Source organism: Trachurus trachurus (assembly GCF_905171665.1).
Source record: "Trachurus trachurus genome assembly, chromosome: 17".
Taxonomy (NCBI): domain Eukaryota; kingdom Metazoa; phylum Chordata; class Actinopteri; order Carangiformes; family Carangidae; genus Trachurus; species Trachurus trachurus.
Window position 1 is genome coordinate 5,983,112 of NC_139900.1, and position 70,613 is coordinate 6,053,724.

General features: G+C 42.1%; 7 protein-coding genes across 7 annotated transcripts; 1 reads left to right on the top strand and 6 right to left on the bottom strand.

The window, feature by feature from the left end:
- Positions 1–277: 277 nt before the first annotated feature.
- stard3nl (STARD3 N-terminal like) lies at positions 278–18,929 on the bottom strand. The gene is made up of 9 exons (XM_083992038.1): positions 18,802–18,929; positions 11,577–11,950; positions 8,500–8,577; positions 6,154–6,231; positions 5,754–5,807; positions 4,774–4,894; positions 3,438–3,536; positions 1,822–1,889; positions 278–1,066 (listed from the first exon to the last, which is right to left on the bottom strand). Exons 2-8 carry the CDS (start codon positions 11,781–11,783, stop codon positions 1,825–1,827), a joined length of 702 nt encoding a protein of 233 aa, XP_083848164.1. The 5' UTR covers positions 11,784–11,950; positions 18,802–18,929; the 3' UTR covers positions 278–1,066; positions 1,822–1,824.
- Positions 18,930–20,688: 1,759 nt separating this feature from the next.
- LOC311000089 (tripartite motif-containing protein 16-like) lies at positions 20,689–22,356 on the bottom strand (the record flags this gene model as incomplete). Its single annotated transcript, XM_083990723.1, has 1 exon — positions 20,689–22,356. The coding sequence occupies one exon, from the start codon at positions 22,354–22,356 to the stop codon at positions 20,689–20,691; it is 1,668 nt and encodes a 555-aa protein (XP_083846849.1).
- Positions 22,357–26,090: 3,734 nt separating this feature from the next.
- On the bottom strand, positions 26,091–27,785 carry LOC311000652 (tripartite motif-containing protein 16-like; the record flags this gene model as incomplete). Its single annotated transcript, XM_083991393.1, has 1 exon — positions 26,091–27,785. Exon 1 carries the CDS (start codon positions 27,768–27,770, stop codon positions 26,091–26,093), a length of 1,680 nt encoding a protein of 559 aa, XP_083847519.1. The 5' UTR covers positions 27,771–27,785.
- A 1,716-nt stretch (positions 27,786–29,501) lies between these two features.
- Positions 29,502–37,542, bottom strand: LOC311000090 (uncharacterized protein; the record flags this gene model as incomplete). The annotated part of the gene is made up of 3 exons (XM_083990724.1): positions 29,502–31,255; positions 34,211–34,406; positions 35,879–37,542. The coding sequence occupies 3 exons, from the start codon at positions 37,540–37,542 to the stop codon at positions 29,579–29,581; spliced, it is 3,537 nt and encodes a 1,178-aa protein (XP_083846850.1). The 3' UTR covers positions 29,502–29,578.
- An 11,403-nt stretch (positions 37,543–48,945) lies between these two features.
- LOC311000092 (uncharacterized protein) lies at positions 48,946–57,024 on the bottom strand. Its single transcript, XM_083990727.1, is given in 3 exon segments — positions 48,946–51,075; positions 51,081–51,131; positions 54,731–57,024. Coding segments are annotated over 3 exon segments (3,411 nt in total). The 5' UTR covers positions 56,402–57,024; the 3' UTR covers positions 48,946–49,386.
- Positions 57,025–58,171: 1,147 nt separating this feature from the next.
- On the bottom strand, positions 58,172–63,469 carry epdr1 (ependymin related 1). The gene is made up of 3 exons (XM_083991394.1): positions 63,153–63,469; positions 62,149–62,357; positions 58,172–59,045 (listed from the first exon to the last, which is right to left on the bottom strand). The coding sequence occupies exons 1-3, from the start codon at positions 63,404–63,406 to the stop codon at positions 58,852–58,854; spliced, it is 657 nt and encodes a 218-aa protein (XP_083847520.1). The 5' UTR covers positions 63,407–63,469; the 3' UTR covers positions 58,172–58,851.
- Positions 63,470–64,756: 1,287 nt separating this feature from the next.
- Positions 64,757–69,773, top strand: nol7 (nucleolar protein 7). Its single transcript, XM_083991557.1, has 8 exons — positions 64,757–64,964; positions 66,272–66,332; positions 66,844–66,899; positions 67,013–67,047; positions 67,164–67,251; positions 67,343–67,467; positions 68,530–68,607; positions 69,580–69,773. The coding sequence occupies exons 1-8, from the start codon at positions 64,771–64,773 to the stop codon at positions 69,651–69,653; spliced, it is 711 nt and encodes a 236-aa protein (XP_083847683.1). The 5' UTR covers positions 64,757–64,770; the 3' UTR covers positions 69,654–69,773.
- The last annotated feature ends 840 nt before the right edge of the window (positions 69,774–70,613 follow it).

The following is a 70,613-nucleotide window of genomic DNA, read 5'->3' on the forward strand; positions in this document are numbered from 1 at the left end:
CAATATTTAAAACGTACTAATTTTAAGACATCTGTAAAATAAAAATCTGATTTTCAAAACAGATCAATTTTGAGATACTTTTATTTTGAAAAATAACAAAGATTATTTAACAATATTTTGTTTCTGAATATTTTTTTTTTAATATTAGGGTTAGATAAATATTTAATTATTTGACACTTTGAGGCCTCCGTCCGTACTAATGACGCCATAAACAGAAAGAAAAAGTTGAATATGAAGAATGAAAAAGTAAAAAACGAAGAAAAAGGACAAACACACGCAAAGTTTCACATTTTAATGTTTCTTATTTTACAGACAGGCTTTTTTTTCTTCTCTTTTTGGTAAAAACAAAATCCACCGGTCTTGCAGGGCATGCATGAAGTTATGTACACTCATTTATTTATTTATTATTCATTTTTCTTTCCTTCCTCACGCCTTCAGCTTTGAGAGCAGTTTACAGTTCAGACTTTATGATCTTTATAATATTGTTCCATGCAAACTTGTTTCAGCGATTTTATTCCATTTTTTTCTTCGGAGCTGAAAAGTCACTGAAAACGTTTCATTTGCTACAAACGTGGTCCGAAAGCTCGATACTGGCCGAGAGGTCCTTCTGTAACACGGAGCTTATTTTTAATTTTTTTTACAGTGACGTCAAACCCAAGAGAGTGAAACATGATCAACAAATTAAAACGTAAACATGGCGTCAGAAATAAACAGGACGTTAATACCTCAGAAGAAATACAAAGAAACTGATCTAAAATGGTTCTTCTCATCATTTCTTTTTAAACCAGTGTCTTCTCGGGCTTCTGGAAGCTTCTGACGCAAAGTGCAAAATGAAAATTAAAAAAACCACAACGACAAAACACAAAATAGTAAATTCATGACACTGAATTTTGCTTTTAAAGCAGCATGTTTCTCAACCTGTGCACATGCAGACGGCCGATGTGAGGAGCTCATGTGAGCACAGAGGCCTCGTCTTCTTTCTTTCTTTGACATGAATAAAAACTAAAATGGCAGAATGTGGATAAGGCAGATTTTTCCCACAGGAGCAGGAGAACCAGACGAGATCCTGAGGAGGAGGAAAAAATGAAGTAAATTAAAGGGATAGTTCAACATTTTGGCAAATTGGCCCATTGCCATAATCCCTATAGTCATAGCAGTAGGTTCGTTACCTTTAATTGTCGGTGCAAGGTGTTTTTAGAACGGCGGAGCAGAGCCGCGAGCTGCTCAGAGCTACACTATGGAGGCTCATGGGATTTCTTGGTTTCCCTCATCAAACTCATCAAATACACAATCCAACAACTCCACAACGCTCTGGTGGACAAGTTGTGACCTGCACATTCACCACGCTATGAGATAATAACACAACGTTACCAGACAGAGTTGTTTTAGAGGGAAATTCATGCAAAACCGCTGGTGCGCGTTCCCGTCGGGGCAGTTTTTCATCAACAGTCTCTGTATTTCCCTCTAAAACAACTCTGTCTGGTAATGTTCTGTTATTATCTCATAGCGTGGTGAATGTGCAGGTCACAACTTGTCCACCAGAGCGTTTTGGAGTTGTTGGATTGTGTATTTGATTAGTTTGATGAGGGAAACCAAGAAATCCCATTAGCCTCCGTAGCGTAGCTCTGAGCAGCTCACGGCTCTGCTCCGCCGTTCTAAAAACAGCTTGCACCGACAATTAAAGGTAACGAACCTACTGCTAGGACTATAGGGATTATGGCAATGGGCCAATTTGCCAAAATGTTGAACTATCCCTTTAAAGAAAACCAAATAAATGGGAGGTTTGTGGTTCGGGTCAGAACAGGAAGCGATGCAACACACCTGTTAGGTCACCTGCTGAATGAGCCCTTTTTCTGGATCATGTTTATCATCCAGCTCCTCGTCAGAGTCTGAAAACAGGACGGAAACCAGTCAGAACCAGAACCAAAGACGTTATGGTGAGCAGTGTTTACTTAGTACACCTACGTACATGAGAAGGATTAGAGTTTAACAAGTAGTTAAACAAGTGAAAGTTCAAAAAAAGAACTAAATAGAAAAACAAGAAACTAAAGAAAGCATTTATTTCTGCCTGTTTTTCATCAAATAAACTAAATATCTTTGATTTAACCCTCCTGTTGTCCTTCTGGGTCAAATTGACCCAATCTGCTCCTTCCTTCCTCCATCCTTCCTTCTTTCCACAATCCTTTTTCGCTCGCTTCTTTCCTTCCTTCCTTCCCTTCGTCCTTACTTCTTATTCCTTCCTCTTTTGATCCAGTTGACATGATCTGTTCCCTCCCTCCATCTTTCCTTCCCTTTTCCCTTCCTTCTTTCTTTTCACAATCCTTTATGCCTCCCTCCCTTCTTTCCCTTCGTCCTTACTTCTTCCTTCTTTTGTGACCCAATCTGTTCCCTCCCTCCATCTATCTTTCCTTCCTTTTTCCCTTCCTTCTTTCCTCCCATTGTTCCCTTTTTCCTTCATCCTTCCTTCTTTCCCTTCGTCCCTCCTTCCTTCCTTCTTTCTATCCCTTTGTCCTTCCTTCCTTCCTTCCTTCCTTCCTTCTTTCTTTCCCTCCTTCCTTCCTTCCTTCCTTCCTTCCTTCCTTCCTTCCTTCCTTCCTTCCTTCCTTCCTTCCTTCCTTCCTTCCTTCCCTTTGTCCTTCCTTCCTTCCTTCCTTCCTTCCTTCCTTCCTTCCTTCCTTCTATCCCTTTGTCCTTCCTTCCTTCCTTCCTTCCTTCCTTCTTTCTATCCCTTTGTCCTTCCTTCCTTCCTTCCTTCCTTCCTTCCTTCCTTCTTTCTATCCCTTTGTCCTTCCTTCCTTCCTTCCTTCCTTCCTTCCTTCCTTCTTTCTATCCCTTTGTCCTTCCTTCCTTCCTTCCTTCTTTCTATCCCTTTGTCCTTCCTTCCTTCCTTCCTTCCTTCCTTCCTTCCTTCCTTCCTTCCTTCCTTCCTTCCTTCCTTCCTTCTTTCTTTCCCTCCTTCCTTCCTTCCTTCCTTCCTTCCTTCCTTCCCTTTGTCCTTCCTTCCTTCCTTCCTTCCTTCCTTCTATCCCTTTGTCCTTCCTTCCTTCCTTCCTTCCTTCCTTCCTTCCTTCCTTCCTTCCTTCCTTCCTTCTTTCTATCCCTTTGTCCTTCCTTCCTTCCTTCCTTCCTTCTTTCTATCCCTTTGTCCTTCCTTCCTTCCTTCCTTCCTTCCTTCCTTCCTTCCTTCCTTCCTTCCTTCCTTCCTTCCTTCCTTCCTTCCTTCCTTCTTTCTATCCCTTTGTCCTTCCTTCCTTCCTTCCTTGACCTAGGAGGACAGCGTTAATTCCAGCAGTTTGTCCAAATATATTATCAAACTCAGCGTGACTTAATGTAACACACAACGATGGGCTCTTATTGTGAAAAACGATGGGCTCTTATTGTGAAAGGAAGAGGAAGAGGAAGAGGAAGTGTGTTGAGGCGGAGGCGAGAGAACAAACCTGCCACAGACTCTGGAGGAGAGTAGAACTGTCCGTCAGACATGGGACCTGGATACATGAGAGGAGCTCGCTCTGTGGCGTCCACGAAGGACTGATACCCTGGAGAAGTACACAGGACGAGGAGTATTAGTACTGCAAGACGTAGAGTAGTAGTATCAGCAGGCCGAGTACAAGGTGTAGAGGTGTGAAAAGTACTGTATATAACTATTTTTTTGAATGCGACCGCAATCTGAACAGCCAGGTTGCATTTAATGCGACTTTGACGTAATTCTGACCCGCGCTGCACTGTTTTGTAAATGAATGACAAATAAAGTTGATTGAAAAACAAAAAATGTGCCACAGACGCTTGTTGGGAGAGTCAGGGGATGAGACGCACACTTATCAATGACCGATTTGATACGGGATTACCTCAAATAATAGCCGGTATTCATTTGTCTACACAAACAAATAAAGGCCGGCCCTAAATACAAGACGGGTCAAAAAAAAAAAAAAACTCTGTCGCCTGGAAAAAACTGACAAATATATGATCAGAAACTCTTTCAACTTTGTGGACTGTCTGCATGTGAAGACTGACTGGAGTGAAGCTGACCTCGTCCTCTGCTTCAGAGAGGGACAAGTTGCACTGTTGGACCTGGGTCTCTGCTCCGTCTCTGGTCCCGAACGGGCTCCGGACAATGAGCGGGGGGATTAGATGAACTAATGAACGATGAGCTTGGTTGCTAATGTGTAAAAATTAACTGAGGGGTTTAGAAATAAAGGCCGTTGGCCGTAGCGTCACACTGAGCTGTCAGATGATGAGCCAGGCAGGCAGACTGCATCACATCAAAAGTCGGTGAGTTTAAATTCAGACTCTTTTTTTTTTTTTTTTTATATAATTTTTTGTAATGCTGTGGGTATAGGGAGGCTGATGGAGGGAGGGATGGAGGGAGGGAGGGAGGGAGGGAGGGAGGGAGGGAGGGGTGGCGGGTTCGAATCCGACGTGTTTTTTTCTTCTTTTTTTTTTAGCATCAAGCCATAAAGTCCTACAATACCGGTTGCCGTTGCCATGGTTGCTTCTGTAAACATCGTTGTGGCGTGATGTCATCAATGATCAACTGCGCATGCGGGTCGCTTCAGGAGCTTGAGCTGTTCACACAGCAATCCATACACAGGCCACATTTAAAGGCGTAATGTGAACAGCCAAACAAAAAAATCGGAATTGAGCATTAAGACCTGCGGTCTGAACGTAGCCTTAGATGTTTATTAATTATTATTCATTTATTAGTTAATTATTATTTTTTCATCTTTAGTAAACGACGATGAGTTCATCTTTCGCTCTGAGCTTCGTGTGATTTACTGTTTTCGTCTTCGGCCTCCTGAGGAAGAACCTTGAAGTCGAGCAGCCATGTTTCTATCCAGGCCAAGACGAAGGAGACGATGGGCAGCAGGTAGCCGAAGGCCCCGCCCTGAGACAGCAGCTACACACACACACACACACACACACACAAAGGTATAATTAGTTCATTCATACAGTGTGTTACATGACATTTTACAATACAATGAGGATAAAGGTAGTAAAATAAAACAGAATCATGAGCGGAAGTGAGATAATGAGATAATAATCAGGGTTCCTACATCTTAAGCCAAGTTAAATTTAAGACTTTTTAAGACTTTTTTAAAGCCACTTGAAATGAAATTTAAGACTGACTTCATAATAAACACAAATGCAGAAAAAAGAAAAAAAAACACCACATCAATTACATAGAGTTATAGGGACAATTTTACCCACTTTCCTATGTGATCCAAGGTAAAGTGACACATGAATATTGGATTGTGTCTCTTTCCAGCTGTCCTTTCAAAATAAATGCATAAAAAGTCAGAAAAAAAAAAAAAAACACTGACTCGGGAGCTGGTGGCGGTGAGAAATTTAGCGTTGACGGCCGCCACTAAAACTTCTCTATGTCGGAATGTTACCAATTATTTTGAGATTTGAGACTAATTACAACCATAAAATACCACTTACCATGTGTTAACATTTTTAAGACTTTGAAAAATTGATTTAAGACATTTTAATGCCAATTAAGGCCTTGTTTTTAGATTAATGAATTCAATGCCTTTTAAGACTTTTTAAGGATCAGTAAGTAAGAACCCTGATAATAATGAGATGTAATGATTCAGGATCGTCCGACAAATAGCAATGATGTCATGATTATAATAAAAACATAATAAAACGACGACAAAACTAGAAAAAAGTATCAAACATAATGTTCATGCTCAGCGATGACCAGCAGGTGGAGTTAGAGAGTTAGAGAGTTTAACCGTCCAGCTTCTTCTCACCTTTGATAAAATGACTTTCACTATGAGGAACGCACAGCTGACGGCAGTGGTGACCTACACACACACACACACACACACACACACACAATCATTATGTGGAAACTGTCACATACACAAGATTATTTTGTTATCATACAAATGACTCACCAATATATATATATATTAAAAAAACACATTTAAAACATATATATAAATGTTTATAAATAAAAAATATGTTTAAAATCCTTGTTATTTTAGTGCTAAATAAACTTCTTGCTTCTTGACTTTAGAAGTTGTGCAGTCGACTTCCTGTTTGACAGTAACTATGACGACTTCCTGTTTGACAGTAACTATGACGACTTCCTGTTTGACAGTAACTATGACGACTTCCTGTTTGACAGTAACTATGACGTGAACTCACTGCGATGGCCCACCAGTGACGGAGCTTACAGACGGCGTAGGCCAGGATGAGAGCGGCAAACCTGAAGACGGCCAGGAGCTGAGGGAGGAGGAGGAGGAGGAGGAGGAGGAGGAGGAGGAGGAGGAGAGAGGAGGAGGAGGAGGAGGAGGAGGAGGAAGAGGAAGGAGAGGAGGAGGAGGAGGAGGAGGAGGAGGAGGAGGAGGAGGAGGAGAGAGGAGGAGGAGGAGGAGGAGGAGAGATAGAGTTAGAGGAGGAGGAGGATTAGAGGAGGGGGAGGAGGAGGAGAAAAAGGAGGAGGAGGAAGAGGAGGAGGAAGGAGGAAGAAGAGAGAGTTAGAGGAGGAGGAGAGAATTAGAGGAAAGGGGAGGAGGAGGAAATGGTAGGAAGAGGAGGAGGAGGAAGAGGAAGGAGAGAGAGTTAGAGGAGGGGAGGAGGAAATAATTAGAGGAGGGGGAGGAAGAGGAGGAAGAGGAGGAGGAGGAAGAAGAAGAAGGAGAGGAGGAGGAGGAGAAGGAAGAGGAAATGGTAGGAAGAGGAGGAGGAGGAAGAGGAAGGAGAGGAGGAGGAAGGAGAGAGAGTTAGAGGAGGGGAGGAGGAGAGAATTAGAGGAGGGGGAGGAGGAAGAGGAGGAGGAAGGAGGAAGAGGAGAGAGTTTGAGGAGGGGGAGGAGGAGGAGGAGAGAATTAGAGGAGGAAGAGGAGGAAGAGGAGGAGGAGGAAGAAGAGAGAGTTAGAGGAGGGGGAGGAGGAGGAGGAAGAGGAGGAGGAGGAGGAAGAAGAAGGAGAGGAGGAGGAAGAAGAGAGAGTTAGAGGAGGGGAGGAGGAGAGAATTAGAGGAGGGGGAGGAAGAGGAGGAGGTGGAAGAGGAAGAGGAGGAGGAAGAGGAGGAAGAGGAGGAGGAAGAAGAGAGAGTTAGAGGAGGGGAGGAGGAAGAGGAGGAGGAAGAGGAGGAGGAGGAGGAGGAAATGGTAGGAAGAGGAGGAGGAAGAAGAGAGAGTTAGAGGAGAGGAGGAGGAGAGAGAGTTAGGGGAGGAGGAAGAGAGGAGGAGGAGGAAGGAGGAGGAGGAAGAGGAGAGAGTTTGAGGAGGGGGAGGAGGAGGAGGAGGAGGAGGGGGGGAGGAGGAGGAGGAGGAGAGAGAGGGTTAGAGGAGGAGAGAGGAGGAGGAGGAGGAGGAGAGGGTTAGAGGAGGAGGAGGAAGAGGAGGAGGAGGAGGAGGAGGAGGAAGAGGAGGAAGAGGAAGGAGGAGGAAGAGGAAGGAGAGGAGGAGGAAGGAGAGAGAGTTAGAGGAGGGGAGGAGGAGAGAATTAGAGGAGGGGGAGGAGGAGGAGGAGGAGGAGGAGGAGGAGGAGGAGGAGGAGGAGGAGGAGGAGGAAGAAGGAGAGGAGGAGGAGGAGGAGGAGGAGGAGGAGGAGGAGGAAGAGGAAGGAGGAGGAAGAGAAACAGGAGGAGGAGGAGGAGGAGGAGGAGGAGGAGGAGGAAGAGGAAGGAGGAGGAAGAGAAACAGGAGGAGGAGGAGAGGGTTAGAGGAGGAGGAGGAGGAGGAGGAGGAGGAGGAGAGGGTTAGAGGAGGAGGAGGAGGAGGAGGAGGAGGAGGAGAGGGTTAGAGGAGGAGGAGAGAATTAGAGGAAAGGGGAGGAGGAGGAAATGGTAGGAAGAGGAGGAGGAGGAAGGAGAGGAGGAGGAAGGAGAGAGAGTTAGAGGAGGGGAGGAGGAAAGAATTAGAGGAGGGGGAGGAAGAGGAGGAAGAGGAGGAGGAGGAAGAAGAAGAAGGAGAGGAGGAGGAGGAGGAGGAGGAGGAGGAGGAGGAGGAGGAGGAGGAGGAGAGAATTAGAGGAGGAGGAGGAGGAGGAAGAGGAGGAAGAGGAAGGAGGAAGAAGAGAGAGTTAGAGGAGGAGGAGAGAATTAGAGGAGGGGGAGGAGGAGGAAATGGTAGGAAGAGGAGGAGGAGGAAGAGGAAGGAGAGGAGGAGGAGGAGGAGGAGGAGGAAATGGTAGGAAGAGGAGGAGGAGGAAGAGGAAGAAGAAGAAGGAGAGGAGGAGGAGGAGGAGATGGTAGGAAGAGGAGGAGGAAGAAGAGAGAGTTAGAGGAGGAGGAGGAGGAGGAGGAGGAGAGGAGGAAGAAGAAGAAGAAGAGAGAGTTAGAGGAAGAGAGAGGAGGAGGAGGAAGAGGAGGAGGAGGAGGAGAAGGAGGAGGAGAGAGGAGGAGGAGGAGGAGGAGGAAGAAGAAGAGAGTTAGAGGAGGAGGAGGAGAAGGAGGAGGAGAGTTAGAGGAGGAGGAAGAGGAGGTATGTGTGTTTGTTTGTTTATTTGTCTGTGTGAACGAGTGTAGAAACAACACAGTTCTCACAAAGATGTCGAAGAAGGAGGCGTGGTAGTCGTAGTGCAGCACCTCCCTGTCCAGCTGCTGCTGGATGCCGCCGTTCACCTGACAACAGACACATCACCGATCAATACACAGACAGATCAATACTTCAGATCAATACTTGATTTATCCCCTCGGGAAAACTCATCTCATCAATATAAAGCAACTATAATGTTGTTATTATTATCAATCAGATTCCTCCCTCTCTATATCGAAATGGATATCAGAAATTATGACCTGTTGACCCTTAGAGAAGATCACATAGATACGACACCTTTAAAGCAGAAGTGAGTGATCCGGTCATTTTGGCTAATGCTGCGTTCCAGGCAGGCTTTTGAAACCGTAAATTACAGCTTCAAGTCACAACTTACGACTTTGTAGCGTTCCAGGCAACCCACTCGTGTTTTTCCGACCTGTTTTACCTGTGAAAGTCACTATAACGGCCACTCGTAACTTCTGACCCGTGAACTCGTACCAGATCGAACTGGTACGACTTCGCAGGTCGGAAAAACACGAGTTACGAGTTTCCTTGAACGCACCATAACAGTCCTCGTCCCTACGTCGCCACATTCACGGCGTCCCTTGGCTGCACACACAGCCCTGCATGCCGTTCTCTCTCCTCATTGGATAAAAATTGTAGGATACGATAAATGTTTTCTCCTCGGCTCAGAGCAGAGCAGAGGGACTGACAGACCCGTGTTTCAGACCAAACACTCTATGTAAGTGATTGCTGTCGGAAGATATAACTATTTAAGACTTATATTAACACAAATATATCACTTACTTCTGATTTAACCTTAATGTCCAGGTACAATGTTTAAGATGTCTTAGTGACCTATGTGTCACAATGTAATAACTGTTACTATATTTTTTTTTCTTTCTATTTATTATTATTATTTTACCTATTTTTCATATTCATTTTATTTCCTAACCATTTTATTTTATTATTATCTATCTGTCTGTTTGTTTGTCTTATTATTTATACTACTTTGCCATGGGAATAAGTTGTACTATGTTTGCATATTTGAAAACTTCAAAATAAAGTATTCCCCCCCCAAAATTTTTTTATTATTATTATTATTATTATTATTATTATTATTATTATTATGGTCACAGTGGGTGCTGGATTTTCCATTCGGGCTGCCGTACAAACATGGCGGTGCAAGATGGCTATATGTAGATATAAAAGAAGAATTTTAAGGCTACAAAAACCAAAAAAATATATATATATTTTATAGCGATAAAACTTATACAAATATATTCATGGGTAGTATATTCAGATTTTTGCCAATTATTACACACTGGTCCTTTAATCAATAAGATCTGTTTCCTGAAGCAATACTTTGAAGCTCTGTATTGATTTTGTATTGATAAATTACATGTTGTATCTCAGTCTCTAGTTGATGGTCAAAGTCCTTTTGTCCAGATCGCACAAAAAGTGTTGACTACGATGCAGGACCTTATAGGAGCTGTGAGGTCTGGGTGGACACAGATAAACTGTATTTGTTTGTTTATATGATGAGATTTTATTTCTACAAATTGATTATTGAGGGGGAAAGAAAACAGTTTTAAGATTTACGACAGAATAAGTGATGTGAACCTAATAAAGTGACCTAACCCTGACCTCTGATCAGTAGCGACAACATGAAGTGAAATGCTGAGTCAGCGTCGCCTTCATCTACTGTGTTTTCCCACTGTCTTGAGGTCAACTCCTCAATGAGGAAGTTATTTCTTTTTTTTTTTACTGTGACCCGTTTCCCAGAATGCATCAGACCCAGATTGGAGTCAACACAGTTTTTAACAGCAGCACCTGACCTCAGCTGCTGTTCGACCTCGACACAATTCAAACAAACAGCAAAACACACATTCAATCATAAACACATTACTGTGTGTGTGTGTGTGTGTGTGTGTGTGTGTGTGTGTGTGTGTGTGTGTGTGTGTGTGTGTGTGTGTGTGTGTGTGTGTGTGTGTGTGTGTGTGTGTGTGTGTGTGTACAGTTGCAGATATATTACAGCTCATTTACCGGCTGTTACATAAAACACCATAAATGCAGGAGGAGTCCCCGCCATCACCTGATACCTGCGATGTTAATGTTTGGCGAAAGTTAACGAACTAATTCCTAAGTCCACGACAGTTTCACCTCGATAAGAGAATCTCAGCAGCAGCTTCGATTAAAAGTAAATGACAGGGAACTGAAAGTTTGGGTTTTGTGTTTGTTCTATTTTTACTGTGTGAACATGCAAGTGTAAAGCTCCATACAGTGTAAAGGTAGATGTTTGTGTTAAAGCTCCATACAGTATAAAGGTAGATGTTTGTGTTAAAGCTCCATACAGTATAAAGGTAGATGTTTGTGTTAAAGCTCCATACAGTATAAAGGTAGATGTTTGTATTAAAGCTCCATACAGTGTAAAGGTAGATGTTTGTGTTAAAGCTCCATACAGTATAAAGGTAGATGTTTGTGTTAAAGCTCCATACAGTATAAAGGCAGATGTTTGTGTTAAAGCTCCATACAGTATAAAGGTAGATGTTTGTGTTAAAGCTCCATACAGTATAAAGGTAGATGTTTGTGTTAAAGCTCCATACAGTATAAAGGTAGATGTTTGTATTAAAGCTCCATACAGTATAAAGGTAGATGTTTGTGTTAAAGCTCCATACAGTATAAAGGTAGATGTTCATGTGTAGTGTGATTATAAAGCAGCTCTAGGTTCTATATTAATACTGTGAAAGTATCAAAGCCTCAGTCCACAGAGAAATGCACACAGCCTGTATTCAGAAACTGAGCCTTAAAACCAGCCGTCAGGACTTCCTGTCACTTTGTGATGTCACAACGAAGCCCCGCCCCCTCACCACCTGGACCCACCATCCAACAAACACTTGATTTTGGTTTCTCTGAGTGTTTTATTCTGAAATCTGCTCTATTTTTTAAATGTTTTTATTTAGAAAAACACAGTCAACCAATCAGAACAGAGACCCAGAGCCTCCTCTCTTCTGATTGGCTGACACAGTCCCCTTACAACCCTCTGGAACATTCATTCTGTGTCTGACAAACAATGAAGTCTTACATTGAGCTCGATGATCCAGAGCAAGGTGATGAACAAGAGGTCGAAGGTGACGAAGAGGCAGAACGTCCTCCTCACGTCCGAGATGCATTTCTTCTCCACGGCTTCGTACGACTCCACCCTCGCGCAGATGGGCGTGGTGGCGGTGGCGGACCCCATCCCTCTGCCCGTCAGCCGGGAATCGGCGCTGCTGCTGCACCGGCTGTCCATCGCTGGCCGCCGCGCCTCCCCTCCCCCTCCCCCTCTCCTCTCCTCTGGGCTGGGCTCGGCCTCCCGCCCGCCGCTCAACGCTCAGAACGTGGACTCGCACTCAGAGGAGGCGGAGCATCGGAGCAGGACGTGGACTCACTCAGTGGAGAAATACTGCATCACTGCATCTAAAGCGAAAAAAAGTCAGAAAACAACATTAGTCCAACAAGGAGTGAACAAACATCACATTTAAAGCAGAAGTAAGCGATCCGGTCGTTTTGGCTAATGCTGCGTTCCAGGCAGGCTTTTGAAACCGTAAGTTACAGCTTCAAGTCACAACTTACGACTTTGTAGCGTTCCAGGCAACCCGCAACTCGCGTTTCTCCGACCTGTTTTACCTGTGAAAGTCACTATAACGGCCACTCGTAACTTCCGACCCGTGAACTCGTACCAGATCGAACTGGTACGACTTCACAGGTCGGAAAAACACGAGTTACGGGTTGCCTTGAACGCACCATAACGTCTTGTCAGCCGATGGAGTTAGCAGCCCCCGCCCTCGTCATGGATCTATTGGTCCTCGTCCCTACGTCACCACATTCAGGCGCATCCCTTGGCTGCACACACAGCCCTTCATGCCGTTCTCTCTCCTCATTGGATAAAAACTGTAGGATACGAGAAAAGTTTTCTCCTCGGCTCAGAGCAGAGCACAGTGACTGACAGACCCGTGTTTCGGTCCAAACACTCTATGTAAGTGATTGCTGTCGGAAGATATAACTATTTAAGACTTATATTAACACAAAAATATCGCTTACTTCTGCTTTAAGTTTCATATTAACGCTGTGAAAGTATCAGAGAGAAACGCACACAGCCTGTATTCAGAAACTGAACCTAGTAATGATACGTTCACAACGAAAACCGCAACTGGCAGACGCTCATTTTCATTTTCAATGGACGCTTCTGTGCATCCGAGGCGCTGCTTGAAAGTCCCGCCCCTTCGGCGTTGCCAGATGCCAACGTCTGGAGCGTCCACAGGCGAAAATGACGCTTTTGGTGTGAACGTACAGTTAAAGAGGAACTATGCAAGCTCTGTGTTGCTAACCCTCCTCTCCTCCATGTGCATTTGTTTTAAAAGGAAGCCAGCGAAAAATCAATCCATGGAGCGGTGGAAAATGTTATATATATATATACACAATGTTACGACGTGTATATTTGTTTCTTCACCATCATAAACAAAAGATTGCAGGTTACGGAGCGCGTTTGTGAGATGCCAGGTGGAAGACAGATAGCCTCCGTTCTCACTTAGTTTAGTTTATTTATTTATTTCATTCATTTATCGAGCGTAAAAACAAAAAATAAAATAAAACCTATAAAAAAAAACAATGACAATACTGTAACTCTTGAATGAAAGGGGGCAGAAAGAAGCAAACTTATATTGTCTACCCCTTGAAACAAGTCACAGGTCATGTAGTTAACTATCACAATTACTAAAGAGCCTTTTAATTAAGGTTAAAATGTAGCATAGCCATGGGAAAAATCCTGCTTAGTTCCTCTTTAAAACAAGCCGCCAGGACTTCCTGTCATTTTGTGATGTCACAACAAAGCCCGCCCCCTCACCAACACCTGGACCCACCATCCAACGACTTGAAAAGATTTTGTTTCTCTGGGTGTTTTATTCTGAAATCTGCTCTGTTTTTATCGGGTCACTTTAGAAAAAAACACACTCAGCCAATCAAAAAAAGGCTCAAAGTCCTCTCCTCTCTTCTGATTGGCTGGAAAACGACCTGTTGTTACTAGAGCTCCAGAGAGAAGCTGAGAGAGGAGATGGAAAACTACAAACATATTCCTTTTATGGATCAACATCTCAAAATAAGACATTGATAAACTTTAATTGTTTGCTCTATAAAACACAGTTTTGTTTTAAACTTCTGACTTTTGACCTCCAACATCAAATTTAAAGTCCACTTCAAACAAATCATTATTACACTTCCTCCCATTCCTGCCATTGTTTGGCTGCTTTGACCTTTGACCTCTGTGTAACTCTTGTTGTTTGCAATGTCTGTGTTTCAGGAAGTGAAGCAAACTGTGCTTCAACGGAAAGTCGCTCTTACACAGAACAAAACTGCAATGTGACTTCATGATTTTCACATTTCAAATCCAGCTTCATCTCAGTCAGCGTTGATTTCATATATTTAATAAGGCGTTTAACGACTTTTAATAAACCACAATCCTCTAGTAGTGACTCAGTGGTAGTTTGTATGTTGCTGTAGTTACTTGGCATTAAAGGAGATAAACTGCGACCAACCAACACGAGTCACACCATGTGCTGTCATTTCCCCTGAAACTAAACTCTCCACCACTTTCAGCTTCCTCCTCCTCAGCCTTTATATCTGCACCACACTCTCACTCAGCGTTTTTCTTTTTTTTTCCAAAACAAGTCAAGATAGGTTTCTTTCTTATTCAGCTTCCCCAAAAAACTGTAAAGACTGTAAAATCTGAACATGATGACACATCGACTCATTAGATACATGGTCACGTTGGAAAACACTGATATGTGCTTTTTAAAAATGGTAAATGAATATCATGAGTCACAAATCTACAGATTCTGATTCATAAAGGAAGTCGGATTATTCTCTAATACAGTGTTGTTGTATTGTTTTTGTTTTTTTTACGGTTTCTAATGATGTTTTAAATACTGATGTTTCCAAGTGATTAACCACAGACTGTTGTTCTCTGTGTAGCTACAAACTGATTCTGGGTCAGATCTGCAATTTAAGGAATGTGAACGCACCACGAGGACGAGACAGACCTGAGTTACAGCTTAAGAGGAGTTTCCGGGGATGGGGGGGGGGCAATAAAACCTGATTCACCAGTTCCAGCAAATGTAGGAGAGTAGAGAGTGCTGGGAAACATTATGTAAACACAGAAGAGATTCCTGTTTCTGAGATGTTGATAAGAAAAAAAAGAAAAAACGCCTCAAATGTCAAACACAAACTCTGGTGCAACTTTCCAATAAGTGAAAAAAAAAGAAAAAAAGTTAAAGACCAATTAATTATAACCAGTGAATGTTAAAAGGTATAATGTGTAGGAATTCCCCCCATCTAGTGGTGCGGTTGCATATCTGAACGTATTCTTGATGTTGCATTCACGTGAAATCGGGCAGACGTCAGACAGACAACAGATGCTGCAACAGGATAAACAAGCGTCTATGTAAACAAGTGGTCCGCCAGCACTAGGCAAAACAATACAGGCCTGACAATATGTTATCATGGTGATGTGGTATTGTTTTACCTGACCCACGTTTTACCTGACCCACGTTTTACCGTCTTTTTCTCGTGGAGTAAAATGACATCCGGTTGGTTTGCCGACGGCCGTCTGCCTGACTGCACCTGAATGCAACACCAGTGCCTCCGTCCTTCCTCACACTACACAGTGGTGACAGTTTTAACAGGCCGAGCCCACAGCTCCGCTGAGTTTCCGTGGTTACCTACGGTCACGCTGCCACTCAACGTAAAAAATGGCGATGCAACATGGCCGCCTCGGTTCGGTGCGTCGCCCACTTATGTATTTGTAACGACTTGTAACAACTCATTCTAAGGTACCAGAAAGCTTTCATTTGTATGCGGGTGTGATTCCACTTAAGTGAAATACGTATTTATGAAAGACATGTTTGATTTTTGCTAATAAAAAGCCAAATAAGTTACAAACTGGGGCTTTAAAGGATTCTGGTCAAGACTGAAAACAAAAATCCTCCTCCTCATCATCATGACATCGCTCATGTTTGATAAAGACGACTCAGATTTGTTAGTAAAGATGTGACGTTGCTAAAAAAAAAAAGAAACATCGTGATCTGTGTGTTTAGATTCTTTTCAGTCTTTTCTTAAAGCAGATATCAGCTTCACGGCCGTTTCGGCTAATGCTGCGTTCAAGGCAGGCTTTTGAAACCGTAAGTTACAGCTTCAAGTCACAACTACGACTTGGTAGCGTTCCAGGTAACCCGTAGCTCGTGTTTTTACCATCCTGTTGTCTGTGAAAGTTCCCTATAACGGCCACTCGTAACTTCCGACCCGTGAACTCGTACCAGATCGAACTGGTATGACTTCACAGGAAGGAAAAACACAAAGTACGAGTTTCTTTGAACGCACCATGAGTTAGCAGCCCCCGCCCTTGTCAGGCATCAATTGGTCCTCGTGCTACGTCACCACATTCACGCGCATCCCTTGGCTGCACACACAGCCCTTCATGCCGTTCTCTCTCCTCATTGGATAACACTTGTATCCCACAAGGAAAATTTTCTCCTCGGGTTACAGCAGAGCAGAGTGACGGAGAGACTCGTGTTTAGGCTGAAATACTTCATGTAAGTGATTGCTGACGGAAAATAGGACTATTTAGGACTTATATTAACAAAAACATTCCACTGATATCTGCTTTAAGTAAAGAAAAAAGGAACCTTCATGGATTTTTTTTTTTTTTTTTTTTTTACAGATTAGTGGATTTAACTGAAACCATACGTTGCTCTGGACTAATCTGCCTGAATGCAGTCACGCAGCAGAAACTCTTTAGGTCTTGTGCTTCTTTAAGACCAAAGCATGTTTGTGAATCATTCCTCATTAGTAGATGTAAGAATAACAGCTAATTAAAGCAGAAGTAAGCGGAATATTTGTGTTAATATAAGTCTTAAATAGTAATATCTTCCGACAGCAATCACTTACATAGAGTGTTTGGTCTGAAACACTGGTCTGTCAGTCACTCTGCTCTGCTGTAAGCCGAGGAGAAAACTTTCCTTGTATCCTACAACCTTTTATCCAATGAGGAGAGAGAACGGCATAAAGGGGCAGTCCTCTCTGTGTGTGCAGCCAAGGGATGCGCGTGAATGTGGTGACGTAGGGACGAGGGCGGGGACTGCTAACTCCATCGGCTGACAAGAAGTTAGCCAAAACGACCGGATCGCTTACTTCTGCTTTAATTACAGCTGAATTAGTGGATGATGTGATGAACACACACACAACTTTACTTTCACCTCTGTTTTGGTCTCCACCCACACCTACGAAAACTTTAGCTTCTATTTGCTCCACTCGGTACATTTTACACTTCCTGCGTTTTATTTTGAAGGGTTGACTCGTAAAAACATCTAAATAACATCTCAGTGTAGTTTCCCATCTCCTCTCTCAGCTTCTCTCTGAAGCTCTGGTAACAACAGGTCAGTGTCAGCCAATCAGAAGAGAGGAGTAGGCCCAGAGCCTCTCTTCTGATTGGCTGACTGTTTTCTAAAGTGATCCATTAAAAAAATAGAGCAGATTTCAGATAACAAGTTAACAGTGGACAAATTGAAACCAGCAAACTGTAAATTCAATACGTTTTTGGAAAATACATGCAGTGTCATTTTGCAAAGGTTTGGGCACCCCAGTTCAGTAAGTGGAAGATGAAATGATCTCCAAAAGACATAAAGTTAAACATGAAACACTCTTTTGCAACATTTTAATCAATATCCTTGTATTATTTTTTAGTTTTCTAGAGTTTCAGAGTGAAAAAAGGAAACAAAGCAGCAGCCTGCAAAAGAACAGGAAACCCAGGAGACTTGAGCTCTCAGATAACTTTGACCAAGGTATCAGACAAGATATTTACTATTTACACACTGTGATAGTTTCCAAAGGGGCGGCTACTAGCTACTAACTATGCAGACCGCCCTTTTCCTTTTCTGTTATTTTGAAAATGTAAAAGGTGAAAATGGTAAATAAATAAATCATATAGTTTAAAATGTAACAGGAATGTGCCATCTGTAACCTTTGGAGATCATTTCATCTTCCACTTGCTGAACTGTTCACATTAAAATAAATCTTAACCAGGGGTGCCCAAACCTTTGCATGACACTGTATAAGTATTGACCCCAACAAGGAGAACTGATAAAACCAATACCACCCACCCCGCCAGTGAATGAAGAAGCTCTACGTGCAGAAAGAAAAGAGGAAGTCTGAGACAGATACTGTATATTGTTGTCACTGTCTGATAAGATCAGCGCTGCAAGCAGCAGTAAAATCAGTGACTGCTATGAGAATGTATCACAGTAGAAAACAGAACCAGAGAAACGAAAAACTAAATACCGAACACTAACTAAAACAAAAACCTGAGTGCCTGAAAAACTAATTGTCAGATCAAAGAAAATAAAACGGATAATTTTCAGGTAAAAAGCATGTAATTATGATAATGAATATAAATTATGAGGCCAATGTCACAAGACCCTGGGACACACAGCAGTGTATGTGACTCAGCGGTGTAGTCTGTGATACTCAGGTAGCCTATACTCAGTCAGTATACCCACTGAAATTGCATTAATATTTTAGTTTAGGCCTACCCGCTACAACAAAACTATCTATGTGATACAGTCAGACAGTGAAACCCACCTAAAAAGCAGTATACCCACTACAATAAATGAGACTAAACGACTGATGTGACTAATGCATGGTTCAGACTCATTATTTTGAGTTAGTAAGTCAAAATAGAAGAAAGAATTTCATTAATTTGGGTTATTAAATCTTATTTTTCCCCCATCAAGTGGCAGAAATGGGCTTCCATATAGCCTATGACTGATATAGACAGTCCAGACTTCAGCATCTCTACAAATAAAACCCAGTGATGAACCAAATAATGATAAAAAAAAAAAAAAACCTGCAGCAGGTGACGTGACTGGTGAAACTGATCAGCTGGATACGGAAACACACAGAGAGAGAGAGGAATCTGCCCAAGGCCAAACTGCAACAATAACACTATGTGCACAGACAGTGCAACACCTGAGCTGCTTCACCTGGAGGGTGCACGAGCAAATGCCGAGCAGGTGACGTTGAAATGCAACGAAGGAAGCAAAAAAGAAAAAGAAAAAAATTAGGCTACATAAAATAAACCCGGTGCAGCTGTAACTCGGTCCAAGGATGCCATGATGACACAGAGGTGTTTACAGCATCGTCCGGGCAAACTGGTTAGTTAGTTATTTCAAAGCCGTGTGTCAACCCCGCGGTTGTTACACCGACTCCTCTGCTCTTCTTACCCCGTCGAAGCGGCTCCTCCGGGCGGATTAAATGTGCTGAAACGAGCTCTTTGGATGTTTTTTTTTTCCAGGCAACCTCCACCGCATCTGTTTCCCCTTCGTCTGCTGCTCGCACCGGAAGAAGCTACGGCTGCATATTTTAAAGCCGAGACAGACGCAAAGGATTCTGGGATATGGAGTCAGTGCTGCGCTGTGTTTCAGGTGCATTTTTTTTTGTCGCCCCCTGGTTGTCATGTTGGACACAAACAGCTTTTCCCTCAGGAGTCAGACTGAGTTATACAATAATACAAAATACATTTTAAAGTTTGTTTGGCATTTGCACAATTGTAGAATAAATAAATAAAAATAATAAAATAAAATGAAAATAAAACATGTGCATCTTTAAACCTCACCTATAAAAGGTAGTACACAAATAACAAAGCAAAATAAAAAAAATAACATTGGTATACTTTAGCTTAATACATTACATACACAAAAAAAAATACAAAATAGAATAGAATAAAGGAAACAACAATTAATTGTAAGTTAAATACAAAAGAAAAAAATAAAATTAATTCACAAGGCATTATAGTAGCTGAATTAGTATTGCGTACAACAATGTTTTGTAATCAGAGCATTTTTTTAGTTTCAGTTTAGGAATTAGTCAAGGCAAAAAAGACAAAGAAAACACCAATAAATAAAATGGCATTGAAGAATAGGCTAAAAACACACAGAAAAAACTGCCAAAATATATCATATACACAAAAATTTTAAAATGTATGCAAGTAATATAAGTAATATGTAATATGTAAGTATTATGTATGGTCCATTAAAGTGCAAAAGTGATGTCCATGGTAGTGGTATTTATTTTTGCGTTTGCCATGAGTCACTGTGGCTGGGAAAAGGCTATTGTAGAAATGTATCCGGTGTGTGATTATGCTGTCTGCTCGGTTGTGCCTGAGACTGTATGTTGATTGTTGTTGGTGGGAAAAATGGAGCATATGAACATTTTAAACATGTTTTTAGAGATTTAACTTAACCTCATTTTCAAAACTATTTTCCATTTGAATCTTACAGAAAAATCATCTATCTATGGTATTCATAGTTAGGCATATATTTGTTTTGTTTATTAAGTCTTAAATATTAACATGTGCTACAGAAATATGATCTGAAAAAACTGAATTGGTCATAAAATTAAAGTAGGCTATATTATACTTTTCACCATATCTATCCTTGAATAATATCCTAAAATGAATAAAGAAGAAAAGATATAATTTTCAAAGAGAACCCGTTTTATTCATTTTACTTATGTTCACATCATTCACATAGTTTATTTCTACATCATCATAAGTTTCTATTTTCATGTGGAAAATTTGAGTTTAGGTAGAAACATCATCATGAGCAGTGATCTCCTCCACGGAAAATAAAATAATAAATTGTCTCCTAATTGGTGATTATCATAAAACCCCACAGACCTTATTTATGGATGGATTTAAACAACAACATTTGATCTGACAAACACATCTCGCGAAATTTAACTAGAGATTACTGAAAACAAAATATCCCAATAGCCCAGGCAGTGTAGAGATACACAACAACAAACAGACACATCAATGTAAATGTGATTGTAGATTTCTTAGTTTCAAAAGTGAGAACAAATCTCAGTGATAAAGGAAGGCCTTGTAATTTCACACTGAAAACAAAATATCAGCCCATGTACACAAACACAAACACATCAACACAAATACCCAACAAACATTTAGAGTTCAGAGAAGTTTCTGTTTTCATGTGGAGAAATGTGAGTTTAGGTAAAGAAACATCATGAGCAGTGATCTCCTCCACGGCTCCAGCTCCACCTCAACAAACTCAAACATCCAATCAACCAATTGCACCTTCAATGATCTTTGTCTATTTGAGTTTACACAACTCTGCTGTGGCTCCATTAGACAAAAAATAAAATCCAGCATGTAGAGGCTGAGTGAATGTGGTCTGGACTCTGTGGAGGAGAGTCATGGTTTCAGAGACGCTGTAGAAAGACAGAATACCTGCTCTGTGATCCAGGTACACTCCTACTCTGGAGGACTGAGGACCTGAGACTGGAGTATAGATGTTGTTGGACCAAAATGTGAAACTGTTGTTGTTACAACGTAACATCCAAGCTTTGTCATTACGTCCAACCCAACTTTCATTCCCTGCTCTGCTGATATTCTTGTATGCGACTGCTACATCAACTCCTACTCCTCTCCTCTCCACCTCCCAGTAACAACGTCCAGTCAGACTCTCTCTACTCAGGACCTGAGGATATGTAGTAAATCTGTCTGGGTGACTAGAATAAGACTGATTTATACTCATTAATGTTACTTTTCTGTTTCCCTCAGATAATAACAGACGTGTGTGTGCTGTGTTTGGATCCAGTGTGATTTCCTGTGAATATCTTAAGAAGTCAGCTCTGGTCCTGGGCTCTGGTGGTGACAGTAAAACATCCACTTGAGTCTCTGTCAGTGAGATGTTTGTCCATGTGTCTCTCAGAAGGTCCTGTAGTTTATCTCTGAGCTCTGACACAGCTGCTGTCACATCCTCAAAGTGTCTGAGAGGACGGATATTGATGCAGGATGAGTGTGTAGATGGACTGAGTGCTGACAGTGAGGGGTAGTTGTGTAGAAACTGGGTGTGATCCTCTGTGTGTGACAGCAGCTTCAGCTCAGCGTCTTTCCTCTTCAGCTCAGTGATCTCCTGCTCCAGCTTCTTCTGAAGCTCTTTGACTCCACTCACTTGAGTTTCCTGCTGGGATCTGATCTGCTGCTTCAGCTCAGAGCTTCTTTTCTCCATGAGACTGATCAGCTGAATGAAGATCTTCTCACTGTCCTCCACTGCTTTATCAGCAGAGCCATTGATGGTCTCCACCTCTTGTTGAAGCACCTTCACATCTTTCTCTGTGTCCTGGATTCTCTGCTGGATGTTTTGTCGACTCAGCTCCAGCTCTCTCTGCCTCTCAGTCCTTTCTGCTGCAGCTGAGACTGTGTCGTGGCCTTTATGTTCATCCACAGGGCAGAGATAACAGATACACTGCTGATCAGTGCGGCAGAACATCCTCATCACCTCATCATGACAAGAGCAGATGTTCTCCTGGAGCTTCTTGGAGGGCTCCATCAGCTTGTGTTTCTTTAATGGAGCCACATCATAATGAGGCTGCAGGTGTTTCTCACAGTAGGAGGCCGGACATGTCAAACAGGACTTGACAGCTTTGAGTTTCCTACCAGTGCAGACATCACAGGCCACATCTTCAGGTCCAGCATAGCAGTGATCAGCAGGAGCAGCTTGGAGTCCAGTCTTCTTCAGCTCCTCCACTAAAGCTGCTAACATGGTGTTTTTCACCAGGACAGGTCTTGGTGTGAAGTTCTTCCTACAATCAGGACAGCTGTAAATTTTCTTCCCATCCTCTTCATCCCAGTGGGTTTTAATACAGTTGAAGCAGTAGCTGTGTCCACAGGGAATAGCCACTGGATCCTTCAGTAGATCCAGACAGATGGAACAAGAGAAGGTCTCCTGGTCCAGATGAACTCCTTTCTGCGCCATTTCACCTCTCACAGACGACGACTGTCTGAGTTTCTGTTGCTCAGAAGTGAAACTAGTTTGAGCTCTGATCTAAACAACATGTGTCTCTGCAGTGAACGGGGCCTGTCAGCTCCTCCTCTTCACCTCATGTTGGTTCCACCCATCTTCAAACTGTAGATCTGAAGGGGATGGAACAAGGAAACACATGAACAGGGTGGAGCTCACTGTGTTTGAGAGCAGGAAGAAGAGGGAGATGATCAGGTTGGACTTTGTTCCAGTAGGAGGAGCAGTTTGATAATGTGTGTTTAACCTTTTATTTACAGTCCTGCTCATTTCTCATTTGTCATCAACTCATTTTCTGATCTTTTGGTTTGTTTTAAAGGTTTTATAATCAGCTCTGAATCAGAGCTTCTGCTTAACAGGATTTAATTAAACTATTGTAAGTACTGGGCCTTATACAGCACACAATACCATTATAATGTTGACTTTTGTATAATAATACTACACCAAAAAAATGCTAATTCCAATTTTCAGAGCCAATCACATTTACAATTATACAAGAAGCAAATCCTCACTTGACATATGATGTATTGTCATATGTCAGTTGAATAAAATAACAGTATTTTCAGCAGGGGTTGTTCAGTGGTCTGTCCAAGGATGTTCTCTACTTCTAAATTTTTCACTGTAAATTGTAGCTTTATTTCATCATTGGAAAACATGGGCCAGTGAATTCCTATGGTCTTTGTGGTCCAGATCAGTATCTCTGTGTGGCTTAACTACTCATTCCCAGAGCTTTTAAACTAGATTGTACTAAATATCTAGAGGTCAGTCTCTGTCTTAGGGCCTTAAAAAACTCCAGCAACTCACAGAGATGATAAATGTCCCATCTGAAGCTGTCTGAACACTACAGATGTGTAGTGATGCTGCCATCTTTCTGCGTCTTCCTACAGGTTCTACAGACCGTTCACTTCCCGCCATTTGAGTCAGATTCCCTCCTCGCGCTGCGGCTGCTGAACTATTTAAACCTAACGGCCGTTCTAACCGTTAGTTCTCTAACTGGCTGAACAACTTTTTGCCTCGGTTAAATACGTAAAACATCAACGAATTTCACAAGTGTTGGGATGTCAACAGGATTTATACTGGGAAGAGTTTTCTTTCAAGTCCCAAATACAGTTCCTGGAGGGTGAGTTACTATATCTCAGTTAAAAAACATGTAACTTTATATCTAACGTTACCTTACGTTTAGCTAGCACCAGCCGTTCAAGCTAGCGAGCCGTTAGCTACATAACTAGCAGATGAGTTCATGTTTACAATTATTTCACAACGATTTTTCCCCTCTTCAACAGACGGAGGAATATCTCAGTCAACAATTATTAAAAGACACCGTAGAGAGCGTGTAAGTACTTACCGGCTGTTCTGGTGTTTATTTACGTTCGTGAGACAAACGAAGCAGCCCAGCAGGAGCTCTGTGCGGGAGAACGGGTCCAGATGAGAAGGCTGAGGGAGTCGAGCTGGGTAGTGTTTTACTCTCCGAGCAAGAGGACGGCGCCCAGGTAAAAAAAAAAAAAAAAAAAACTGTATACAATGTTGGCAGAAGAAGTCGATACGATTAAATAATACTGTTTTGATAATTAATAGAGAAAAGAAAAAACAGAGCATCCAGTGGTGACATACATTCAGGCAGAGAATGGAAAACTCCACTTCCCAGGTGACATTGCGGTAAGAAAAACAGCCAATCCCTGCCAACATCATGTCACATGCACCACAGACGTACGGAAGGTAAAAAGTTACATTCAGAAAAAAAAAAATCATGAAGCGAATTATACAAACAAACAAAATACACGTCACCCTCCACTACATAATGATGCATAATTATCAAAATAAACTGAAATCCAAAATGAAATTCCACAGTATCAACCTGTGTGTGTGTGTGTGTGTGTGTGTGTGTGTGTGTGTGTGTGTGTGTGTGTGTGTGTGTGTGTGTGTGTGTGTGTGTGTGTGTGTGTGTGTGTGTGTGTGTGTGTGTGTGTGTGTGTGTGTGAGAGAAAGACAGAGAAAGAGAAATGTAAAGCACAAAAGCTTCAACACAGTGATAGTTTATAAGAAAATGTAGCCTACCAGTAGTTCAGTAATAAATGGTGCAGTACAAGAGCCACTGCCTTTCAAAGTATAGCATTCATACATGTAGCAAATTCAAATTCCTGCACACTCAAGATAGGAAATTAAGGAAACCTCTAAATCTTAGATCTTTGCATAATACTTCCTCTTCATAATCTTAATTCTCAAGTTTTCCGTCCTTGTTGTCTCCTGTATTATAATGCCTAAAGAAAACCTTCACAAGTAAGCACATCTGAAATATTACTCACTGATTTTTATACTATAATCATTTATTGACTTTAGTAACATTCACACAGTTTGTTTAACATGAATCTCAGATATGGAAAAGAAAATAATGAATCATCTCCTAATTGGTGATTATCATAAAACCCCAGAGACCTTATTTATGGATGGATTTAAAAAATACAGAGAACAAAATATAAGACCATGCTCTCAAACCAGTCGCTCTAAAAGATTGATTTTCGATGAAGTGCAATATTGTTCAATTAGTTTGAATTATGGGGAGAAAAAGTTGTGGGTAAATATCATTTTCCAAAAGTGCAAATCTATTTGTGAAAGTTAGACAGCTTTATTGGGACCCTGCTCACCTTGAAACCACATGTTAAAATAAAATCTAAACCTCCTATTTTTTCAAGCAAGGACCTTGGAATGTGGAACCGCAAGGAGTTTGGCTGTGACAGACAAGATTTTTTTTAACAGAGCCTGCAAAAAGCTGCTTCTGACTCCGCCATCTTGGATCCTACGGAAAGTAAAGAAAATACATACACTCATTAAAAACATGAACGGAATTGTACAAAAAAAAACAAGATACACGCTCCACTACATAATAAAGATGCCCAATAAATAAAATAAACTGAAATACAAAAAAATTCCACAGTAACAGGCAAAGTCAAACTTTATTCAAAAAGCACATTCAAAATAACAGAAGTTGCCAAAGTGCAGATAAAATAAGCCTGTCATACAAGTAGCAAATTAAGATTTCTAAACACTCAGGATAGGACATTGAGAAAACCTCTAAGACTTAGATCTTAGCATAAGGCTTGCTCCGCGTAATCTTAATTGTCATCATGTTTTCCATCATCTCTTGTATATCCTCGTATCCACTTCAGTAACATTCACATCATTCACACATCTTGTTCAACATGAATCTCAAAAATGGAAAAGAAAATAACAAATCATCTCGTACAGTAATTGGTGATTATCATAAAACCCCACAGACCTTATTTATGGATGGATTGAAATTTCAACATTTGATTTGACAAACACATATTCTAGATTATTTACAAGAAAATATCCCAATAGCCCATGCAGTGTAAGATAAACAACGACACAAAACACAAATATCCAACAAACATTTAGAGTTTAGAGAAGTTTCCATTTTCATGGAGAAATGTGAGTTTAGGTAAGTAGCAGTGATCTCCTCCACAGCTCCAGCTTCACCTCAACAAACTCAAAAATTAACACAACAAGAAATGAACAACAGGTAAAAGCCCCGCCCACAATGTTTGATTGACAGGTGATCTCTGTGCAGTGCAGAGACACAACAGCAATGAGCTTTTAGCAACAAACATGGAGACTAAAGAAAGTGATTAACTAAAATACAGAATTTAACCAACTACACCTTCAATGATCTTTGTCTATTTGAGTTTACACAACTCTGCTGTGTCTCCATAAGCATCATAAGGCCCAACTCCAGCATGTAGAGGCTGAGTGAATGTGGTCTGGACTCTGTAGAGGAGAGTCATGGTTTCAGAGACGCTGTAGAAGGACAGAATACCTGCACTGTGATCCAGGTACACTCCTACTCTGGAGGACTGAGGACCTGAGACTGGAGTCTGGATGTTGTTGAACCAAAATGTGAAACTGTTGTTGGAGCAATCTAACGACCAAGATTTGTCATTACCTCCAAACTTACATCCATTCCAGCTTCCTGCTCTGCTGATATTCTTGTATGCGACTGCTACACGAACTGTTCCTGTTCCTCTCCTCTCCACCTCCCAGTAACAACGTCCAGTCAGACTCTCTCTGCTCAGGACCTGACGATAATTAGTGAATCTGTCTGTGTGACTAGAATAAGACTGTTTTTTACTCATGAATGTTACTTTCCTGTTTCCCTGAGACAATAACAGATCTGTGTTTGCTGTGTTTGGATCCAGTGTGATTTCCTGTGAATATCTTAAGAAGTCAGCTCTGGTCCTGGGCTCTGGTAGTGACAGTAAAACATCCACTTGAGTCACTGTCAGTGAGATGTTTGTCCATGTGTCTCTCAGAAGGTCCTGTAGTTGATCTCTGAGCTCTGACACAGCTGCTGTCACATCCTCAAAGTGTCTGAGAGGACGGATATTGATGCTGGATGAGTGTGTAGATGGACTGAGTGCTGACAGTGAGGGGTAGTTGTGTAGAAACTGGGTGTGATCCTCTGTGTGTGACAGCAGCTTCAGCTCAGCGTCTTTCCTCTTCAGCTCAGTGATCTCCTGCTCCAGCTTCTTCTGAAGCTCTTTGACTCCACTCACTTGAGTTTCCTGCTGGGATCTGATCTGCTGCTTCAGCTCAGAGCTTCTTTTCTCCATGAGACGGATCAGCTGAGTGAAGATCTTCTCACTGTCCTCCACTGCTTTATCAGCAGAGCCATTGATGGCCTCCACCTCCTGTTGAAGCACCTTCACATCTTTCTCTGTGTCCTGGATTCTCTGCTGGATGTTTTGTCGACTCAGCTCCAGCTCTCTCTGCCTCTCAGTCCTTTCTGCTGCAGCTGAGACTGTGTCGTGGCCTTTATGTTCATCCACAGGGCAGAGATAACAGATACACTGCTGATCAGTGCGGCAGAACATCTTCATCACTTCATCATGACGAGAGCAGATGTTCTCCTGGAGCTTCTTGGAGGGCTCCACCAGCTTGTGTTTCTTTAATGGAGCTACTTCATAATGAAGCTGCAAGTGTTTATCACAATAGGAGGCGGGACACGTCAGACAGGACTTGACAGCTTTGAGTTTTCTCCCAGTGCAGACATCACAGGCCACATCTTCAGGTCCAGCATAGCAGTGATCAGCAGGAGCAGCTTGGAGTCCAGTCTTCTTCAGCTCCTCCACTAAAGCTGCTAACATGGTGTTTTTCACCAGCTCAGGTCTTGGTGTGAAGTTCTTCCTACACTCAGGACAGCTGTAGATTTTCCTCCCATCCTCTCCATCCCAGTGGGTTTTAATACAGTTGAAGCAGTAGCTGTGTCCACAGGGAATAGTCACTGGATCCTTCAGTAGATCCAGACAGATGGAACAAGAGAAGGTCTCCTGGTCCAGATGAACTCCTTTCTGCGCCATTTCACCTCTCACAGACGACGACTGTCTGAGTTTCTGTTGCTCAGAAGTGAAACTAGTTTGAGCTCTGATCTAAACAACATGTGTCTCTGCAGTGAACGGGGCCTGTCAGCTCCTCCTCTTCACCACATGTTGGTTCCACCCATCTTCAAACTGTAGATCTGAAGGGGAGGGAACAAGGAAACACTTGAACAGAGTGCAGCTCACTGTGTTTGGGAACAGGAAGAAGAGGGAGGTGATCAGGTTAGACTTTGTTCCAGTAGGAGGAGCAGTTTGATACTGTATGTTTAACCTTTTATTTACCGTCCTGCTCATTTCTCATTTGTCATCAATTCATTTTGTTTTCAAGGTTTTATAATCAGCTCTTATGCTCTTCTAACAGATTGATTGAATGTTTTATAGGTTACAATTCAAATACAGTAGATGAAAATAAAGTTAATAATTACAGCAGCACAATGGGAGGTAAGGTGTAAAAATTTACTGGCCAAAATATGTTTTTATTGGCCACTGAACTGCTCACAACAGAAGTCACAAAAAACAACACACACAACAACAAAAAACAACAGTGTTTCCCCCAGTGCTTTAGATGGTTACCTCAACAACACACACCTCCTACCTTAACTAAGTTGTTCCAAAAAACATAACAATTAGGCCTAGGTTTAGAACAAAAATTGAAACATTTACGTGAGGTCCATTAAAGTGCAAAAGTGGCAGTGAAGTCGGTGGTGTAACGGCTTTATTTATTTTGTGTTTGCCATGACTCTCACTGTGGCTGGGAAAAAGCTATTGTAGAAGCGTATTAGGTGTGTGATTATGCCGTCTGCTCGGTTGTGCCTGAGACTGTGTGTTGATTGTTTATTTCTAACCAGGGTGGGAAAATGAGGTGTATGAACATTTTAAATATGTTTTTAGAGATTTAACTTTACATTTTCAAAACTATTTTACATCTGAATCTTACAGAGAAATCATCTATCTATATGGTATTCACTTTTTGTAGGCCTACATTTATCTTGTTTATTAATTACATCGTTATATTTTAAATTATTTACATGTGCAACAGAAAAAATGATCTGAAAAAACACTTGAAGCTGTCAATAAAATTAAAGTAGGCTATGTTATAGTTTTGGCCACATCTATCCCTGAATGATATCCCAAAATGAATAGAGAAGAAAATATATCATTTTCGAAGATAAACCATTTTTATTCATTTCACTTATGTTCACATCATTCACATAGTTTATTTCTACATTATTTATCGTAAGTTTCTATTTTCATGTGGAGAAATTTAAGTTTAGGTAAAGAGACATCATCATGAGCAGTGACCTCCTCCACGGAAAAGAAAATAATAAATCATCTCCTAATTGGTGATTATCATAAAACCCCACAGACCTTATTTATGGATGGATTTAAACAACAACATTTGATCTGACAAACACATCTTGGGAAATTGAACTAGAGATTACTGAAAACAAAATATCCCAATAGCCCAGGCAGTGTAAAGATAAACAACTAACAAACACATCAACTTAGATCTCAGAGAAGTTTCTATTTTCATGTGGAAAATGTGAGTTTAGGTAAAGAAACATCATCATGAGCAGTGATCTCCTCCACGGCTCCAGCTCCATCTCAACAAACTCAAACATCAACACAACAAGAAATGACAAGAGGTCAAAGTCCCGCCCACAATGATTGATTGACAGGTGATCTCTGTGCAGTGCAGAGACACAACAGCAATGAGCTTTTAGCAACAAACATGGAGACTAAAGAAAGTGATACAGATTTTAACCAACTGCACCTTCAATGATCTTCGTCTATTTGAGTTTACACAACTCTGCTGTGATTGCATCAAAAAAGTGAAGAGAAAGTCCAGCATGTAGAGGCTGAGTGAATGTGGTCTGGACTCTGTGGAGGAGAGTCATGGTTTCAGAGACGCTGTAGAAGGACAGAATACCTGCACTGTGATTCAGGTACACTCCTACTCTGGAGGACTGAGGACCTGAGACTGGAGTCTGGATGTTACTGTGCAAAAATCTATAACCGTTGTGGTCACAATCTAACGCCCAAGATTTGTCATTATATCCAAACACACATTCGTCCCACCTCCCTGCTCTGCTGATATTCTTGTATGTGACTGCTACAGAAATTCCTCCTCCCCTCCACTCCACCTCCCAGTAACAACGTCCAGTCAGACTCTCTCTACTCAGGACCTGACGATATGAAGTGAATCTGTCTGGGTGACTAGAATAAGACTGATCTTCACTCATCACTGTTACTTTTCTGTTTCCTACTGATAACAACAGCCATGTGTTTGCTGTATTTGGATCCAGTGTGATTTCCTGTGAATATCTTAAGAAGTCAGCTCTGGTCCTGGGCTCTGGTGCTGACAGTAAAACATCCACTTCAGTCACTGTCAGTGAGATGTTTGTCCATTTGTCTCTCAGAAGGTCCTGTAGTTTGTCTCTGAGCTCTGACACAGCTGCTGTCACATCCTCAAAGTGTCTGAGAGGACGGATATTGATGCTGGATGAGTGTGTAGATGGACTGAGTGCTGACAGTGAGGGGTAGTTGTGTAGAAACTGGGTGTGATCCTCTGTGTGTGGCAGCAGCTTCAGCTCAGCGTCTTTCCTCTTCAGCTCAGTGATCTCCTGCTCCAGCTTCTTCTGAAGCTCTTTGACTCCACTCACTTGAGTTTCCTGCTGGGATCTGATCTGCTGCTTCAGCTCAGAGCTTCTTTTCTCCATGAGACTGATCAGCTGAATGAAGATCTTCTCATTGTCCTCCACTGCTTTATCAGCAGAGCCATTGATGGCCTCCACCTCCTGTTGAAGCACCTTCACATCTTTCTCTGTGTCCTGGATTCTCTGCTGGATTTTTTGTCGACTCAGCTCCAGCTCTCTCTGCCTCTCAGTCCTTTCTGCTGCAGCTGAGACTGTGTCGTGGCCTTTATGTTCATCCACAGAGCAGAGATAACAGATACACTGCTGATCAGTGCGGCAGAACATCTTCATCACCTCATCATGACGAGAACAGATGTTCTCCTGGAGCTTCTTGGAGGGCTCCACCAGCTTGTGTTTCTTAAATGAAGGAGATTCATAATGAGGCTGCAGGTGTTTCTCACAATAAGAGACCAGACATTGCAGGCAGGACTTGACAGCTGTGAGTTTTATCCCAGTGCAGAAATCACAGGCCACATCTTCAGGTCCAGCATAGCAGTGATCAGCAGGAGCAGCTCGGAGTCCAGTCTTCTTCAGCTCATCCAGTAGAGCTGTAAACATGATATTTTTCACCAGGTCTGGTCTTGGTGTGAAGTTCTTCCTACACTGAGGACAGCTGTAGATTTTCCTCTCATCCTCTTCATCCCAGTTGGTTTTAATACAGTTGAAGCAGTAGCTGTGTCCACAGGGAATAGTCACTGGATCCTTCAGTAGATCCAGACAGATGGAACAAGAGAAGGTCTCCTGGTCCAGATGAACTCCTTTCTGCGCCATTTCACCTCTCACAGACGACGACTGTCTGAGTTTCTGTTGCTCAGAAGTGAAACTAGTCTGAGCTCTGATCTAAACAACATGTGTCTCTGCAGTGAACGGGGCCTGTCAGCTCCTCCTCTTCACCACATGTTGGTTCCACCCATCTTCAAACTGTAGATCTGAAGGGGAGGGAACAAGGAAACACATGATCAGGGTGGAGCTCACTGTGTTTGAGAGCAGGAAGAAGAGGGAGATGGTCAAGTTAGACTTTGTTCCAGTAGGAGGAGCAGTTTGATGAGGTGTGTTTAACCTTTTATTTACAGTCCTGCTCATTTCTCATTTGTCATCAACTTATTTTCTGATCTTTTGGTTTGTTTTCAAGGTTTTATAATCAGCTTATTTTCTTCTAACAGACTGATTGAATGTTTTATACGTTACAATTCAAATACAGTAGATGAAAATAAAGTTAATAATTACAGCAGCACAATGACAGGTAAGGTGTAAAATTTTACTGGCCAAAATATCTTTTTATTGGCCACTGAACTGCTCACAACAGAATCACCAAGAACAACACACACAACAACAACAAAAAACAACAGTGTTTCCCCCAGTGCTTTAGGTGGTTACCTCAACAACACACACCTCCTACCTTAACTAAGTTGTTCCAAAAAACATAACAATTAGGCCTAGGTTTAGAACAAAAATTGAAACATTTATGTGAGGCCCATTAAAGTGCAAAAGTGGCAGTGAAGTCGGTGGTGCAACGGTTTTATCTATTTTGTGTTTGCCATGACTCTCACTGTGGCTGGGAAAAAGCTATAGAGCTCCGGGAGCTGACGTCACGCTGACGTCACGCAGCCCCGAAACTGACAGCGACGCCATTTTGGCAGGAATCAGCAGATTTTCGTAGCGTAGATACAGGGGAGAGCCGGGTGCGGAACGAGAGTAACAAAGCGATTTTCTCCGAGCCCATACAAGTTTCACATGTATAACTTTGTCAGCATGTAGTATGACCTAACAGAACTGCTAAACATATTGAGGATACGTCTTACTTTGACCGAGTTACGTTCAAGAACCAGCCGTTTTCAGTGACAGCAAAAATTCACTCCGGCGTAATTTTTTCGATCGATCAGCTGTGTTTACCGTTTCAGGTGTCATAGTTATGATGGCTAGACGGATAAATTAGTCCTCAAACACACCCTAAAGCTTGACATGTCAGGGTTTTTCAGTATAGAAGCAACTAGGTTTAAGTGTCGGGAGTCACTGTGGGGAGTCAGCTGTCCCTCATCCCTCTGCACATTGACAATGAGCCTGTCTGTCACTCTGTCGGTACCGCGATCACACTGTGTGTTACAGGATTAATTAAAACACACAACGTAACGTAAACAATGTGACTGTACATGTAGATAGTGTGGGAGGAGGGCAGACGTGGATCGGTGGACCAGGAGAACAGCTGCATAACATTTAGGCAGTAAAATGGAAGATTTTAAGCCGTCTGTTCACATGATCTCACTTTAATTCCAACACATTGGACTTAATATATATAAAAACTAAATAAATTAAATATTACCGACCCTTATAATGCCCCCGGGGTGCTTTTCAAAAGTACCTCCGGCCGCCGGCGGACGTCCCAGACCTCCATGGCACTGGTCCGACCTCCCATTAGTCCGACCTCCCATTAGTCCGACCTCCCATTAGTTCGACCTCCCATTGGTTCGAACTCCCATTGGTCCGACAATCGGAGTAATGAGAGTTCGAACTAATGGGAGGTCCTCATTTGATCGAACTGGACTAGTTATTAGTCAAACTCTCCATTCTTACCGTTCACTATGCATTTATATCATTATTCATATAGGCTCCACCTGTCAATAAGACACACGTGGAAGAAGACGTGCAGTTTATTGTGTTTCACCAAGGAGGAGCTGTCATTACGCACGACTTTTACGCACTGCTGCGCGCTCATTAGTGTCCGTAATTAAACCTTGACACTCATATCAAATCAAACTTACATTACAGACAGATATACAGACAGGGTTCTCTCTCTCTCGCTCCCACTCCGAACAGACAGACGGACGCGATCAGAAAGGAAACGGAGGCTGCGCATTGATCCTTTTTTCCTTTCTGGGATCAAATGGATCATGTGCATAATTAACTGCAAAACAAGCACTTCATATTAATAACATATAACGCTCATTATGCTTCCAGCCTGTCTAGCCTCTACCTGGTCTTTTTACTAAACTTAACCAACTCCTTTCTTCATTGCCTGAACCTAACCAAAGCGAAATTGACTTTTTTTTTCAGTCTGCTGTCAGCAGGAGCGGCGGCTGCAGCAGGCTCACGCCCGTGAAGTGAGCTCAAGCCGGCAGGTTCAGCCGTGCTCGAGCCGAGGGGGGGAGAGAAAAAAAAGTGTATTTCTTTTACTCTGTACTCTGGGGGGGGGGGGGGCTTTAATTATCAGTTTACACATCTTGATCAGCATTTATGATGGTTGTGCGCGATCTGACATGATCTGGCTCTCTGACTGAATATGGTGATATTCTGGGTCGCGCGTGTATGTGTGTGATGTGCGTTTCTGTTAATTCTCGTTATTTTGCTCTCTCTCAGAGAGAGAGGGAGAGAAAGCTGCATGCTCGTATCAATGGAAGAGCTTGTCACAAAGTAGCGATGACAGTTCGAACTAACGGGACCACCCATTGGTTCGACCTCCTATTGGTCCGACTTGTGGTTGATTTTGTCGGAGTAACGGGAGGTCGAACCAATGGGAGGTCGGACCAGTGGGTATTTTGTCGGAGTAACGGGAGGTCGAACCAATGGGAGGTCGGACCAATGGGCAGTTCCCACCTGCAGAATGCAGACACAGCTAAGTTAGGCTACCTGATCAACTTTGCATCGCCCTGCTCTAAAAGCACACAAGCCTGGAGGGTTACACATGGACGCAGTCTGGCTTTGTGGTGAACGTTCAGCTGTGGAATCTACCAGCAAAACCCGCTGTATCCTCACTAGAAGGGTAGGTGTCGTATCATCCCAGTTAATGCAGTGTAGCATGGCTAACGTTAGCTCGTAGCTGTCCGGGGTGCTATCGGGGTGCCGGCCGGGAGCTCTCCCCGGTGCTGAATCAGCCCGCGGCGGATGCGGCGTGCGCTGCGACCGGCTCTGGGTCAGCTTGGAAAGGCTGGAGGCGAAGGAGACTCACAGTTTATGTGTTTGCCTCTTTCTTTTCTTTTTGTCACCGTTTTTCCTGCTTGTGTCATTTTGTGGTGCGCAAAGAGCATGAAGCCGGCTTTTGTATGCTTGTAGAGTAGTTGATCAGGTAGCTGTGTCCGGATACTGCAGGTCTAGGACGTCCTGTTGGGCAAAAATATTTTTTGAAAAGCACCCCGGGGGCATTATAAGGGTCGGTAATATTTAATCCATTTAGTTTTTTTTATATTAAGTCCAATGTGTTGGAATTAAAGTGAGATCATGTGAACTCAGACGGCTTCGGCGCTTACAGTCAATGCTTCCGCACTGGTCAGTTGCCTGCCAAAATGGCCGCTCAAACGCTGGAGGTCACGTGGGGTCCGGAGCTCTATTGAAGCGTATTAGGTGTGTGATTATGCTGTCTACTCAGTTGTGCAGACTGTGTGTTGATCGTTTATTTCTGACCAGGGTGGGAAAATGAGGTGTATGAACATTTTAAATATGTTTTTAGAGATTTAACTTTACATTTTCAAAACTATTTTACATCTAAATCATACAGAAAAATCATTCATCTATATGGTATTCACTTTTTGTAGGCCTACATTTATCTTGTCTATTAATTACATCATTATATTTTAAAATATTTCCATGTGCAACAGAAAAATGGTCTGAAAAAACACTTGAAGCATTTAATTTTAAAAAACATAAATGAAGCAGTCAATAAAATTAAAGTGGGCTATATTATAGTTTTGGCCACATCTATCCCTGAATGATACCCTAAAATGAATAGAGAAGAAAATACATCATTTTCGAAGAGAAACCATTTTTATTCATTTCACTTATGTTCACATCATTCACATAGTTTATTTCTACATTATTTATCATACGTTTCTATTTTCATGTAGAGAAATTTGAGTTTGGGTAAAGAGACATCATCAAGAGCAGTGACCTCCTCCACGGAAAAGAAAATAATAAATCATCTACTAATTGGTGATTATCATAAAACCCCATAGACCTTATTTATGGATGGATTTAAACAACAACATTTGATCTGACAAACACATCTCTGGAAATTTAACTAGAGATTACTGAAAACTAAATATCCCAATAGCCCAGGCAGTGTAAAGATAAACAACTAACAAACACATCAATTTAGAGCTCAGAAGTTTCTATTTTCATGTGGAAAATGTGAGTTTAGGTAAAGAGACATCATCATGAGCAGTGATCTCCTCCACGGCTTCAGCTCCACCTCAACAAACTCAAACATCAACACAACAAGAAATGACAAGAGGTCAATGTCCCGCCCACAATGTTTGATTGACAGGTGATCTCTGTGCAGTGCAGAAACACAACAGCAATGAGCTTTTAGCAACAAACATGGAGACTAAAGAAAGTGATGAACTAAAATACAGATTTTAACCAACTGCACCTTCAATGATCTTTATCTAATTGAGTTTACACAACTCTGCTGTGTCTCCAGGAACACAACCAGAACAAAGCCAAACTCCAGCATGTAGAGGCTGAGTGAATGTGGTCTGGACTCTGTGAAGGAGAGTCATGGTTTCAGAGACGCTGTAGAAGGACAGAATACCTGCTCTGTGATCCAGGTACACTCCTACTCTGGAGGACCGAGGACCTGAGACTGGAGTCTTGATGCTGTTGAACCTGAATGTGAAACTGTTGTTGGAACAAACTAATGACCAAGATTTATCATTACGTCCAAACATACATTCATTCCATCTCCCTGCTCTGCTGATATTCTTGTATGCGACTGCTACAAAAACTCCTGCTCCTCCTCTCCACTCCACCTCCCAGTAACAACGTCCAGTCAGACTCTCTCTACTCAGGACCTGATACCATGTAGTGAATCTGTCTGGGTGACTAGAAGACTGATCTTCCCTCATCACTGTAACTTTCCTGTCTCCCCCAGATAATAACAGTTTTCTGTGTGCTGTGTTTGGATCCAGTGTGATTTCCTGTGAATATCTTAAGAAGTCAGCTCTGGTCCTGGGCTCTGGTGGTGACAGTAAAACATCCACTTGAGTCACTGTCAGTGAGATGTTTGTCCATGTGTCTCTCAGAAGGTCCTGTAGTTGATCTCTGAGCTCTGACACAGCTGCTGTCACATCCTCAAAGTGTCTGAGAGGACGGATATTGATGCTGGATGAGTGTGTAGATGGACTGAGTGCTGACAGTGAGGGGTAGTTGTGTAGAAACTGGGTGTGATCCTCTGTGTATGACAGCAGCTTCAGCTCAGCGTCTTTCCTTTTCAGCTCAGTGATCTCCTGCTCCAGCTTCTTCTCAAGCTCTTTGACTCCACTCACTTGAGTTTCCTGCTGGGATCTGATCTGCTGCTTCAGCTCAGAGCTTCTTTTCTCCACGAGACGGATCAGCTGAGTGAAGATCTTCTCACTGTCCTCCACTGCTTTATCAGCAGAGCCATTGATGGCCCCCACCTCCTGTTGAAGCACCTTCACATCTTTCTCTCTGTCCTGGATTCTCTGCTGGATGTTTTGTCGACTCAGCCCCAGCTCTCTCTGCCTCTCAGTCCTTTCTGCTGCAACTGAGACTGTTTTGTGGCCTTCATGTTCATCCACAGAGCAGAGATAACAGATACACTGCTGATCAGTGCGGCAGAAAATCTTCATCACCTCATCATGACGAGAGCAGATGTTCTCCTGGAGCTTCTTGGAGGGCTCCACCAGCTTGTGTTTCTTTAATGGAGCTGCTTCATAATGAGGCTGCAGATGTTTCTCACAATAAGAAATCACACACATCAGACAGGACTTGACAGCTTTGCGTTTTCTCTTAGTGCAGAAATCACAGGCCACATCTTCAGGTCCAGCATAGCAGTGATCAGCAGGAGCAGCTTGGAGTTCAGTCTTCTTCAGCTCCTCCACTAAAGCTGCTAACATGGTGTTTTTCCCCAGGTCAGGTCTTTGTATGAAGTTCTTCATACACTGAGGGCAGCTGTAGATTTTCTTCCCATCCTCTCCATCCCAATGGGCTTTAATACAGCTGAAGCAGTAGCTGTGTCCACAGGGAATAGTAACTGGATCCTTCAGTAGATCCAGACAGATGGCACAAGAGAAGGTCTCCTGGTCCAGATGAACTCCTTTCTGCGCCATTTCACCTCTCACAGATGACGACTGTCTGAAGAAGACAAAGGTGATCAGGTTAGACTTTGTTCCAGTAGGAGGAGCAGTTTGATAATTTGTGATGAACCTTTTATTTACAGTCCTGGGGTCTCATTTATAAAACCGTGCGTGGGATCGTTACTAAAAGTGTACGTACGCCCAAAAGCCAAGTTTTGCGTGCGCCAGTAAATATTCAGATTTATAAAACCATGCGTACGCACATTTGCAAGCAAACTTCCCTTTATAAATCCGCCCTGTACACGCCCTGTTTTAACCCTAGATGGTCAATGCAAACCACCACATGCAGGGGCGGAGTGGGGCACCAAAATCTACCGGGACACACACACACACACACACAGGGTGAAACAATTTAATTGGGGGTCTGGGGCCAGAATTTTTTTTATAAAGGCTACACCCTTTCCCATATTCTGGTGCATTTTAAACACATTGTTACTTTTATCTAGCTAAAAAAAAGGAAAGAAATTAGCCTACAGACATACAGAATGTGAAAGAGCTGCAATTAGTGCCTCCCAAGCAGATTTAGCCTACTTAACACTGCTGACCATAACATTACATCCAGTCATGTTTACTCCTTTATTTCCCCCTCTCAACTACTCTACTCTGCAAATTGATTTTGCTGACAGCGCGCTGCAAACAGCACGGTTTCGGGTCTTGTCCTACTCACCAACATGCTTCGGTGCCCGTGGAGAAGACAGAGCAGGCTGCTGCTGTGATGTGAGAGGTTCCGGCTCGTAACGGTACCGCGGTCCGCGTACCGACGCGCACTGGCCCACTTACAGTAAAGCACGGACTGTGTTGTCTTGTTAAATTAATATAACTTATAGATAACGTAACACACGGGCAGGACTGATAAGGTTTGCTGGGTAGCTTCCGTGAGTCGATCTGTTTTTAGCCGTAGCCGCTAGTCTAATGATAACTTTCACAGTGATAGGCTAACGCATTCACCGTTTCCCGTGAGGCTTTGCACCATTCTCCATTAGTTTAAGAACAAACAAACAAATTAAATTGCTGGTTATTTTTATATTTTGTGGTCATGAAAGTTCTGTAACATTGAACAAAAATAATTAGTTAAAGATAGGAGGCTAAACAAAAATCATTTAGTAGGCTGGATTGATGAGAGTCTGATTCATTATCGCAACCATGAGTGAAATGTAGAGAGACATGAAGGGGTACAAATAATGGTTGGACTTCCGAAGTAGATGTAGTGGTAGCTTTCGGAGATTATGGGTGCAGTAATTGTTACTTTTAACTCGTGAGCACCACACGGCCACGCAGGGCAGCTTGCAGGCCGGCTCACTTGAGTTTATTGGCCGCCGGCCGACCGGGAAATCTCCCGGTCCTCCCGATGGCCACTCCGCCCCTGACCACATGAATGCCATCTGCATGTCAATGAGCCTGACGTGCTGTTGTTCTGTCAGTGTTGTGAATTAGCTGCAGGTGTGAAAGTGGCGACGTGACGTGTTTCTGCAGCTGTTAACGGCGTCAGCGGCTCAGAGCACACGCGGTGTTGTTTTGGTGCGCTGCCCTCTCACATGCTGGACCCGGTTCGGCACATCGTTACAACAATGACAACAGTTCTAATCTGAAACGAGTTATTAACCATTCATCATGGTCTCCCTCTCCCTCCTTTCTCCTCCCGCGGTGCCGTGGTGCAGAATTACGCACGGGGCTCACTGTATTTACAGTAATTAGACTGATCGATAAAACTTTGAATAATTAGCAGAATCAGTTACATTCTGAGGAATGATCAAACATGACACTTCTCTTGATAACAAGAAAACAGAATGTAACAATTGTGGGAACGATTACTGGATTTTTTCCCCCAGGGTTTGAGATTTAATTGACTCAAGATCATATGTTCACAGTATCATAGGAACATAGTTATTTACACCATGTATTTATCCCATGCAGCTGCGCCGTCCTCTCCTCCTCCTGCGCTCTGGGAAAGGACAATATGACGGAAAGACAGTGGTGATTAAATATAGAGAAGGAATTTTGATTTTGAATTTTAAGTTAGATTCTAAGGGTGTATTCACACATGTTTAGTGCGCACCCTTGTGCGCACCAAATGTTAAAATTATACATCGTTTCATTTTTCAGTTAGTGCGGTTGCGTTCACACCTGCTTTTTGTCACTCGGGACCAAACTTGGACAGCGTCGTGTCTCCATGACTACCGGTTGGAATCTGGAAGCGCTGATTGATAAAACTTTCATGATGGAGACTCAAGTAGGGCCGGTTGGTAGCTCTGGTAATTTATTTCTATATTGTTTGCATGTATAACTGTTTGGTACTTTCGGCTGGTTTCCGGTTGCGTTCACCCAGCTCGGTCCCGTTAGTTCCCGGTTACACGTTAAACACGGGTGGACACGCACCGACCGGCTGCCCCGCTGCTGCTGCTGCTTCGTTTGTGGGGACAGAGCTGCATAGGACCGGAGCACCGGGCGGTCTCCCCGCTGCGTTAACCCGTTGTCAGTGACTACGGGAGCCCTTTTAGCTCAAACCAGGGGCGGGTCCAGGATATTTTCTGAGGGGTGGCACAGGGGGTACCAACAGTGAATCTGGGGGGGCCGCCCAAAAGTAACAAAAATTAAGGCTGCCACTGATCGCTGTCTTGAATGTTTATATTGTACAGTTACACGTCTTCATCTTGCTTTTATTGGCCACATTAAATCTTTCAACTTGTTAAGGAAGATGCCTGTGTGACCTTCTCATTTTCCACTTGTCAATATTAAAATGATAGTCAATCAATAATCAACTCTGTCTTGTAAATAAGAAGTCTTAGCATGAACATTACTCAAATGGTGAAAATTGAGAGCAATAACAATCTTACACCATTTTATATATTTACTATACAGAGCACTATAGGATGTTTGCTGTACAGAGTTGATTAAGAGCCTACAGTAAACGTAGCAGTGCCTTTATCTCTATATAATATTAACCAGTCCACCTGGACTTATTTTGTTTTTTTAGCTGTAAAAGTGTCATACAGTCTGCTGAGTATGTGCTTTTGTCCCTTTTTTCAGGACAACTTCTTCTTTCAACATCTGGCAGTTGTTTTTCTCTACTGTGTGATATAAGTGTTATAACAGGGTGTAATAACAGAAAAACACAAAAAACAGAATTGAATTTTTAGTGGTTTTTACTCAATAAGGCACTGAGAATATACATGGATAAAATAATTTGAATGTACAAAATGAACTTTGAACTATAATACACTAGAAACAACAATTATGTCAATTTTGAACCAGTAGTTGTTTGTTTTAGGTCTCATTTTTCTTAAGTGGGTCCAGGTGTTTTTGGCCCTGCTGGTAACTTACTGCAAACAGCAGTGCCTGTCCAGCTGTAAGCAGAGACCTACATTGCACTGCTGACATTTCCATTGAGTGTTTCTTTTGTAGACAGTGTAGGCTACTGCTTTCTCCATCTCTCCAGTGCAAGTAGGGACAGGAAAACAGCTAGCAAAGACTTGTAGTGTTGTTGATGGCTGTTCTTCAGAAGACATCCTGAAAGTAAAAAAGATCAGATCAGATTCATCTCAAAGAAAATACTTGATCAGCAGTAGAATAAAAAAAAGTAATAAACATGACAGCAGTGTCCACAATAAAGATAAAAGTAAGACAACTTCAGTAAAATAAACAAAACTACTATTCCACATTATATTGTTTGAAACTAGCAGGATAATATTGCAACAGCAACAGAAGAATATTGAAATTAAGTGTTTAGTGAAGCAGCAGAGATATAGCCTATATAAAAAAACAAAGAAAGAAACAGAAATTGAAACAGCAAAACAAACATGATCAATCTTTACTACTCACCCAAATTCAGATGAATTTCCTCCATCTCTGAACGTGCTGGGTATAATTATCTTCCCGGACGACCTCCTCAAAATGTCCAGAGTGAGAAAAAAATATAGGAAAAACACGGCGAAAAAAACGAGCAAACACGGTAAAAACACGGTTCAAAAAGGCAAACCCATGGAAAATAACACAGCAAGAACACACGGATACAACACACGGTGAAAAACACACTAAAATACACGTAAAGTCCAATAAAATCTCACTTGTCAACACAGCTCCGTCACATTCAGTCACTCTCTCCTTCCTCATTCAAAGCTCGGCTTTCCCGGGGCTGCTGTGACGCTGTGCCTGGGATTACCGTAATGACCTGTATATCACTGAAAAGCGCAGAATGTCTGCTTTCAGAAACCGTGTTCCTTTTTTTTGATTGCGCGAACAGTCTAAGATTTACGGTAATTTAAAAAAACGGTGTAGAAACCTGTCACCGGCGGCAGTGATTGACATTACGACAGGACAATGACCATTGGGGGGGCACACGGGGTGGCCAATCAGATTGCAGGGGTGGCACGTGCTCCCCCGTGCCACCACGGTGGACCCGCCTCTGGCTCAAACTTGTTGAGTTCGCCTGGCAGTTGGCTCGCACCAGAGTGCGGTTGCTTTCACACATCAACTAGTGCGCACCAGAGTTCGGCTAGAGCCAAACCGAGACCACCTCTTCAGGCCGCACTAGTTTTGGTGCATTAGAGTGCGATGTGCTTTCACACTGACCCAAACGGGACCAAATTTAGTGCGCACTAACACTGCAGGTGTGAATACACCCTAAGAAGATGTTTCTGAAACACCAGTCCGATGCAAAATAAGGGTGCTTTTGAATTAAATCACTGTGGCAACATGGATCTAACACATATGGGTTGAAATTAAATGTGTGACGGCCGATAATAAAAACATAATCGTTCTTCTCCATCATCATTTTCTGAGTCTGACTTCAGTTCACCACCACACCGTCTGTGTCGCCAATTCCCCTTTTCCTCCAAACCATGCGTACGCATGGCTCAGAGTTTGCTTAGAGCTGCGCACATTCTCCCGTCAAGTTTGTTTTTTATAGATCACAACCTTGGCGTGAAAAGTCACGTACGCTACTTTCAGCCCCGTTTTGTGCGTACACAACGGTTATAAATGAGACCCCTGCTCATTTGTCATCAACTCATTTTCTGATCTTTTGGTTTGTTTTCAAGTAGGGCTGTTCGATTTTGCCCAAAAGTAAAATCTCGATTTTCTTCTCTCAAAAATCGATTTCCGATTACGATTTTTTTGTTAATGACAAACTATTTTGTGTGCCGTTTGTGTCTTTTTAAATAGACCTAGAGTCTAATTTAAAAAAAAAAAAATCTATCTATCTATTCAAAACTTTGTTTCACAATACAAAACAGTTTTTCAAAATAATATGCAATATGTAAAGCACATCTGTCTATCTATCTATCTATCTATCTATCTATCTATCTATCTATCTATCTATCTATCTACCTACCTAAAAACGTGACGTCAACTGACGGCCTTCCACTGATTGGCCAGAGCGTTGTCACCGGAAGAGTCGCAAGCGCGACGTCCGACCATACAGTACGTCCGTCACGAGAATCAATACCGCTCATTTTACAGTAAAAACACACCGACAAACTGTTGTTATTCTGTCACCTGAGTTAAATGTCTGCTGTGTGGAAAACCACGCGGTCCGTAATCGAGACGACATGGCTGTAGCCGCTGTTATATTGACGACCCCGCCCCCGCTGAAGAACTCAGCTGTAAGTTAGAAAATCCTTGTCATATCACAGTACCGCTGTGATATGGCGGCCGAGTCGAGCCGAGCCGAACCGAGCAGAGCTGTAACTGTGTAAGGCAAGGCAAGGCAAGGCAATTTTATTTGTATAGCCCGTTTTTACAAACAGTTTGTCTCAAAGGGCTTCACATGGCATCGTAACAACATCCTCTGTCCTTAGACCCTCACATCGACTGAGGAAAAACTCCATGGAAACCCTTTTAACAGGGAAGACCAGGAGAAACCTCAGGGTGAGCAACAGAGGAGGGATCCCTCACCCAGGACGGACAGACATGCAATAGATGTTGTTACAGACAAGAAAACAGTTTACAGTGTAGTGGAAAGGGGCTGTTGGTCTTTTCGGCAATGAAATCCTCGCTGGTCATAGCAGAATGCCGACATGCTTGTTTACAGTGTGTGGGGAGAGCAGTGGGAGAGCGTGATGGGAGGAAGGAGGCGGCAGACGGCAGTCATTACGGTAATTCAGCGCAGCGCAGATTCATGAACGGGGGCTTACCGTAATTACCCTAGTTGATTTTACCCTAGTAATCGATTTTTAGGATTTCACGTTTTTAACATCGTCCTAGGCAAATAATCGCGATTACGATTTTAAATCGATTACTCAAACAGCCCTATTTTCAAGGTTTTATAATCAGCTCTTATGCTATTCTAACAGATTGATTGAATGTTTTTTAGGTTACAATTCAAATACCGTAGATGAAAATAAAGTAAATAATTACAACAGCATAATGGCAGGTGTGGTGGCAAAAAAAATTAGTTCTCATTGTTCAATGAAGACTTAAAAAGAAAAGCTTCACACGTCGGCCGTCTTTCTTGAGTTTTAATAAACATTCATGAATGGAGTCACACACAGAGAACTGAACAGCACACGGTCAGTGGGTGAGTGAACTGAAGATGTTCTCAGGCTCACTATCTTTATAGTTCCCAAACACATATCAGTAGACAAAATATGGCGACTGCCTAGTCTCACCACCAGGACACAACAATCCCTTGTAAATTTCCACAGGACACTCTGTCGTGGGAGCCTCTCTGGCTCCTGACCTTTAACCTGTCCTGAGTGGACTCTCTGCTGTCTGTCTTCAAAGAACGTTATTGCAGATAACATGATATATTTTTGAATGCTGAATGACGGTGGACAGTGAGGAACAACTTTGGGTTTGAAACGCACGCCAATAAGTAGATCTGCTGTATTTATGTGGGGACTGCCGAGCGATTGTTTTACCATGAAACTGAAAATTTAAGAATAACTGAGATAGAAATTAGGCTATATGTTGCAGAGTATATGTTGCAGAGTTCTGCTAAAATAAACTATTGTAGGTATTGGCTTTTGACTGTTGTATAATAAAACCCCCCGCCTCTGGAACTCCCTTCCCCAGCCCATCAGAGACTTTCCATCACTTCCCCTCTTCAAATCCAGACTGAAGACTTTCCTTTTCACCCAAGCATTTAACCTCCCCTACCCATAAGCTTTTTTTTTTTTTGCGCCTCATGTACTATGTATTTTACTGCATCTGTAAAGCGTCTTTGAGTCACTGTAAAAGTGCTATACAAAATTAATGAATTATTAACACACACACACACACACACACACACACACACACACACACACACACACACACACACACACACACACACACACACACACACACACACACACACACACACACACACACACACACACACACACACACACACACACACACACACACACACACACACACACACACACACACACACACACACACACACACACACACACACACACTATTGTGGTTATTCAGCAATACTTGGTTTATCATAAATTATAAAACGGAAAGGTGAAATCCGGCGATCTGATTGGTTGTTAACCGTGGTATATTGAGCACCACGGCTACTATTCTAAAGCCTTATCACAGGTAGGCTATCACTCCGCGTCAGGCACGTATGACTGGTGTGAATGGAAGTTATTGTCATGTATCCATGACAACGGACTGTTGCAGTCCGTAGCAAAAGACAGCTGATGTTTTTACGATGTTAAAAAATGGACTAAAGTAGTTGAACTCACACGTTTAATGTTAACTTTCACCTCCGGGGAGGGTTAACAATGGTAGAGGGGACTGAGCAGTGACTTTCACCTGAAAAAAAAAGCGGAGGAAAAGACGAGATGCAGAGCTAACTTGGAGCTAACGTCCGGAGAGGTGGGACTATTTTTTTCACAGTGGGGCTTCGGGCCGAACAACGCCCCTTAGCCGTGGTATAATGAGCCACGGCCTGTCGTGATTTATTGCTTAAGTATAAAATAACAGTATTTTCAGCAGGGGTCGTAGCCAGTTCAGTGGTGTGTCCATGGATGGTCTATAAGACCGCTTGTTAACTGCTACTATCCTAAATTTTGCACTGTAAAATGTGGTTGTATTTGATCGTTAGAAGACATGGGCCAGTGAATTGGTCTCTGTGGTCCAGATCAGTCTCTGTGGTGTGGCTTTTCTACTCTGATTCCCCAGAGCTGTTAAACTAGATCGTACTAAATATCTAGAAGTCAGTCTCTGTCTTAGGGCCTTAAAAAACTCCAGTAACTCACAGAGCTGATAAATGTCCCATCTGAAGCTGTCTGAACAACTACAGATGTGTAGTGATGCTGACATCTACGCCTTCCTACAGGCTCTACAGACTGTTAAGTTCATGTCATGTCGCGCACTTCCCGCCATTTGAGTCAGATTCCCTCCTCGCGGCCGTTCTAACCGTTTTAGTTCTCAAGCAGGCTGAACAAATGTTTGCCTCGGCTAAATACGAAAATATCAACGAATTTCACAACAAGGGTTGGGATGTCAACAGGATTTACACTGGGAAGAGGATTTTTTACAAGTCTCAAATACAGTTCCTGGAAGGTGAGTGACTATATCTCAGTTAAAAGACATGTAACTTTATATACAGTATACCTTACTGTACGTTTAGCTAGTACAGTAGTACCTTCAGGGCAGGGTTCAAAATCAGCGGTCACCAGTCGCCAGTGGCGACTAACTTTGATACTTTGGCGAGTAAAGGAAGCCGGCTGACTGGCCACTCTGGCGAGTGAAAAAAATCCAACTACTTTGTTGTTGTTACTGTTCCTCCCGACCCAGCTGTGACGCTTGGGTTGTGAGCCGGTGTCATGCAGATCTTCAAGCTCACAACATGCTGTATAGCAATGATTTGTGACCGATTACAACACTTGCGGTGCACGTGTGTATTCCTCTCTCTTCAGTCTGGTGTTTGGCTGCACTTTCAAGTTCACGCTCATATGGAACTGTTCTTATTGAAAGTGCAGCCAAACACCAGACTGAAGAGAGAGGAACAGCAGAGCTCCTCTGATAGCTCCTCTGTGGAGCTGCAGGAGAGCTGTGACGTCCTTTTTTTTAATTTTATTTTTTTATTGCAGCGCCGTTATTACAGGTGATGCACATCTATGTCCGTGTAGGCTACATTTATTGTCTGATCTTCCTTCATGGGGACTGCAGTGCACAGTGTCAGTCCTCCTGTGCAACTTTTAGCTACTAAATAATATGACTGAAGGCAGTGGAAGTCGGCACATGTCGACACGCCCCCATGAGTTGACGACATAAGGAGCTAATAAAAAAATAACAGATAGTATTATTCGGTCAAGTTCTTGTTATAGGTTAATGGTTAAACGGTTAACCATGTGCATCCCTAAAATAAACCTTTTAGGGAAAAAAAGGCAAACTTGACTACTTTATTCCACACAAAAATATGCTAATAGCTATGATATGTGTAACAGTTCAACACAATGAAAAATATACAAAACAGCTATACATAATTTTTGGCCAGTAAAAAATCTTTCTGGCCAGTAGATTTTTAAAGCTCACTAGCCAGTTGGCCAGTGAGCAAAAAAGTTAAGTTTGAACCCTACCTAACTGTACGTTTAGCTAGCGTTAGCCGTTCAAGCTAGCGAGAGCCATTAGCTACATAACTAGCTGATGAGTATGAGTACAATGAGTATTAAATGACACTGTAGAGAGCAGGTACAAGTACTTACAGACTGTTCCGGCGTTTATTTGTTCCTCAGACAAACAAAGCAGCCCAAGAGGAGCTTTGTGGAGGAGAACGGGTCCGGATGTGAAGGCTGAGGGACTCAACCCGGGCAGTGTTACTCTCAGATCAAGAGGACGCCCAGGTAAAAATTGTACTTTGTTATGACAGTGTGAGCCCTCACTGTCACTGTAAGGACTTTGCTGACCTATGACTCCTGAAAAGGTTCACACTTGTGAGGAGAACATGAGCAACATCAAAGGTGTCCTTAATTCACTCCACCTGCTTCCCAGTCCACACAGGGGTAAGGTGACACACCTGAGACTGGTTGTGGCTGATTGACTGGGTGCCACCATCTCTACTTTTACTTTTGCTAAGGAAGTGCAAAAGATGTTAAGAAAACACTACACAAGACATTAAGATAACTTTATATTCTGTATTTAAAGCCATGCTGCTGTTATTGTGTTTGCATAACAATTATTTAAAGACAGGGATTGTTTGTAAATCCCCCCCCCCCCCCCCTGTCAGTGAACTGGCCCATTTAGTGGGAGGTAAAGTTTGTTTGTTTGATTATTAAGTCATGACTGTAACTTTAATTTGCTTAATTTTGCCATAGTTAATTGATTTGAGTTTCTTAATTCTAATTCCTAATTTCAATTAATATATTCAATGCGTTTAATTGTGATTACTTATAGTTTTCTCTCTTTTTACAGAATATGTTGGTCTATTGTTCACTGAACCACTTGGATGAATAAATGTTGTAAACCTGAAGCGTGTCTTGCCATCCTTCTCATGTTAATCCGGGTCAGAGGCCATCCACTACCCATACCTGAGGCAGAGGTGTGACATTTGTATACAATGTTGGCACAAAAGATCGATACAATTAAATAACACTGTTCTGATAATTAATAGAAAAAAAGAGCATCCAGTGGTGATATGTTTCGGCTGAGTACGGAAAACTAAATTTGTGACATTGCGGTAAGAAAAACACCCAAACCCTGCCAACATGAAGCGAATTCAAACAAGATACACCCTCCACTACATAATAAAGGAGCATAATCATTAAAATAAACTGAAATGCAAAATAAAATGCCACAGTATCAGCCAGTTTCTGTGTCTGTGTCTCAGAGAGAGTAGAATGGAGGGCAAAACACAAAAAAGCACAGAAAGCTCCAATACAGAAAAAAAAAATGGTGATAGTTAATAATAAACTTCACCAGTAATTAAATAGTAAATGGTGCAGTTAAAGATCAACTGTCTTTCAAAGGAAAGCAGTCATACTACTAACTTGTAGAAAATTCAAATTCCTGCACACTCTGGATAGGAAATTGAGGAAACCTTAAAGTCTTACATTTTAGCATAAGACTTGCTCTGCATAATCTTAATTCTCATGTTTCCCATCATCTCTCATATGTGTAATCCTTGTTCTTTCACTAAATGTCAAAGATCTTGTATCCTCTTGCCTAAAGATTACCTTCAAAAGTATGCACAAGAAAAATATTACTCACTGATAATACTATATATGGAGAATCATTTATTCACTTAGTTACATTCACATCATTCACACAGTTTGTTTAACATGAATCTCAGATATGGAAAAGAAAATAATAAATCATCTCGTACAGTAATTGGTGATTATTATAAATCCCAGGATGGATTTAAACAACAATATTTGATCTGACAAACACATCATTGTAAACATAATTCTAGATTTTTTTTTGTTACACACTATAGCCCATGCAGTGTAAGATAAACAACATAAAAACATGTCAATGTAAATGTGATTTTAGATTTATCAGTGATAAAGGAAGATCTGGTGATTTCTCTGTTAAGGCCCGAACAACACACAAACACATCAACACAAATATCCAACAAACATTTAGAGTTCAGAGAAGTTTCTATTTTCATGTGGAGAAATGTGAGTTTATGTAAAAAAAAACATCATCATGAGCAGTGATCTCCTCCACGGCTCCAGCTCCACCTCAACAAACTCAAACTTCAACACAACAAGAAATGACAAGAGGTCAAAGTCCCGCCCACAATGTTTGATTGACAGGTGATCTCTGTGCAGTGCAGAGACACGACAGCAATGAGCTTTTAGCAACAAACATGGAGACTAAAGAAAGTGATGAACTAAAATACAGATTTTAACCAACTGCACCTTCAATGATCTTTGTCTATTTGAGTTTACACAACTCTGCAGTGGCTCCAGAACCAAGCCGAATTCCAGCATGTAGAGGCTGAGTGAATGTGGTCTGGACTCTGTGGAGGAGAGTCATGGTTTCAGAGACGCTGTAGAAGGACAGAATACCTGCACAGTGATCCAGGTACACTCCTACTCTGGAGGACTGAGGACCTGAGACTGGAGTCTGGATGTTGTTGAACCAAAATGTGAAACTGTTGTTGGAGCAAAATAACGACCAAGATTTGTCATTACATCCAAACCCACTTTCTCTCCCTGCTCTGCTGATATTCTTGTATGCGACTGCTACATAAACTCCTCCCTCTCTCCTCTCCACCTCCCAGTAACAACGTCCAGTCAGACTCTCTCTACTCAGGACCTGAGGCCATTTGGTGAATCTCTCTGGTTGACTAGAATAAGACTGTGGTTTTAATGTAAATGTTATATTTCTGTTTCCTTCGGACAATAACAGGTATCTATTTGTTGTGTTTGGATCCAGTGTGATTTCCTGTGAATATCTTAAGAAGTCAGCTCTGGTCCTGGGCTCTGGTGGTGACAGTAAAACATCCACTTGAGTCTCAGTTGGTGAGATGTTTGTCCATGTGTCTCTCAGAAGGTCCTGTAGTTTGTCTCTGAGCTCTGACACAGCTGCTGTCACATCCTCAAAGTGTCTGAGAGGACGGATATTGATGCTGGATGAGTGTGTAGATGGACTGAGTGCTGACAGTGAGGGGTAGTTGTGTAGAAACTGGGTGTGATCCTCTGTGTGTGACAGCAGCTCCAGCTCAGCGTCTTTCCTCTTCAGCTCAGTGATCTCTTGCTCCAGCTTCTTCTGAAGCTCTTTGACTCCACTCACTTGAGTTTCCTGCTGGGATCTGATCTGCTGCTTCAGCTCAGAGCTTCTTTTCTCCATGAGACAGATCATCTGAGTGAAGATCTTCTCATTGTCCTCCACTGCTTTATCAGCAGAGCCATTGATGGCCTCCACCTCCTGTTGAAGCACCTTCACATCTTTCTCTGTGTCCTGGATTCTCTGCTGGATTTTTTGTCGACTCAGCTCCAGCTCTCTCTGCCTCTCAGTCCTTTCTGCTGCAGCTGAGACTGTGTCGTGGCCTTTATGTTCATCCACAGGGCAGAGATTACAGATACACTGCTGATCAGTGCGGCAGAAAATCTTAATCCCCTCATCATGATGAGGGCAGGTGTTCTCCTGGAGCGTCTTGGAGGGCTCCACCAGCTTGTGCTTTTTAAATGTAAGTGATTGAAAATGAGGTTGGAGATGATTCTCACAATAAGAGGCCAAACATTGCAGACAGGACTTGACAGCTTTGAGTTTTCTCCCAGTGCAGACATCACAGGCCACATCTTCAGGTCCAGCATAGCAGTGATCAGCAGGAGCAGCTTGGAGTCCAGTCTTCTTCAGCTCCTCCACTAAAGCTGCTAACATGGTGTTTTTCACCAGGTCAGGTCTTGGTGTGAAGTCCTTCCTACACTGAGGACAGCTGTAGATTTCCCTCCCATCCTCTCCATCCCAGTGGGTTTTAATACAGTTGAAGCAGTAGCTGTGTCCACAGGGAATAGTCACTGGATCCTTCAGTAGATCCAGACAGATGGAACAAGAGAAGGTCTCCTGGTCCAGATGAACTCCTTTCTGCGCCATTTCACCTCTCGCAGACGACGACTGTCTGAGTTTCTGTTGCTCAGAAGTGAAACTAGTTTGAGCTCTGATCTAAACAACATGTGTCTCTGCAGTGAACGGGGCCTGTCAGCTCCTCCTCTTCACCACATGTTGGTTCCACCCATCTTCAAACTGTAGATCTGAAGGGGAGGGGACAAGGAAACACATGATCAGGGTGGAGCTCACTGTGTTTGAGAGCAGGAAGAAGAGGGAGGTGATCAGGTTAGACTTTGTTCCAGTAGGAGGAGCAGTTTGATATGGTGTGTTTAACCTTTTATTTACTGTCCTGCTCATTTCTCATTTGTCATCAACTTATTTTCTGATCTTTTGGTTTGCTTCCAAGTTTTCATAGTCAGCTGTCATGTTCTTCTCTTATACACTTTGATGAAATATTTTATTGATTACAATTCAAATACAGTACATGGAAGCACAAAAAATAATTATTGCTCCTGTTAGGGCTTCAGACAAAAGGTCTAAACAAAGTTGGACCCACAGTGCAGACTCGGAGAGCACGCGATTAGCAAGTTTGGTTGTTTAAAGTAAACTTAGGGAAAAAATACTCTGAACTGAACTGCAGTTGCGGAGGAATAAAATAAATCCCCTAACTTAAAGCAGAAGTGAGTGATATATTTGTGTTAATATCAGTCTTAAATAGTTATATCTTCCGACAGCAATCACTTACATAGAGTGTTTGGACTGAAACACGGGTCTGTCAGTCCCTCTGCTCTGCTCTGAGCCGAAGAGAAAACATTTATCGTATCCTACAGTTTTTATCCAATGAGGAGAGAGAACGGCATGCAGGGCTGTGTGTGCAGCCAAGGAACGCCGTGAATGTGGTGACGTAGCGACGAGGACTGTTATGGTGCGTTCAAGGAAACTCGTATTATTCCGACCGTGAAGTGGTACCAGTTCGATCTGGTACGAGTTCACCGGTCGGAAGTTACGAGTGGCCGTTATAGTGACTTTCACCGGTAAAACAGGTCGGAAAAACACGAGTGGGTTGCCTGGAACGCTACAAAGTCGTAAGTTGTGACTTGAAGCTGTAATTTACGATTTCAAAAGCCTGCCTGGAACGCAGCATTAGCGAAAACGACCGGATCACTCACTTCTGCTTTAAGGTGAGGAAGGCCAAGGGAGGGAAATCCAGGAGTCCCAATGACATCGAGAAACTAAGGAATTGAAGGGTAGGTGTACAGAAAATACTGGACAGGATACTGGTTGCAGAGACGGAGAAGGGCTGAGGATGACTGGAACTGTTCAGGGAGGCAGATAAATAGACAATGAACTGTGAATCCCAACATTACCCCCCACCTAACCGGAGCCTTCTGGCTACATACCCAGCTTGTTGGGTTGTTATGGGAGAAGTCAGTAATCAAGTTAAGATCCAATATGAAAGAGCATGGGACCCACAATGCTTCTCAGGACTAGCCTTTTACAGTCCACCAGGTACTGAAGGTCTAGCCTATACCATGACGTTTCACATCCAGCAGGTGGCAGATGATGGTCATCAATGAACGGTAGGAGGAGGGGGACTGCCAGGAGGGCAGAGTTCACTAGAGGAGACTGGTTTTATTTGGAAAACGTGAAAAGTGAAGTGGATCTTTATGTTGTTGGGAGCTTGAGTCTCATGGCTGTGTTCAGTCAACTTAATTATGGGAAAGGGGCATTATACTGGGAGAGAGCTTTCTTGACTCAACTAGCAAAGAAATGCTCTTTATGGACAACTAGACAGACTGATCTCTGGTGTTCTGTGGACCAGGTTTCCTGTGTTGATCGGCTGAGCATTGGGTTTAGAGCAGGGCTGCCTGGGTGTCTGATCAGACCCAATGGCAGTTCAGGATGTGGTGCTGCACAGAGGAATGGCTAGCTCCTTTTCTTGTTTGGAGAACAAAGGTGGCTGATCTCCACGTGAAGCTTTAAATGGAGAGTGGTTAGTGGCAGAAATGACAAGGGAATTATGAGAGTACTCCACCCAAGCCAAATGGGAACTCCAGTTTGGGGGGTTAGAATCCACCATATGTGCTGCTTCCAGATCCTGGTTGACATGACATAGTGGAGATAAGTTTCTACCCCCCAGCTGTGTGCAGCTCTTTATCAAACCTCCAACAGGTCACAGCCTGTCTGAGGAAATTTAATGCATCTCAAATGAATCATAAATCAGCTGTGATTTTGACCACAAAGGTGGAGTTGTCAAGGGGATCCCAGGCCTCTGTCAGCACGATCTTTAAATTATTATTATTATTATTATTTTTTGGCTTTCCATGCCTTTATTTTTGATAGGACAGTTGAGAGAGACAGGAAATGGGAGGCAGAGAAAGGGGGAATGACACGCAGGATAGGGCCACTCGAAGCAGGATTCGAGGCTGCCTGCAGTGAGGACTATAGCCTCAACACATGAGGTGGGTGCTCCACCAACTGAGCTAAACACCGCCCCTGTCAGCACAATTTTTGAGCACTCGTTGGTCTTCTGGTCAATCTGGAAGATCATCATGCTCTGGTTCAGGTAGGTGTACTCAAAAAAAAAAAAAAAAAAACTTTTTTTTGTGTCTGGTGAGTGGTTGTATTGTAAAGACAAATGAGCTGAGAAAGTTTACATTAATTCACTTCACAAGGCTGTTTAACTGTAATTATTTAAATTTAATTCATTTTCAAAAGATGATTACAAAATGAGGATCATTACAAAGTGTTGTCTTTATCATTAATAGTGATATATGTTTGATTTAAGTCATTATTCTCATACTTTATTTTAATCTATTTTCTGTGTTATTTACCTCTTTTTTTTTTAGACAATATGAAAAAATATACTTTCTAATGGTGAAGTGTAATATATCAGTTATTGGCCAACATCGAGAAATATTTTCACGAGTATAAAAAATCCAACAAACCACAATTGTTTATGTTAATGTCAACACACTTTAAGAATATTAAACATCAATAAATTCCTACTAATTAACTCTTCAACAATAGCTGATACTGTTATGTCTCACCATTATTGTTATCATTTATAAGACATAATCTATTTTTGTACTGATTGTGTTTTATGTTTCTGTCTGTAAATAAATATATACAAGGGTTTAACACAATCACTGCATCATAACAACACTGATATTTCTCTCATAAAGATAACGTGGAAAACATGGAAGCAATAAATTAATGGAAGGTAATAACTTCATATTTAATGTGAAAACAATTCAGATTAAAATAATGGATTTGCACTGGACCTTGGGTATGTATTGTATTTTATGGAGTTACACTCTCATATTACCATAGTTTCATATTTTCTCTTCCATCACTGAATGAGATCCTGGAATAGGGACAGAAGAAAGAGTTGATTTTTTAAATGCTTTATTCACTTAAATTAACATAATTCACACAATTTGCAACACACAAATGCATCAACACATATTTCCAACAAACATTTAGAGTTCAGAGAAGTTTCTATTTTCATGTGGAGAAATGTGAGTTTAGGTAAAGAAACATCAACACAACAAGAAATGACAAGAGGTCAAAGTCCCACCCACAATGTTTGATTGACAGGTGATCTCTGTGCAGTGCAGAGACACAACAGCAATGAGCTTTTAGCAACAAACATGGAGACTAAAGAAAGTGATGAACTAAAATACAGATTTTAACCAACTGCACCTTCAACGATCTTTGTCTATTTGAGTTTACACAACTCTGCTGTGGATCCATAATTAGACCAGTAAACCCAAAGTCCAGCATGTAGAGGCTGAGTGAATGTGGTCTGGACTCTGTGGAGGAGAGTCATGGTTTCAGAGACGCTGTAGAAAGACAGAATACCTGCTCTGTGATCCAGGTACACTCCTACTCTGGAGGACTGAGGACCTGAGACTGGCGTCTCGATGTTGTTGAAACAAAATGTGAAACTGTTTGAGCAAAGTAACGACCAAGATTTGTCATTACGTCCAAATGCACTTTCATTCCAGCCTCCTGCTCTGCTGATATTCTTGTATGCGACTGCTATATAAGCTCCTGCTGCTTTCCACTCCACCTCCCAGTAACAACGTCCAGTCAGACTCTCTCTACTCAGGACCTGATAATATTTAGTGAATCTGTCTGGGTGACGAGAATGAGACTGATCTTTACTCATCACTCTTACTTTTCTGTTTCCCTCAGATAATAACAGACGTCTGTGAGCTGTATTTGGATCCAGTGTGATTTCCTGTGAATATCTTAAGAAGTCAGCTCTGGTCCTGGGCTCTGGTGCTGACAGTAAAACATCCACTTGAGTCTCTGTCAGTGAGATGTTTGTCCATGTGTCTCTCAGAAGGTCCTGTAGTTTATCTCTGAGCTCTGACACAGCTGCTGTCACATCCTCAAAGTGTCTGAGAGGACGGATATTGATGCTGGATGAGTGTGTAGATGGACTGAGTGCTGACAGTGAGGGGTAGTTGTGTAGAAACTGGGTGTGATCCTCTGTGTGTGACAGCAGCTTCAGCTCAGCGTCTTTCCTCTTCAGCCCAGTGATCTCCTGCTCCAGCTTCTTCTGAAGCTCTTTGACTCCACTCACTTGAGTTTCCTGCTGGGATCTGATCTGCTGCTTCAGCTCAGAGCTTCTTTTCTCCATGAGACGGATCAGCTGAGTGAAGATCTTCTCACTGTCCTCCACTGCTTTATCAGCAGAGCCATTGATGGCCTCCACCTCCTGTTGAAGCACCTTCACATCTTTCTCTGTGTCCTGGATTCTCTGCTGGATTTTTTGTCGACTCAGCTCCAGCTCTCTCTGCCTCTCAGTCCTTTCTGCTGCAGCTGAGACTGTGTCGTGGCCTTTATGTTCATCCACAGAGCAGAGATAACAGATACACTGCTGATCAGTGCGGCAGAACATCTTCACCTCATCATGATGAGAGGAGATGTTCTCCTGGAGCTTCTTGGAGGGCTCCACCAGCTTGTGCTTTTTGAATGTAAGTGATTGAAAATGAGGCTGCAGGTGATTCTCACAATAAGAGACCAGACATTGCAGACAGGACTTGACAGCTTTGAGTTTTCTTCCAGTGCAGACATCACAGGCCACATCTTCAGGTCCAGCATAGCAGTGATCAGCAGGAGCAGCTTGGAGTCCAGTCTTCTTCAGCTCCTCCACTAAAGCTGCTAACATGGTGTTTTTCACCAGGTCAGGTCTTGGTGTGAAGTTTTTCCTACACTGAGGGCAGCTGTAGATTTCCTTTTCATCCTCTCCATCCCAGTGGGTTTTAATACAGTTGAAGCAGTAGCTGTGTCCACAGGGAATAGTCACTGGATCCTTCAGTAGATCCAGACAGATGGAACAAGAGAAGGTCTCCTGGTCCAGATGAATTCCTTTCTGCGCCATTTTATCTCTCACAGATGACGACTGTCTGAGTTTCTGTTGCTTGGAAGTTAAATTGTTTTAGCTCTGATCTAAACAACATGTGTCTCTGCAGTGAACGGGACCTGTCAGCTCCTCCTCTTCACCACATGTTGTTTCCACCCATCTTCAATCTGTAGATCTGAAGGGGAGGGAACAAGGAAACACAGGAACAGGGTGGGGCTCACGGTTTGAGAGCAGGAAGAGGGAGATGATCAGGTTAGACTTGTTCCAGGAGGAGGAGCAGTTCGATACTGCATGTTTAACCTTTTATTTACAGTCCTGCTGATTTATCATTCATAATCAACACATTTTCTGGTCTTTTGGTTTGTTTCCAAGTTTTCATCATCAGCTCTTCTCTTTGTCTAATAGATCGATTAAATGTTTTATATATTACAGTTCATGATAACAGAAAATTATCACAGCTAATTCACAGTTAATTCAAATGTCACACATTGTTTTGACTTGTTTGACAGTTCAAGTCTTTTTGAACAGATTTTATTTCAGATTCAGTTAAAATAAAATATTTTTTTTTAATGTAAGACGACTGCAAACAACCAATCAAACAAATTTATTGTTGCAACTTCCCACAAGACATTAATCCACTGTCATTAAACTCAGATACATCATCACACCAGAAAAATCAGTGACAAATGAATCAAAAACATTAGAAAAGCATGGGGAATTTTCTGCACTTTGCGTCTCTTAAAAGATGAAACCCCAACAACTTACAGCAGTTTCTCAGCAGGAACAATCACATTTCATTACTGACATTGATTTACAAATCTGATCTTAATTAGTCTGAGCTGTCATGACGTGTTGGAGCGGAGGAGAGTTTCTACCCTCCAGCTGTTTGCAGCTGTTTGTCACACCTCCAACATGTCACTGCACATCTGAGGAAATATGACTAGATCCCAATTAACCACAAACCATAATAGCTGTGATCATGACTTCATGTTTATGAGGCACTTCCAGTCTTTGAGGAACATTTGGACTCATCAACCTTCCTGTCCTGAGCTAAGACATTAGCCAACACTTGTTAGCATCGGCGTCACAGTGGTTCACTGAAAGCCAACAATTAGCCGTGAGCTAGCTTGGTAGCTTGAAGATGACCCGTTGGTGACAGAACGGCTTTTGTCCTCCTGGGTCAAGAAAGGAAGGACGAAAGGAAAGAAGGAAGGAAGGACGAAGGGATCGAAGGAAGGAAGGCAGGAAGTATGAAGGGAAAGAAGGAAGGAAGGAAAGAAGGACAAAGGGAAAGATGGGAAGAAAGAAGGAAGGGAAAAGGGAAGGAAAGAGGGAACAGATTGGGTCAAAAAGGAAGGAAGAAGTAAGGACGAAGGGAAGGAAAAAGGATTGTGGAAAGAAGGAAGGGAAAAGGAAGGAAAGAAAGATGGATGGAGGGAACAGATACGTTCAAGGAAGGAAGAAGAAGGAAGGAGGAAGGGAAAAAGGAAGGAAAGAAAGATGGAGGGAGGGAACAGATACGTTCAAGGAAGGAAGAAGGGAGAGAAGGGAGGAAAGAAGGAAGGGAAAAGGAAGGAAAGAAGGATGGAGGGCGGTGGGAACAGATTAGGTCAATTGCATCAAAAGCGGAGTAAGGACGAATGGAAGGAAGGAAGGATGGGACAAAGGATTGTGGAAAGAAGGAAGGGAAAAAGGAAGGAAATAAAGAAGGATGGAACAGATTGGGCCAATTTAGCCCAGAAGGACAAGTGATCAGAAACAGTTGGTGTTACTGTCTCTGAGCTAGCCTGTTAGCCTCATAGCTGGATCTGGCAACAATTAGCAGCAAATTAACAAACAAATTCTACTAAAGGCTGCGTCTGAAATCACTTCCTTCTTTACTGTATGATGGTCTAAATTCAGAATCTGCTGTTTTATTTGTTATTTCATTGTTTTTGTTGTGCATTGAGGAACATTTGGACTCATCAACCTTCCTGTCCTGAGCTAAGACATTAGCCAACGCTCGTTAGCATGGGCGTCACAGTGGTTCACTGAAAGCCAACAATTAGCCGTGAGCTAGCTTGGTAGCTTGAAGATGACCCGTTGGTGGCAGAACGACTTTTGTTTAATCATTTAGTGATCAGAAACAGTTGGTGCTACTGTCTCTGAGCTAGCCTGTTAGCCTCATAGCAGGATCTGGCAACAATTAGCAGCAAATTAACAAACGAATTCTACAACAGGCTGCGTCTGAAATCACTTCCTTCTTTACTGTATGGTGCTCTAAATTCAGAATGTGCTGTTTTATTTGTTATTTCATTGTTTTTGTTGTGCAAACAGCCTCATGTGTTAGCGGTTACAGTTGCAGTAGTGAACAGTCGGACGACGATGATAGCGTGTGAAATCTGAATGAGGGGGTGATTTCAGACTCAGCCTGAACGGTGCTGTAAAGTAACTGAGGTCAAAGGTCGAAGGTGAAGGCCGGCGGGCCCTCAGCAGTCGGACTCGGCCATCCTCTCGGGCCGGGCTGATTGGCAGGTGCTGGGCGGGGTGAAGACGTCGGGGTCGCTGATGCCCAACTCGAGGTTGAAGAAGCGGGTGGAGGTGGTGACGCTGCTGTTCCTGGTGTAGGTCTCCTGCACCGGGTAGCAGTCCTTCAGGGTGTAGACGCCCACCCAGGTCTCATCTGGGGGAGGGAGGGAGGGAGGGAGGAGCAGACAAGACGGCAGCTCAGAGAAGGACCGCAGGTTTGATTCCACCCAGTCAGTCAACATTTGGTACGAGAGAAGGAAACCTCTCTGGAGGGTTTGTTTTATTGTGAAAAAGAGCTGCAGGAAGTGTTGAATGTAAACCAACACTGGTTCATCCTGGTTAGCTCTCACTTCTATGCAGGCTTTACCTTCTTCTGTCTGAGTTTTTAGACTCTAAATTACTTTCTACATAAAACGAAACCATATATATATATATCCACCCATCCACCTTCAAATCATTACTCAAGACCCACCTTTTTAAATCTGCTTTTAACCTGCAACATTAGCTGTCTTTCTCTGTGCCCCCCATCAGTTTTCTTAATCACAAACACACATAGTTATTGCACATCGTTTGTCCTTCTATGTACTTTTAATTTATCTCTCTTTCTTCCTCTCTGCACTGAGCACTTATGTATTTTTTGTTGTATTTTATTTCCTCTGTATTTGGTTTTATGTAAAGCGTGTTTGAGAGCTGTGAAAGCGCTGTATAAATAAAATGTATTATTATTATTATATTAAAACTGCACTTTTATGAACAAATTGTCTACACAGATGCCATTTGAAGTAAGAGAGATATTTTCACCTGACTTACTATTTCAATTACAGATTTACACCTGGAGTAAATGTCTATAACTAATATGGGACAAATCCTGAAAATGCATACATGAGGCAAACTTTGTTTAGGATTCAGAGCTTCTTCCTTTGGGATTAGGAAACTCATCAACATAGACTCAGATGTTTTTCTACGTGCTACACTTTAACCCACATTCACACTTTTTCTTTCCCAACTTATAATCAGCCAACCCCCACCCTACTATAAATATAAATCAATAAAGACTTACAGGTATGTACAATAAGATCTTATATCCCTTAAATCCAAAATTACGAGACATGGACCTTGATTTTATGTCACTTATGAGTTTCACCTCAGAAAATGTAATATATCTATTTGGGTTGTTCGCTCCTGGTTTTCATAGCGTGATTGCAGTGATTTAAACTACACATTTGTATTATTTGTTTATAAACACAAAAAAGAAATCCCATCAGGGGCCCGTTGTTCGAAAGTAGAATAAACATATCCAGGATAAGTGGAAAAGCCAGGTTGGACAAAGTCTCATAAGTCCATCCTGGTTTAGTTGGTTGTTGGAACGCCGAGCCAGGCTGAGGAGGAGCAGCTTTGTCAAGCCAGGTGTAACAAACCCCCAATTCCAATCCGCCCCCTAAAGACTCAAGCCCTGAACCCTCACTGACTAAAGTGACATCAGCTGTAAGTGACAGAGTGTGAGAGTGTGTGAGGGTCCAGATGCTGTAAATATGAATGGAACAGCACTTACACACTCTCACCACACGTTACCTTGACAACAACATGTTGTTGACTCCGGTCTTTGGCCGATAATTTACCGTACTTTCAACGCGCACAAGGTGTGTGAGGGGGACGGACTCAAAACAAAATGTTCCCGGATCAGATCTGATCAAATCATCATCAATAATCACAAACTGCACGTTAACACTGACAGTAAACTTACTCTTTTCTTTTTATTTATTTCTTTTTTTTGGTTGTTGCTCCTGTCCATTAACAATAAAGAGACAGCGGAGCTCTCTCTGACTACGTGTGGTAATTTACTTTTCTTTTCTTTTTTTAACACTCGCGTTCCGACGGCATCTCATGTGTTTGACTTCACAACGCTATGAACTGTGGGTAATTCCCCTACCCAAAGTCAGCATCGGTGCTGACTTACGGTAAGGGGGCAGTAAGGGCTCATTCACTGACTCAATGACTTGATGATCTGACAACGGAACAGCCCTCACACACTCACGGACTTCCCGTGAACGCGCCTCTAAGTCAGTGAGTCCGTGAGGGGTCGGATTGGAATTGGGCCTAATTCTCTCGTCAGTAGACCACAGAGATTGATCACAGATTCACCGATGAGAGGACAGGTGTGGCCACTTTCCTCCAATCAACAGGAACTTAATGCTGATGTCAGGGGACAAAAAAAAAGCACCGCTGCTGTCGTAAAGCTCAGAGAGAGCGCGGCGGACAACTGTGGACTGATTTAATAATCCAAAATTATAATCACAACTTAAATTCCTTTCACAAATTAACAGTTGTGCACTTTGCCTTAATGATGAGCAGTGGAAGATGATTAATTGCACAAATCTGAAGTAAAGTTTACAGCACATGGCCAAAAGTGCAACAGGTGAAAATTAATTAAATATTAGAACATTATGCTGTTTGGTGCTTCAATAAATTGCCGATAACAATGATGACGAGGTCTATAAATTATTTGGAAGGTGCTCACACTCACTCAATTTTATTCTTTTTTTCTTACCTCAACCAATATTTAGGCCAATATAATCGTAACATATTTTATGAAAATAATTTTGAAGGCCTAATTATGAAAAAAAAAGCCTAATAAATATTGTAAATGTTTCATGTTTTTTGATTATTGTTAATGCATTTTATTTGTTTATAATTCAGGCCAATATGTACATAAGAACATGTATGAAACACATTGATTTCTGATCAGAGTGGCTGCTGACTTCACAGATAAAGACAACAGAATCAACTAAGCCTGGCTGTTAGCCTGGTCTGGAGCAGGCTAGCTGCAGAGAATAAATCGCCATAGTAACTTGACCAGGATAAAGGTATCCAGCTTTCGAACAACCGACTTGAGGCTAAATTCAGCCAGGATAACCAACATATCCCGGCTTAATCCCTTATCTAGGTTTCGAACAACAGGCCCCAGGTCGTGGAGACATTCATGTGAACATACAGGCCAATCTCTAGAGGCATGGGCCTCAGCGTTCTTCAAGATGAACTTCAGCTCCCATCTACTGGCTGTTTTTGGTACTACATGGAGAGAGACTAGAGGACAACACTGATCCTCCAGCACATGCTTGTGTCATGGTAATATGAAGGATGAAGACCACGGACAATAGATTTATAAAATTACACAAACAGCTGGAGGTTTTTCAGACCTACAACCTCTGTCTTGACTCGTTCCCTGTGTTGTATTATACAACACGAAGCAGACTTACGCTGGCGGGCCGGCTTCCTGTCTGACCACTCCTGAACCTCCACGTTGTCCCCAGGGCCTCCGATGATGTACTGGTCCTCGAAGGTGGAGTTGTTGGGGATGTCGAAGGGATCCCAGGCGCCGGTCAGCGCGATCTTCGAGCACTCTTTGGTCTTCTGGTCAATCTGGAACATCACCATGCTCTGGTACAGGTAGATGTACTCAAAGAACCTGAAGGCCAGGTGAGACAGACAGGTGAACGTCCGTCATTCATTGGGGGGAGTTTGTTCTCATCCAAGTCATATGTGTGTTGAGTGTTTGTATTTATAAAGTTAAATAAGCTGAGAAAAATGTAAATTCATTAACATTATAAGGCTGTTAAAATGTAATTATAGTTTAAAACAAGCAAACAAAACCAGATTTTGTTCACTAAACTATCCACACCGCTTTATAATTTATTAGACAGCTATAATCTATTTTTGTACTGATTGAGTTTTATAATTTAATGTGTATTTATATGCAGGGCCGTTGTATAGGGGAGAAAGGTGATATTAATTCTAGGGGCCCAGCGCTGAGTAGGGCCCCCCCCAAAAAAAACCCAGTAGTCTAATCTTTGTATGACTGATTTATTCTGCGTAAGACCCTGACTAATACTCATAGTAATGCTGCATTAGCATCAAAACAAAGTAGGCTAAATAAAAAATGATAATACATACGTAGTCTAAGAAAAAAAAAAAATGGAAAAGTCAGGGGGCAGGGGCCCACTTTAGTATTCTTTCAGGGGGCCAGAATTCATAGCAACGGCCCTGTTTATATGTAGTTTTTTTTTTTTTCATGTCTCTCGTGTATTTACAAATCACTGCGTCACAACAACAACGCTGTGATATTTATTCCCATAAAGATAATGTAGGAAAACACGAAAAATAATCCAACAATAATACGTAATAGCCTAATAATAACTCCAAATCAAAACATGTTATTGTCGCATCATTATTTTATATTTTCTTCAGGACAGACGGGTCTTACCTCTGACACGGGGTGTGTTTCTTGTGCTGCTGCAGGACGCGGAGCCTCTGGTTCAGGCCGTCGTAGGACACGGCGGCTCGGTTGTTCCTCCCGGTGCCGTGGTCGTACAGCACCCACCTGCCCTCCCACTGCAGCGGGGCGAGGCAGGGCTCGGTGGCCGCCGCGGTGGCGTTCAGCCTGGGGAGGCCGAGCACCGAGGCCCCGGCGGCGGCGGCGGCAGCGGCCAGAAACACGAAAACTAGTAGTCGATGCATGATGATGCCCCGGCGGCCGGACTGTCCCGTTAGCTCAGGCCCGTTGTTATGATCCCAGACCGCGGGCTGCACCTGCTGCTGCACAAGCTCCCTGCAACAAGCGGAAGGTTGCAGGATTTGGCCTTCACAATAAAAGCACAGAGTCAATGAAGCTTAAAAAAGAAGAAGAAAAAAAAGAGATGGACAGAGTACTCGACCCCAGTAGGCTACTTAAGTAAGAGTACAAATAGGCTACTACTGGTCAAAATGTACTCCGTTACCAGTAAAAGTAGCTCAGTAGTTGATTACTCGAGTAAGAGTAAAAAAGTACTTGCTTTTAAAGGTACATAAGTATCCAAGAGTACATGCTTTTAAATTTACTTTAAGTAAAAGTAAGAGTAAGAGTACATTTCTTATTTTTCACATCAATTAATTACTATATTTTTTTCTAAATGAATTTAAGGAGCTTTTAACTCTTGTTTCTGAGAATTAACTCTTTGAAACCAGCTGCACTGATGTGCTGCGGGTTTCCTTCTTTGACAAACACAGCTTGTGTCCAATAGGATTTTAGAAAAAGACCTGAAAGTAACGAGTACTTTTCAGCCTTCCCAGAAATTAACTCGAGTAAAAGTAAAAATATTTGTCTTGGAAATGTATTCAAGTAAAAGTAATAAGTACCAAAGAAATCTAATACTCAAGTAAAGTACAAATCCTCTGGATATGTAACAGTAGCCTACTCAAGTAAATTTACTCCGTTACTGTCCACCACTGAAAAAAACTACTTTAAAACTATTTACAACCATAGACTGTATATGTTCACAACACACACGAAACATACATTTTATATTTTATATCATAGAATTCTTAATGCTTATACCCAACCAAACAAACCTCATATGGTCCCACCGGAAGTCAGTAAGATACAGTCTGTGGTTATTCTGCCATACAATATTATTTATTTATTTTATAATGTGTAATCTGTTATTGTTTGATTATATTTCTGACAAAAAAGAGTGCAAAAAACGCACAATACATTTCAAAATAAGATAGTTAATAAATTGCTCATACAAAATAACATATCTTTATTGACAACAAGAGTATACATAGGACTAGTTAGAGATTAAATTAGTGTATTAATACAAACCATCATAAATACGCCAGGGGTTGACAGGAAACCAGGAAAAAGATAAACTTAATACTAAATATTTTGTAAATCTTACAGAGGTCATACGTTTTAACAGCTTTAAAAAAAAAAAAAATTATTATTTTCACAATCACAGAGAGAGGACAATGAAATTAATTTTGTTTTACAATATTATTTGGCTGCGGTGACGTGACGTGACGTCCGGTCCCTCCTTCCGGTCTTGTGACGTCACGCGAGCAACATGGCGAAGAAGCAACGTGGGAAAACAACCTCACGCTCCTCCAAGACGGCAGCGGAGGACGAAAACCAGGCCGACAACATGACTTTAATGTTGGAGCCGAGTGACGACGACGAGGCGCCAGAAGAAGTTACCTTTGAGGACTCGAGGGCTGCGGCGCTGCGGAGCATGAAGCAGGCGCTGGACACGGCCAGGAGGTGAGTTATTAGCCAACAGCTAACCGGCTAACTGGCTGCATGTGGATGTATAGTAGTAGGGGCTGGTGCATGCAAAACACATTGTCCTAGTTTGTTTTCGTGCATGTGAGCAGAATAAATACAAAAAGATGAGCTATAAATCACATAATCTGATTTATTCTGGGGTAATATATCAGGAGTCGGCCTTTGTGACATGTCAGTTTGAAAATGTCTATATAACGTGTTACAATCACTGTTCCCTCTAAGGTGTTTTACTGTGCAATTGCACACTGCTCCTCACCTCTTTGCTCAGAAGACAAAAAAGTTGCACACTCTGTAGTGCAACTACGATTTAAGTTTTTGCTTGAGAATTATTATTACTGTTCATATCAAGAATGCGTCAGTGCCAAGGGTTGATGACACCAACTTGATGTTAGTTATTTTTTTTCATATGGCAATAAATGCAAACTGTATTTTGTTATCATTAACTGTAACTGACCTAGATATGGAGTAGCCTAGGTAATGTTGTCAAAATAATCTGTTATTAATCATTATAGTAATAGCCAATTGTATTCATATTTGGAGTTGGAGAGGTGAGGCCATAGCACTAGCATGTGGACGTACTGTGTACGCTTAAGCTGTCGCTCACAGTCGCTCAAGCAGGTCATCAGGGGAGTTGAATTTCTGCTCAGGAGTTTTGAAAATTAGAGGGAACGTTGGTTACAATATGATACAAAATACAGAAACATTTGTATTTGTTACATAAAGAGACTTTATTGGCCACATTCAGTTATATTTTGAAGACAGGTTCCTGTTATTCACAACAAGGGGCCTGGATCCCATTTCAAAACACTGCTTTTTAGAAACTTGTGTAAAACATATTGCACTGGGAGAAACTACAGAGAGACTACAGTGCATCTAAAAAAAAAACATCTATTATATCAGAATGAAACCGTCACAACATTTCAAAGACACGGGCAAACCGCTACATGTTTAATTAAAAACTTTATTTCTGACGTTCAGACCGTTTGAAAACCCTAATATTTATCCATATCAGCATGGGCACTGAGCCTCTTCTGTTAATGTAATAATAAGATATGTGGAAGTGTTTAGTATTATAATATTTTGAGAAGCCGTGGGATTTTATTAATAGCTGATCTGTATCCATGTCGATATCCGTGTCCAACAGCTCTGCAGAACAGCAGCAGCAGCACCGTGTTTTAAGGCAGATTAAGTTTGAGTTTGGGGTTCAATCATGACAGTTTGTTTGACAGTGAACCATTGAATCAATAACTTCTAGTGTCTGAGTAACTTGTTTGTGTTTGCAGAGAAAAGGAGGAGCTGAAGGAGAAGAGGAGGAAGAGACAGGAGCTGTTTCAGGAACAGAAGGTTTGTCCGTGTGCTTATGTGTTGTGATTAAAAACTGTTGTGCTTCAGAATATTACAGCCAGAAACATGTGATTTATATACACAAAGCAAATATCTGGCATTCAGGCAGTAGTGATTACTGTTTTTGTTTGTCTATATCAGTTTACATTTCTAAAGTCGTGATTGTATTATTTTGTAAAGCTATGAAATCAATGTTCTGTTCATAGAGTAAATTGTTGCAGCTCAGTTCCCGGCTAATGTTCCTTTGTAACAAATGTTCATTTTCAAATGTCCCGATTGTTTTTGTCACTTTCACCTGTGATAAATAGAAGTGTCTAAATCTCATTTCTGAAGAAACGGAAAGAAGAAAATTGTTTGGGGACTGTAGCTTTAAAGAAAATCACAAATAATTTAGATTGTTTATGATCAAACCAATCTCATTATGCTTATTTGCTGCCATAGCAAAGTACAACCTCATGTTTTGTCTCGTCCTGTTTAATGTGGATGTAAAATAATCTGCTGATTCCCACAGAAAAGAAAACTGTTACCGCTCGACGTGCTGGAGGAAATCGACTCAGCTTCTTCAAAGTCAGTTTATTCAGTCTGTAGCTCATTCTTTGTTTTTTTGGGTTTTTTTTTTTACATTTTATTAGATCCGTCTGTCTTCCTCGGTGAACATTTAAATCTTCTTTATCTTCCAGGAAACAGAAACAGTCTAAAGATGATGAAGACAAAGGTGAGGACACCTCCCATGAGCCCTCTGACATATTTCATACATGTATCTGACTCTCGGATCAGCGCGACCGACTGTGTTTATTTTTCTTTTCTCCTAATTCAACCTGTCGTCACCAGCTGAGGAAGAGGAGGAGCAGCAGAAGGGCGATGAAGACGGAGAGAGCAGGAAGAAGAAAAGGAAAAGGAAACAGGCACATTCTCGAAAGTATGTTAAAAAAAACACTTTAAAAACAAAATAATCTCAAGTCAACCTTTGCTCTGAGTGTCGTCTCACTGGACTCCTTCCTGTTTGTCAGTCTGAAGGGAAACTACACGGTGGCGACGCTGAAGGACGAGCAAGAGTCGGCGACGTTCCAGCAGCAGGCGGCCAAGGATTTCATCCAGTCCCGACTCTACGGACCAGGAAGCTGCAGGACCACAAGTAAGAAGCAGCGTTGTTGACAGTGCAGAAGATGGACCACACATCTTCTCAGACAGTAGATGATAGATTTGTATTTATAAATAGGGATAAAATAAAAGATGTGAATAGTCTGAAATAGAAACAACATCCTGCTGTTGTTTGACAGAAAGAAATTAGACGATAACGAGAGCGTTGATGGTGTTTAGACAGTGACCCTGCAGGCTACACTCTGTGGCAGTAGTCTGTCAAGACCATGATCTGCCTCAATTTGAGCTTTGCTACAGCAACGTCCCGTCTCGTCTCACCGAAGGCGTCCGTCCCCCTGGGATTCCTCCTGCAGACGACGACGGACACATTCCCAACTTTAAGCCTTTAAAGGGATAGTTCAACATTTTGGCAAATTGGCCCATTGCCATAATCCCTATAGTCATAGCAGTAGGTTTGTTACCTTTAATTGTCGGTGCAAGCTATTTTTAGAATCTCTTTTAGCTGCTCAGAGCTACGGTACGGAGGCCAATGGGATTTCTTGGTTTCCCTCATCAAACTCATCAAATACACAATCCAACAACTCCACAACGCTCTGGTGGACAAGTTGTGACCTGCACATTCACCACGCTATGAGATAATAACACAACGTTACCAGACAGAGTTGTTTTAGAGGGAAATACAGAGACTGCTTGCTGAAAAACTGCCCCCGACGGGAACGCGCATCAGCAGTTTTGCATGAATTTACCTCTAAAACAACTCTGTCTGGTAACGTTGTGTTATTATCTCATAGTGTGGTGAATGTGCAGGTCACAACTTGTCCACCAGAGCGTTGTGGAGTTGTTGGATTGTGTATTTGATGAGTTTGATGAGGGAAACCAAGAAATCCCATGAGCCTCCGTAGCGTAGCTCTGAGCAGCTCACGGCTCTGCTCCGCCGTTCTAAAAATAGCTTGCACTGACAATTAAAGGTAACGAACCTACTGCTATGACTATAGGGATTATGGCAATGGGACAATTTGCCAAAATTTGAACTATCCCTTTAAGAGTTTGTCTTCACCTGCATTTGTTTACCCTCTATGTCTTTTCCCTCTTTCAGGTAACGAGATGCTCTCCCTCCAGAACAAGACGGGCAGGGATAAAAGTGCAGCCGTGCAGTTTGTCAAGAAGGACTGGGGTAAGTTCAGGACGGTTGAACCGTGGAGACCGAATCCCAAAGCGATTTCCACATTTTCCACAAAGTCAAAGAAGGTTTTTTAAGGCTGTAGGTTAAAAGTCCTACGTTTTCAAATATTAACAAGCTGGTTCAGGTCGAACCTCGACTTTGTTCCCTGGATATCTGTGATCAGGAGGCCTTGTCGGGTCAGGTGCAGACCTCTTCCTCTAAAGGGTCTCGACTGCAGAATATTTATAATATGGATGGTAGATGATGATTTGTATTTATAAATAGGGATAAAATAAAACATGTGAAAAGTCTGAAATAGAAACAACATCCTGCTGTTGTTTGACAGAAAGAAATTAGACGATAAAGAGAGCATTGATGGTGTTTAGACAGTGACCCTGCAGGCTACACTCTGTGGCAGTAGTCTGTCAAGACCATGATCTGCCTCAATTTGAGCTTTGCTACAGCAACGTCCCGTCTCGTCTCACCGAAGGCGTCCGTCCCCCTGGGATTCCTCCTGCAGACGACGACGGACACATTCCCAACTTTAAGCTTGAATTCACCTTCACCTGAATGTGTGTTTACCCTTCGCCACTTTTCCCTCTTTGAGAAAATCAAACAAATCGGTTCCAAGAGGGAAAAGTGAATGCACCCTAAAACATTCTGGTTTTGTAGAGCTACTCATAGATGCAGAAGATTTGAAATATGGACATAGATGATAGATTTGTATTTATAAATAGGGATAAAATCAAAAGTGTGAATAGTCTGAAATTGAAACGACGTTCTACTGTTGTTTGAAGATGTACATCAGAGAAATAGGATGATAAAGAGAGCACCTTTATCATCCCATAAAGCTACTCATAGATGCAGAATATTTAAAATATTGATGGTAGATGATGATGATCCATGTAAGTTTATATATGGAAACAGAACTTGGATACAGCTTTGACTCCATGATCGTCATTCACTCAGTTTTTGATCTTCCAGCCTCGAAGCAAAAAGCCAAATCAGAGAAGCTGAAGAAGAGGTGGATGCACAAGCAGCAGATCTCCTCCTGCTGACCCGACGTCTCCACCCGAAGCCTTCGGCACCGACTTCACGTTAAAGGACTTTAATGGACACGGGTTTCGTTGGACTATCAGAACCGGTCTGAGACAGTGTCGGCCGGACTCAGCCTTAAAGCTCTGCAGATGCCGACAGATGGAGGAGTGGGATTTCACCAAAATAAAAGTCCTGTGTTTTTAAAACCAGAGGCTGCTCCTTAACGTCATAAACTGGGACGTTTCCTCACATCAACACCTAATTGAACCGAAGAACATGAGGAGATCAAGTTGGTTAGAGTTCATCACATGGTTTTTTTTATCTGTGATGATGATGATGAAGATGATGACTTCATACTAAAAGAGTAAATTGCAGAGGATCAGACAACCTTCTCTGTTTATTTTCTGTTCAGTGACTGTATTCATAATGCTTGTTATATAAATATTGTTTTTAAACACAGAATAAAGAGTTGAATACAAACTTACGAGAACGTTTCACTGCTTCACACTATGACAATAATTGAAAATATAATAAAATATCAACAGTAAACTGAACGTCCACTTGAAACTGCCACTGAAACGGCTATAAATTAATTAAATACTTGTGCAGTCGTTTCTCCAACATGAGGATCGGTGAAACATCTTGACCTGTTGACGATTAAAATGTTTTCATATTTTTGATACAGTTAACTTGTGAAGTCCATGGGTTGTTTGAGCAGCACATTATCACACCCCATAGTGTCGATGTAGGGCGACATCTAGTGGCCGTTTTCTTTTTTTAGTGTGACTGCTGTGTACCATCTATAGGGAGGTGCAACCTGCAGGTTGATCAAGTTGTGTGTTTTAATATTATTTCCTTCAGGTTCAGGCATTCTGGGAAATGTAGGAAAACAGTGACACTTATCATGATTAGGATTATTATAGACTAAGACATAAAATAAAACATTAGAGTGTGCTCTCTGCTGTGTGCATGAAGTACTC

Bases quoted from the DNA above. Each gene is read 5' to 3' on its own strand.
- epdr1 (XM_083991394.1), bottom strand. From the start codon at position 63,406: ATGCATCGACTACTAGTTTTCGTGTTTCTGGCCGCTGCCGCCGCCGCC. The intron at 62,358-63,152 runs GTAAGACCCGTC...CCTGGCCTTCAG, and splicing joins AAACACACCCCGTGTCAGAG to GTTCTTTGAGTACATCTACC. The intron at 59,046-62,148 runs GTAAGTCTGCTT...TCCCTCCCCCAG, and splicing joins CAGGAAGCCGGCCCGCCAGC to ATGAGACCTGGGTGGGCGTC.
- stard3nl (XM_083992038.1), bottom strand. From the start codon at position 11,783: ATGGACAGCCGGTGCAGCAGCAGCGCCGATTCCCGGCTGACGGGCAGA. The intron at 8,578-11,576 runs GTAAGACTTCAT...GTCTGTTGTCAG, and splicing joins TCTGGATCATCGAGCTCAAT to GTGAACGGCGGCATCCAGCA. The intron at 6,232-8,499 runs GTGAGAACTGTG...CTCCTCCCTCAG, and splicing joins CCTCCTTCTTCGACATCTTT to CTCCTGGCCGTCTTCAGGTT.
- nol7 (XM_083991557.1), top strand. From the start codon at position 64,771: ATGGCGAAGAAGCAACGTGGGAAAACAACCTCACGCTCCTCCAAGACG. The intron at 66,333-66,843 runs GTTTGTCCGTGT...TGATTCCCACAG, and splicing joins AGCTGTTTCAGGAACAGAAG to AAAAGAAAACTGTTACCGCT. The intron at 67,048-67,163 runs GTGAGGACACCT...TGTCGTCACCAG, and splicing joins TAAAGATGATGAAGACAAAG to CTGAGGAAGAGGAGGAGCAG.